The sequence below is a fragment of the Gavia stellata genome, chromosome 10 (assembly GCF_030936135.1).
Source record: "Gavia stellata isolate bGavSte3 chromosome 10, bGavSte3.hap2, whole genome shotgun sequence".
NCBI classification, from domain to species: Eukaryota; Metazoa; Chordata; class Aves; order Gaviiformes; family Gaviidae; genus Gavia; species Gavia stellata.
Window position 1 is genome coordinate 16,754,138 of NC_082603.1, and position 72,089 is coordinate 16,826,226.

The following is a 72,089-nucleotide window of genomic DNA, read 5'->3' on the forward strand; positions in this document are numbered from 1 at the left end:
GTGAGAGGACTCAGGCCCCACCACACAGGAATGCTACAGTTGGAGGTTGTTGACAATTGCTCTTGGAATGTAAGTAAGATTGGGAGGTCCTGCATTGCACCTGAAAGCTATAAACCTATGCTTTGTGTACAAAATTGAATTAAAAGGTATACATTCAGAACTCTTCTGCAAAAATACACATGACTCTGAAAACATATTGTCACAGTTGTAATTTCTGGACTATGGGCAGTACAGCATTGCAAATTTGTAGTAAGTGTCTTTTCAGACACTTTCTCCACTCAGGAACTGCAGTGAAGGCAACGACAGTGCATCTTAGTCGCAATGAACAGAATCATAGAATCACTGAGATGGGAGGGGATGTCTGGAGCTCGTCTAGGGATTATCTGAAAACAAGGACATACTTCTATAAAAATTTCCCTCCCTTTCTTCTACCCGAGAGTTCCTGAGTCAAGGGCCAAAACACACAGTGCGAGTATAAAATACAAACAGGAGAAAAATATTGTGTGTAATAAGAACAGATTTTTTTAACTCCCAAGCAAGCCTACTATGCTTTGTAAATTGGTAAACATCATTTTTACATTGTGGAGGCACTACTACTTGGAAGCAATCTTACTGGGACCTGTGGCAGAGGAAAAGTTTTGCCCCTCTGTAAGTACCATGTCTGCATGCTTCCTCACGGTTAGAGAGCTACTGCTTATTCAGCATGATTTTCAGTTCCCACAGCATCCACAAGCCAAGCACCAGAAGTACCCAAGTGTACAGTTTTAAATAATGAGAGATAGCAAGTCACAGCCAGTAGACGATCTGCTTCACCTGCCAGGCAGAAAGTAATTAATCTATTTCTTTCCCTTTTTCATCATCTATCCCGTATTCATCAACTTCTTGAAGTAGCTCATATTAAAGTAGACAAAAGTTAATTACATGAAGAATAAAAGGCAAGTATTTATTAGCATACCCTAGCAGATAACTAGTCTCCTTTCAAGAGCAGCTCAGATACAGTATTTAGCTGAAACACTTGTCATTCAGGCCATCAATGAGCTTTTCTGTATGTCACTTCCAAGCTGTGACTAATCAAAGGTTTATTAATCTATCATTATGGCAGCTTACGAGTCACTTACCTGCAGTAATGTCACTTCCTATACTGATGTGTACTTTACTGAAATCCCTAGTTGGAGTCATCTTCCCACCTCAAACCTCTCCTCAAACAAAAGGTTAAAAGAGCTTTTGAATAAAGAGAATAAAATCATGTGCCACAGAGTAAAATCTAGAACTACCCCATACTCAACGAGGTGGAGCCCATGAAAGTGTATTATAACCAGAGTCCAGGTATAAAGTTTAAACAAACCTCAGAATTGCTCACAAGAAAATGCTGACAGACTGTTACCAAGTTACTCTTTAAAGTGTCTACACTTACCATGTCCCTCTTCTGACTAGAGCCCTGACAGTCTCTTTGCTACATTCCTCCATGATATTTTGTATTTCACATCCATGTTACAGCTAACATTTCCATTAAGTATTATTTATAACATCCTTTTATCTCATTTTTGTCCAGCCACTGCTCATCTGCTACTTCTTTGTCAAGCTTTAAATCCAGACACAAATTTTTCTGCTTTCTTTGTCTTTTCAGTTGCAAAGGGAAAGTAGTTTTTTATTTTTATTTACAAAAAAAGGACTATTCCTCATCTGCCCTTTGGAGGGGAGCCAGTGGATAGTTTATGGTACCGACTTGTAAAAACCATTCCCAAAACAGTATAATTAAAACAAAGACACCTACCTCATAACCATTAATTATCTTGACTACAGAGAATTTCTATCAGTGGTGATTTCCATCAATGAGCTCAGTACAGTTCCTTATGTGGTTGCACTGGCTGTTCAGATACACAGAATAGATCAGGAAACAGTCATCTCAGAGTGCTGCCTCTACAAATGTTTCTGTGTTTACTGATCCAGGGATGTCTGGTCCAGTGTCCCCAGAGAAGCATCAAAAAACCCCATGTTAGCTGACACACCAAAAAGCTAAAAAGGACAGCTCCATGACCTTGTCGACTTAGTATTTTTAGTCTGACAACACAGAAATTTACAAGGAGTTCGTTTATTAACAACTTCCGGGCCATCGTAACAAGTACATTAATAAAAATCAGATGTGCCGACACACAAAGTACATTATTCATACAAACAGATTGTGTGTTATTTTACCAGTGCAGAAGGTACAACAGAGATTTAGAGAATTAATACTTTGTCCTGGGGTATTGGCAATCTTTACTTTTTTCCTATGACTGTTTTTGCTGTTGCTTGTCTGTCTTCATACTTCCTGGTGCACTTCACATTCAAGTCTACAAAGAGAGAAAAAAAGGAGTCAAATAATGTGTAGCAGTAGCCCTATTACTGCATTTAAATGTCACAAGAGTAAACTAGGGAAATAATTAAGGTTCTTTTGTGTCCAAATCCACAATCCTCTTGCAGGGAATACCCCCACACACCCTACCTCATCCCACCCCACTCCCCGGTATCTGTGCTCTGCAAAAAGTTACTGAAGAATTCAGTAACAGACCCAAACACTGAAAAAATCAAGTACAACTCTCCCTCACTGCAGCAATAAACAGTGCTCTGTAGCCCAACTGCCTATAGCAGAATGCCCACAAGACTGCGTGAGGGTTCACTAGAGCCTGGTACCTCTTGAAAGCAGATCAAGAAAAATCACCAACATCTGTTACACTCATGTAAGAAGTAGCTAGGAGGACACAAGACACTAGTAGTAGCATCCCGCAGGAGTAGGTGCCAGAGTGGCTGTTGCTACAGAATCTTTCTCCAGCAGCCCTGGCTTGGCCCCTCTGATGCTGGGGGAAAATCAGCCCAGATTCTGAACTTGCTGGGCAGCTTCTCAGGTTGGGCAATTTGCAGTATTTTTTCAGATGTCAGTTAGTCAGTGTTCATTCTCAGGACTTTCCCAAGCCTGGGTGTGGGGCCTCAGCTTTTTTACCCCAGCATAAAACAGAGTAAACAAATACATACACTGATAGAAAAGAAACAAAGAAAAAGGGTGGGGGTGGAGAAGGAAGGCCTCTAAGCTCTGGTCTTACAGCTCTGGAACTTCAGCAGTTCCGGCATGAAATCAAGCAGACTACCCCTCTTCTGACTTTGCTATAGCAGACGTGTGAAGGACTATCTGAATAGGATTTATCTCCCGCCCCCTTGCCATTGTCCGATCTTTCTCTTCCTCTGCTGGGCACACTGGGAAATGGGAAGAATTGATGAGAACAAATATTTGATCCATCCATTTTGCACCAGCAGAGGCTTTCCTGGGGAGGGAAAGCAACAGAAGGAAAAACAGGATACTGGGTACAGTATGTCGGTTGCCGTGAGACATCAGGAGGTACACAACAGCCTACGTCCATTCTTCTTGGGACATAAAGGCAAACACACTAGCTGGCAGATAAATACATATCCCACACTCCTGTCTCACCATAGGTTGCAGCTCTGTCCCATCTTCACTGTCCTGGAAAGGCCTCAGGCTTCTGTGGTTTTGCCAGTCTGTTAACTTGTTACTCTGACTCACAAAGGTCTACAAGCAAAAACCAGGGTGAGATCATTTGGGAATGCAAGCCATTATGTAAATAAAAATACCTGGTAAAAGAAGATAATTAGCCTGGGGCTAAGAAACCATAGCTGGTTCCTAGCTGGATGACACTGAGTGATACTGGGAGGGTCTCTGGAGAGGCAGCAAGGGTGATGAATGCAACCGAGAAGGACAAATCAAGAATCTCTTACATCTCCTACTACAGGAATGAAGACTCTGGCTGTCTGAAATCCCTCACCCGGCTCTCCGCCCACTGCTGCATATTGTCCTGAGAGCCACAGAGCCTCCCTTCCACCCCCAGATGTTTGTAACACAGACGTCCCAAGTCAAATGCCTTCATGTGTTGGGAAACTCCAAGTTCTTGGCTACGTGAGTAAACTTACTCTTGATCATGCAATGAGGAAGAGTTTGGATGTGCTGCCCCCAGTTCTTCCATACAAGGTTATACAGCCTGCTTGGCTTGGAAGACTCCTTACCCCTGTGGAAAGTCCTCTCTTCACCCAAGGCCCTAGGGCATGGCTAACTACAAGGAGTTAAGACCAGAGTTAAAGAGAAACTACCACAAAGTTTGGAAGTGGAGAAAGGAAAAGCCTCTGTTTGTTTCATGACGGAGAATTGGCTTAAGAAGTATTTTAGCATTTGGCAAAACAGAGGGAGAAGAACAGAGGTCAAGGCTTCAGAGTTTTCCATTCAGTAACATTCCCATTCGGGACATGTGCTTAAGTACTGTTCTGAATTAAGGCCAAAGAATATCTATTTGCTTTCTGCTGTGCAAAGGGTTAAGCCTATCTTTAGGCTGCCTTTTTGTTTTCAACAAAATTCTATAAGCATTACAGGGAATCTAACAGCAGCATTAAAGAAAAACAAAACAGTTCTTCTGACACTGTCCTGAAGAAATCCATCCAGAAGATTCGTATCATATGAGCTATTCTGGCTGCTGAGTTTGTTTTTCATGAATCACTAAGATTTTCGTTGTCGCATGGTTTATGAAGGAAAAGACAGAACTGGCAAAAATATCATGAAAGGAAAAATCATCTGCATTTTCAAATATTCTCTTAATATGAAAGGGATGGCATATATACATTCAAATGCTTCAAATACAGCTATTAACTAAAGCTCTCCATCACTATTAGCTACGTAATGATCCTCCATGGAAATGCTTGTAATACAATACAGTAATTGTAAGGGTAAAGACACAGAACAATCAGTCCAGAGGCAGAAGAATTGAATCAAGAGACAGAAGACAGTATTTTGGCAAAAGAATCTGTATAGGTATGAAGCAGAGCAACTCAAGTTTGCATGAAGTTTGTTCAGAACTACAGTATCCATACGAAGTGGATGGATACCTGACCTGCTACTGGCAACCAGAAGCTCCTTGTTGTTTACTTTTGCTTGTCACTGTACAGTAAGTCGCAATAAATATAAACATCTAATCTTAGACCACCCCATGGATCAGCCTCTGCAGATAACTCATCTATTTATTTATATTTTTTAATTACCAACAGTATATTGAACATATATCTAATAAGGCCTAAAAAGTCATCCATTACTTAAAGGGTATGATCTAAAAGAAGGCAGAAGATCATAGCTAGCACACAGGAGCCAGAGGGAGCCATTTACTTCAGTTTCTAAATTCACGTATGATTTATATCCCTGAGCCCATCCTGTTCTAAGGTGTTAGAAAGGAAATAGCATGGGTTGTGGATTCAAATTACTAGGTCTTGGAGGAACAAAAAGCCCCCAAAATGAATGGCTCAAATATCTTTGCTGTTATCACTGAGGTTTACCAGCAGTTCCTGATCCATAAAGTATGGCTTCTCTGCAGATCCATCATTTGTCTCCGTATCAATAGCAAAGCAAAGGAACATGGCATCTGCTGTCACTTCAAACACAGACAGAAAGCTGTGGGACATCAGGTAGGCAAAAAATCCAACCAGCAACAGAGGAACTACCCAAGCTTGCAATTCCCGATGGTAGTTAAATGCCATCAGTCCTCCAAAAACAGTAAAACATACAACAAACACCTGTGAAGGGCAATGAGAGGGACATGCAGCCTCATTAATCATGTAGAAATGTTTATTAAAAAAACCAAAACCCCTAAAACCCTAAGGCAAATACATTACAGCCAATATTTTAACAGCACATCTCATCTGGGAGATAGCGATGCAGTTTCTGGCAACACATAGTTGTCGCACTTTGTGTTCAATTTGGTGTGTAGATTCCATAGGGCAGAGGCAATCTTTTACTATGTATTTACCAAAGACTCGATGCAATGCGAACTGTAAGAGTGCCACCAAGGACACTACTGCAATCCAACTAAATAATTCTGTAAAGATTACAAAAAGGATTAAATTCCTCAAACATTACCTTCTCTCCCGAACTCATTTTACAGCATTAACAACACTGAGTTTAACAGAGATAAATCTTACTTACTTTAGGTATAAGAAAAGAGAAACAAACCCTGATTTTTCACAGAACAGTACTTTTCTTAGTCTTACCTTTCCTAGAAATAAGATAAAATCTCCAAAACAGCTAATGGATGCAAGTTTAGCAGAATTCTTTGCCAAAATAAAGACAGCATCCTTTGCTGACGTACAAAAACTTGTCCCATTTATGGCTGTGGTTGTGTATGCATGCTGAAATGAGAGAAGATAACAATGCAGTGAGAGAGGAAAGAGTCTTATAATCTAGATTTTACTTCAGCAAAATGCAAAGCCTTAAACTCTATTTGGAAATACTGACTTTAAGAATATAGAGTTATTTTGCATAATATGGCAATTTTATTTTAAGTAACTATAATAACTATGCTTCTAACTTCAAATAGTTTTTCTACATAACTTCCACCATTAGCAAATGCTAGAATAGTGACTAAATAAATTTCTGAACCCACCTTTCTCCAATTTATTTTAAAACACCAAAGTTCTCTACCCTAATTTTTGTTAATGAATACGACACAATTACCACAAAACACTTACCTGAAGTCACACTATCCAAACTTACTTGCTTATTTCCTATGAATCTATCTCCAAGACTGCTGGCAAACTATGTAAGTGGAACAATCAAGTTATGCAGTTATCAAGTCATTTAAAAGTTGCTTAAAAAGCTTTTATACATGGCCCTTTCAAACTACTCATATGCTACTGAAATTTAAGCTTATGACTATAGCCATAAAATAAACCTTTTCATGAAAGATGAAACCAATTGTGAAAATTACTGGAAAAGAACAGCTAAAGGATACTGGACTAGATCAGTGAGTGTAACGTCACAAAAAAAAACCCCAACAAACCAGAATTTCAACAGACAGTAGGGACACTCACAGTTTTTTGAGGTATTGAGAATTTTGCAAGATTTCTCTTTGTGGAAACTTGCCAAGACAAGTGGGGAGGACAGAATATTTACCTTCATGGATTGGATTGTTTTAGTACTTGTTGTGCATAACTTGACATATACGTCCCATTTATGGAACTCCTCAATAATATTTTGAAACTGTGTCCAAAATATCAGCTAAAAAAACAGCACTCAAGATACCTGAAATGCATGCTGAACTTTATCAGCAAGTCTTATGAGCAGTTTCCCTTTACCCAAAATATTAGAAGGTGGATTATGCCACAAAACATTAGTTACATCACTCTGGTCAATGAGAACCACAGTGTGCAAGAGATTACTGTTCTGAAGGAATTTATACACCACAACATGTACTTGGTGCTTAGATTACTTTCTGCTTCACCTGGAAGTGAAAAAAACCACCACTGGTTTGCTGAAAGTGAATTATACTGGCCTACTGCAAAACACTTCCTGTTCAAAAATCTGTTTTTTCTCACAAATCCAAATATAAAGTAGCTTCAAATATCTGAAAGCAGAGAAAATTTATTTCTGCAGAGTCCAGCTTTACCCCATAGCAATTTCTACAGCATACTGTACTGTAGCAAAGCTATATTGACATTATCTTAAAATACTACACAGAACGAAAGAAATTAAATGCAGTCAAAAGATCCTTTGTCTCTTTATTGTGGATATTATTTATTTTATTGATGACAAAGGATTTTTTTTCTCTGATGGTGAGCGAAAAAAGAGTAAAGTAAACAGTGACATCCTGTAAATATTGTACTTACATAGTAGCAAATACAGCCATAGATGGAAAAAGTATGAATAAAAGACCATGGATTTATTGCATACTCTAAGAAAAATCAAAGACTCCACTGAACTCTACAGAAACACATAGAGTGCCTGCATAAAAATCTGTTTACACAAGCAAGTTTGCTTCATTCCTAAACAGGAAAAAGTGCTTTCTGTGCTAACTCTCATTCATACTGACGCTGTTCCTTTCCCCGGGGATTGCTGTAACAGGACCAGCAGAGATGTGTACCCTTTGGCTCGGTCAGGCATTGACTACAATACCTTTGCCTTCTCGGTTGCTTACACCTCTGAAAGAGAAGCATCCTTGTCCCACCTGCCTCACTCAACCCGACAGGTCTGTAAGCAGCCTGCTGCCATCCCGTGTGAGGAAACCCGACGGCCTGCAAGCTCGCCCACAGCAGCATCGGTCCAGGATGTGGCAGCAGGAGAGCTGGCAGTTCAGTAGGCCAGTGCCAGCCTTGCTGGGCTACCGTCTCCCCAGGCCACAGGCATAGGGTAGGTGGCCTCAAGTCAAGCGCCCACTCTGTCTTCCATCTATAGCTGTCACTGCATATTTCAAACATGGATAGACCTATCTTTATAACATGCTGTAAGTTAAGTCTGTTTCATCATTCCCATTAACAGACAGGAAATTAAAACACAAACTGGAAAACGGTTTTCTGAGTTTGTTTCTGTCCCTTAAGAACTAAATTCACAGAGCAGATCCTGATCTGGTGAGGTCAGTACAAATTTTGCCAATAAATTAAACAGAGATTCTGTATTCATCATAAATAGCAAAAAAGGTCCTGTTTTAAAAATCAAAAAGAATGTTGAAAATGCACGTGCACTTGTACAAACATTGTTTCAAAACTTAAAATAAATAACCGTTTGTTTGCACTCTTGAATTAGCCACTTTGGTATTCGAGGAATGTGCAATGAAAAGAATTTCTGATATTTATTAACTAGAACAGTTATCTTGGGAAGACCGAAAATAATGCTGGAGACTGAATACTACCTGCGTAGGGATTTGTCATGTTACAGACCAGTTGATAAAAAAATGGCATTTACAACAATTACACCTTCAACAAATCATGTAAGTACCAACTAGTCATAGTATCCAAGCAAGAAAGGCAACCAGGTAATAATCCAACATTATAGAAGGAGTAAGAGAGACACAGAAATGAATGAACTGCTGAAGGCTACAAAACTAGTCATTGACATAGGTAAAGCAAGAATGTTACTAGTACAAGCTGAAGACTTAGCCAAGTGATCTCTACCTTTCTTTATCTGAGAAAAAAAAAAAAATGGGAGGGTTTCTTGTTCAGCCTAGACTGTGGCTCCATACACTTTCCTCACAATTCTCAAGTCTCCCAACACAGACCCCATACCCTGATCCCATCCAGCCACATAGAAATCTACACATTCTAACAAAATACATGTCTAACATTTAAGCAAATGTATGTTTCCATGAAACTCAGAGTTGCACAGAAATGAGCTTAAATGATTTCTCATCCTTACCCACCAAAGAACACCTAATACACGCAAGCTATTACCAATATTTGCAAATCATTTTGGACTTTGGACTAAGAAGCTTTGATATCCCATTAATTGTCCAGTTGCAGGGTATGTGCAACAACCCAATCCCTTTCAAAGAAAAGACAGTTGCGAAGGCTAAGATGGTAGACCATGGTCAGCTAAGAACCTGCTATCATTTAGAAACAGGTAATTTAAATGTGTTTTTCTACAGAATGTATTATCTTTTCCCATGCACAAAAGCTTTAGCGGACTTGAAAACGTTTGCGAGAAGGGCAGCAGGAGTGATCCAAAAGGTATGGAATGTCTTCTGTCTGGGGAACAACTGAGTACACCAGGCTCTTCTGTCTGGAAAAGAGATGACTGAAGGAGGATGTGGTAAGAGGGCTACAAAATCATGAGAAATGCGCAGAGGGTAGGTAGGGTTAGATGGCTCACTGTTTCTTCCAGAACAGAGACTAGGCAGGGGGAGGACCATACAAAGTAGTAGGAGCCAAATTTGAAAACAGATGGTATTTCTTCTCACTGCAAGTCTGTAAGCTGTGAACTGCTGGACAAAGGATGCTTTAGCTGCGAAAAGTTTGCATGAGCTCAAGGGAGACTGGGAAAGTTCAGGGAAAAGGAATCCACTGAGAGTTATTAAACACGCAGAAAACATACTCAGCTCAAGAAATCCCTAGGCTGAAAACAGATTCAGAAACAGCACGGGGATGGAAATATACACGCATTCTACCTTAGCGTTCACTCACAGCCACCACTGGAGATGGGATACTGAACTAGGTGGAGACTCAGTCTGACCCAATATAGCTATTGTGTTTTTTATCTTTGCTTGATGAATTGATGTTTTACAATGGTAGTCTCTGCTATAGTGACAAGCAAGTAGTAATGGCATCGATAGCACACCATTGATCAGAAAGCATGGGAAAGAGTGGGTCAGGAACAGTCTTTGTCCTTGCACCAGCAAGTTGGTACTGCATCACCACCTTTGTGAAGAACATAAGCCTCCTCTGGCTTGGAGCCTGGGAACGAGACACTAGTTTCTCAGTGTCAGGACGAATAAATAAGGAATGTGAATGTTTACATATTTCCAAATACCACAGTATGCAAAAAAACCTATTTAAAGAACACATCCTTCTGTGCCTCACAACACAGAATGTCAAAGGTCTTGGAAAAACTGACCTGCTAGTTTCATGAGAAAGGCGCTGTGGCTCAGATCCAGGCCGTAAGTTCTGCAATTGTTGAGAATAATTGCTACTTTGTGTAACAGCTGAATTCAGTCCTCCATTCTAGGACTTGCTTTAATAAAATGAGCTTGGGGAAGAGAGGATTGCCATAGCAACAGAATCTTCTTAAAAAAGAAGCAGGAGACATGCTGCTCTCACATCCCACTTCAGCTTTTTCTGCTCTGCTGGTATTTTCAGCCTGATCTGATCTTGTTGCTGCCAACTCTCTTGGGGGCTGCCCTGGTTAGCTACACCCAGCGCAACGCTGTGCAGCTCCGGCTGGACTTTAAGTGTCTTAGCTTGCAAGTGTCACAGCTGCCAGTGGAATCCCCTCAGAAAACAAAATCCAGCGGTAGCAAGGGGCAATGACATTTCTGTGGCTGCTGTACAGCAGTTAGTGACCCAGTCAGAAAGCTGTATCGTGTCTCTCAGATAGTGGTGGGAAATTAGAGCAACGTGGGCCTGTGAGGCCCCACTGAAGAGATGAGGACATGTAAGACTGGAAGGGACTTTCAGCCACTCCAGTCCCTGGCTACTTCAGATTAGCACATTATACAATTTCTTCTCTTAAGTGGAAAGCTCCCTCTCTAAACTACTTAGGGCTTTTCCCTCTCCCAACCCTGACATTTGGAGCCATTCCAGACATTTGTCCCTTGGTCCTTAGGAACCTTCTTCCAACTTCCAGAGAACATTTACTCATGAACAGTTTACATCTACTCATTCTTCTGCTGATCTTGTCTTGGCTCTTATCCCTCCCTGCTGTTTCTCTTCTTGATATACTCATAGATGGCTAATGGGCTTGCTCTTACCTTTCATTTGTCAAAGTAAACACACCAGGATATTCCAGTCCCCGTGTGTCATGTTGTCGTCGTGTCCCCCCCAGCCCCGTGAGATAAGCCTGATCACCTAACCAGCACTTGTACAATGGCATTTATCCCCCTCTTTCTGGTGCAAGTATTTTCTCTCATACCTTCCAGGACTGAATCTGCCCTTTCTGCAGCCTTGTTAACTAAAGGCTATTGTCCTGTGGTTGACAAACATACAGAGAATATCCTCCTCGCCCCCTTCCAACCAATAAGCACACAGCTAATACAGAAACGGTTATTTCTGATTCTTAGGCTAATTACCCTCTGTAAGAAAACCTTCAATTGCCTCCTGAATTTTCCCAAGCAGTCCAAGAAGCACAACTTTCCTTTATTTCCATTCCACCTTATATTTGCAGTCTGGACTTGAGAAAATCTTGTCCTTCAACTTCCCTTGCTTCCTGCTTTGCGTGTCATCTACTCCCTCCATGGCTGTCATCCAGTGGGTAGGACAAACACAACTTTCTCCTCGGAGGGTAGTTGGGTGTCCTTTCCTGCAGCATCTCATTGCTACACCTGGGCTCCATTTCAACCACAGGGGTTGGACCACAAGGACCCTGCTTTAAGTGCCCATTGCATCATGATCACATCATTACTAGAGTTGCTTACAGTGGCTTCTGCAGTTAATGCAACAATGTTCTCATTTGGGATTTCTGAGATAAAAATCAAACTGAACATTTCCAGAGAGTTGTTCGTAAATTACGCTGCTTAAAAGCACTGAATTATTGGTCACTTGCTTCATTGCCTTCTGTTTTCTTTCTCTCTTTTTTTTTTTTTTTTTAAATGGGATAGGGGAGAGGAGAAAGGTATCAAAGCAAGAATTAGTCAGCCTTGTTCATCTCTATCCCCTACATGGTTCACCCTACAGAGCAAGTAAATCCAAAGGAATTTTATTTCTTGTTATCACATATATAAAGCCTCTAGAGGGAAAACAAACATATTTAAAATATAATTTCACTGAAGATGAACATTTTAACCAACCATATTTTCAAGATGATTGAAAATTTAACTTAACGTCCAGAAGCAATTTTGCCGGTAACATTAAAATGCAGTATTGTTTTTGGGAGGCAAAAGTAGTACTTGATGGGGTGAGGCACAATGTGTTTGGCAGTGCAGAGGAGAACTGTACTTACATTAGCATGCATGAATTTTGATTTTATCTAGGTCACTTCTCCACAAGGCATTTAACCGCAAACTCCTGATAGGCTTCCATACAAAGTTTAAGAGACAACCAACTGCCATGGATATATGACCATTAGACAGACTTGCTTCTGTTTTTTTACACTAGACAGTTGCTAGCTTTCAGTATCAGTGATGGGTCTCAGTACCAGCCAATGCAGGCAAACACATTGCCAACTTTGGTAATGGCTGCCACAGGGCCCCGAAGACTATGCTGCAAGTAACTGCGCTGTTGAAAATAGAGAAACCACATACTGCTCAGTTACTCCTTCAGAAATCCATGTGCTGCACTTTGGAGCAGTTGCTTGCCAACTGGCTGCAGATGAACCCAAAGCAGACACAGAAAAGCAAAACTATCCTGAAATAGATATATTGTTTAAAGAAAAAAAAAAGTCACTGCAACAAGGCTGTAAACGGAATAAAAAAAAAGCAAGTGCTTTGATGTATCAAAAGCTAAGACTGCCACTACAATTTAAGAAAGCAGGAGACAGACAGACCTTGTAGTTCCCAAACCACATTAAAAAACCCCAATATATTCTTTTTACGGAAGAGAAATTTCAGTCTCCCCCATTTTACTTGAGGTGATTGGATATGTTTATCTGGAACACACTGAAACCATCAGAGCCAGAAGATGAAAAATCTGGTAATTCTGACAAGTGTTGGCAAACAGAACTGTCAAGTAAGGATAATGACTTTATATTCACAAAGCACTTTTCATCCAGATAGAACCCAGAGTGCTTTACAATTGTTACTAATGGATTATACACACACATGAATCACTTTGCCCATGACTGAAATGGAACAGCTTAAGGAGTGAACTGTTTAACAGCACATAGCAACACTACACCACAGTTTAGCACAGGATCCAGTTGCAAATCCAAGAGAAATTTAGGAAGGCAGAATCTAATTATCCACATTGCAATCTGTGCAGGATGCTGGGTTTACATTACCCCTCCTCCAACCACCGCCACTGGAAATATTGCAACTGTCAGCATCTAGCACAGCACTCTGTCATAATGGGAAGATGACAGGGTACCTCTCCGGCCCTGTTTCAGTTAAGTTCCAGGAGAGCTGAACAAAACTTAGCTGAGCCTGCAGAGAACAAATCACTTCAGGGATGCACACAACTGTCCAAGTCCAAGTTAAATCCCACCTGAAAGATGGCACCTCATCCCAAAAAATACTCTTTGATAATGTAACAGAGCACTTGGTTGGTACTGCATGGGAAGAAAGAAGCTCACGCTCTATCACCGGTGTTACTTCCTCCAGCACCTGCTTCTCATCTGCAAGTTCCCCAGAGGGAAAACAAGGGGCTCTGTTTAATCCTGATTAAACTTGTGAATGAAGGAGCAGAAAGAATTTAAAGCATCTAAGCAATATAACTAACAGATTGAAGAAAATAGTGCAGAAGTGATGGGGAAGGCTTTTTTTTTTAGCGTTTCAGATAATTATATGCTTATTACTATACTATAATGAAAGTAATACTAGAATAAAAGGCAAAAATATAGTAAGGAAATGAGCATTGGACCAACTTTTATAACAGCTGTTCCACATTTCAGTAATTTCAACTCAAAATCTGAACTAAAAAATACTTTCAAAATGTTAGAAACATAGGTACAAGCAATTTTTTAAACTCTTCCAAGTCCTACTCTCAAGTCCATGTTCAACACCTAAGTGAAATTTCAAGGCTGTACGCAGCATTTCACCGATCTCAGTAAAAGCTCTCAAGAGTTCAGTACTTCTGTTAATCAAGCCATATGTTAAGCTGCTTAAAACTGCAGACTTGTCTTTTTTTCCCTTTTTTTTGTTCTTTTTTACATTCGTCCACAGATCTTACAAAATTGAAGAAATAGGCTTGAATACATTCTTTATAAGAAAAAAAGAAAAAACTAATTAGATACATTAATTACTCTATGAAATGCAATAATCTGAGACCAATGTTACCCCTTCATACAGATAAAATTTCTATTAAAATCTTAGTGTGTGTTCTTGCTTTTCTTTTCCTCTAACCCCCGCTCAAATTGTCCTGGATTTGGAGCACGTGTAACACCATCATCTTTGCCAAAAAGATGTTCAAACAAACAAGTATCTAACAGCAAACACAGTATTATGATCATTAGGTTAAAAACCACAACTCATATAAAAACAGAAATTTGCCTACAATAGATTAGGAAACAGGAAATCTTTTAAGGGAACAAGAGCTACAATACAGCCTTCTGAAACAAAAGGAAGAACATTACAGCAATTAATTCTTCTTTTAACAAACACATGGCATACAACAGCTGGAGAAAGTAAACACTGGGATGCTGGATATCTCTTTGAAAGGCAGGAAGCCAAGAGGAAAGGGTGACTACAAATGGAAAGCCTGGAGTCAAAACGAACCCTGAGATTCCTCACCAAGTCAGTGACCATAAGATCTATCTAAAAAATGTAAGTCTGGCAAATTCATCGTCTAGAACCAGAGATTTCACTGCACAAGTATTTAATCTAGGCTGAACTAAGTGAAAAACTTTCTCTTCGTAGTTTTCCAAGATTAAGCTTATTTTATGCAACTACTTTAGATGAGAAGTCAGACCCTTTATAAAAATTGTCTCGTTTACTTCACTACTGCCCTCAGCAATGAGAACAAAGAACGAAACAGTCAGAGAGTCAGGAATCGGCATGAACATCTGATTGCCTTTCACATTAAGAATACCACAGTCATCAGAGATAACAAAAGGGGACTGACAAAGAGAAAAATTAACAGTCATTTATACAGAGCTGGAAAACATTTGGAGAAAAGAATCAGGACAGAAAAAGTAGGAGTCAAGTATCTGAAAAACTGCTGTATGTCAGAAATCACTCATTTCCAATAAAAACACTTTTGAAACAAAACTGCTAACACAACAAAGATGTCTTTCAAAGAAAGAGAATATTACATAATCTGGCTTTTTCATCATGGATCATATTCCCAGATATATTGATAATGGCCATCAGCCAGGAGTTAAAGTTTCTTTATTCAGGACTTTCAGGTGGAAAATACTGTATCTAGTTTAATGACACATCTCCAGGTGGGTTTCTGACCTCTTCATTGCTTCCTTCCACCTGGACCCTCTGTATTTCAGTAGTCTGTCTAGCACAACTCAACAAAATGTTAAGTCTTCTTCCCTTCAGAAATAGCAAGTGGCCATCTGAAAGGGCTATCCCAAGCTGTATCAACAAGTTTTCCAAAATCTTGCACCTTGCATGTTTGTCAATTCCCTGTTTCTTTGCAACAAGTTCCATCTACACGTGAAGACTTTTTTGATCGATTAGTTTAGGTGGCCAGCAGCAAACTTTGGCTTGTGCACACTGGATGTTGCTTTAGTCATGCTAAATGGAGCTAGCATACACACATGGTTTCTAGACCAGGAATGCAGATGGTTGAGTGTCAGAGAGATGATAGAGTGTACCTGGTTAAAGTATCTTAAGCAACTTTCCTGGCACCAGAACCAGCAGAAACAGCACTTGAACAGGCACTTTGCACAGACACTCTCCTGCAATAAAATGAAATGTTTAGTTACTGGACACAGAATTAGATTCAAACAAAACTGCCACTTTAGAAAAACTTGTTTTACAGGTGACTGACTCTTCTAATAAAGCATTCACTCAGGCAGCAGGTATCTCCTTTTGGATTATAGGAACTGTTTTTAATTCAGACCCTTCAGTATTAATGACTGATGAGCTGAGCATTTTTTTTTTTCTTCCTGTGGATGGAAGATTCTTCTCTGGGAAAAGAAAATAAATGCTGCAAGCAGCTTTGTGAGCTAGCAGCTGCCTGGAGAACAAAACAGGCAGGCAAGTCAGTAACCCTTACAGTACTTTGCAGTGACCAGGGAGTACACTGACAGATCTTTAACCTTTTTGTTTATCAAAAAAACTTTACAGTTCTGAAATGACTGGTACCCTAATGAACAAAAATAAAAGAATGGGCATACACACATGTGTGTGTATTGACTCAGAGCATACGTTCATTTTTCAAGACAGGAGGAAAAAGCATGTATTAGAACTGACCATTCATAGACCATTGATCTATATTAATTTCATACTAAAAACAGAGCAGAAAAACTCAGTGTTTCTTCCACCACCCCTCTCCACCCCATCACATCACGAGCTCAGAACCGCTCATCATTTAAAGAATTTACCAAGCAAGACAAGCAAAAGACATCTTGGTAGCCATGGTAGCCTTCCAAATTTAACTGGCTGTTTTTCTCAGCAAAAGAAAATTCAGTTCAGTGATACTTGTGTCTTTTTAACCTTCTTTTTCCAGAGGTCAGAATGTTTTTCTTTTGTTTTGGAAAGCAGAGATCTTCCATTCACTATATGAAAACCTCAGGTCCCCACAACTATCATTGTTCGTGCAGAAACCACAAACGTCCCAACTTTTTTCCAAAGAAGTTGTTGGAAATATTCCAGGAATAATTCCTTTAAAACGGCGACTGTACATGCAACTCCTAACAGCAGAGAAATACTTTAATCTTGCGTGTATTGCTGGAGAGATGATAGTAAGTACCGTTTATTAAAAACCTATTGCAATTTCCTCTGTGATTCTGCTTGAAGACTGCCGTGTAGAAAACATCTGTGAATTCACCTGCAAGCTTGCAGACTTTTCCTCCTGTTCACAGAAAACAGCAGCATGTTTTGCAAGGGTGGCAAAGTCTGAGTGAGCTCTACAAGAATGCAGCATCACTTCTCCATCCTTTAGTACCACTACCCTGGCTCTCTATGGAAAGAGCCTCAATGGAAAGGGGCCACAGCCTGTCCTTTCTCCCATGGGAAGGAGCAAGGTTACTTTGTGTGGGGATCCTTCTGTTGACTGGGGACACGAGCTGGCCTGAGCACTTTATAGCCTCTATAGGAGCAGTTACAGCTATGGGTCACGTCACATCCTCAGCTGAATGCTTGGCAACTGGATCAAACGCAGCTTGTAGCACACTGCTATAGACACAATCTTTCTTTGCTAGTTAAATCTTCTGCAGCTATTCAGATTACAAAACTGTGTACCCAACAAGCCCACTTATTTTACTTCCTCTAAAGGCAGAAAATACTCTTGTCTTCTTTTTAGCACAACTCATCCCACCTACCATCTTTAAACAAAGTTCCTAGTTGACCCAACTCACCAAGTTTTATAACCAAGTCTTTCATATGAAAGTGACATAAACCCAGACACTTACACATCTCTCAAGTACCTTATTACAAGGGGCTTTTATTTAAGCATTCACAAACTATACCCCGCATACATGCCTCATAGGTACCAGGGATAGTCAATGTAAATACCCTTTCATAACTACACATAACATGCTTCAAGGCCAAGGCAAACTCTAGAGGAAGAGATCTACATTTAAAAGCTTTGCCTAAATCTTCCTCTAAAAATCAGAGCTGTGCAGTCATGACAGTCATCTCTCCTTGCCAAAGTGCCAGAACTAACTGCAATGGTAAGAGATGCGGAGATGCATGAAGATAGAAAGAAGGCAAGCAACAATCAAAAGAGCCCAGCTATATTTTTTATATATCTTAAAAGATGTGGTTTGGATCCTAGACAAATGTCTGGAACAGTTCTTATTTCATACATTCTTTCTATAAACTCATATTACAAGGCAGATGAAATACTTTCTATAAGACATTTTATATGCAACAATAATGTTCTTACTTACCTTTGCTTTTTTAAAATTTAAGATACAAAAATTTTAAATAAGAGCATTCTGCCAAATTTTTCCTTTATCCTTCATAAAAACCTTTACATATAGACACTAAATAAAGGTGCTTTTTAATGTTGCAGTTTTCTGCTTTTAAGAATATCCGAGTTGAGGGAAAAAAAAAATGCACATGGAAAAAGCTTTCTTAATGAAGAAAACGGGATAAAACATAAAATTCACACCATACCATCCATTTTTAAGCAAGAAGTATATTCTTCACATTTTTTTTCATGAATCTCACCTTGTAACTACTAATTTTATAGTGTTACAGAAGTATATACCTACCTTTTGTTTTAGGATATTATAAAGGTACAAGAGAACAACCCTTGGTATTCTCAGTATTGTGATTAGAAACGAGCCTTTTACAGCAGTTCCTAGATGATAGCAAAAAAGAACTGATATGGAAGACAGGACTGGGTGAGGTGGTGGGCTCTTTTTATTTCTAGAAAGAAAAACAAACAATTTAAAAATGTTTTAGAAACTTATTTAAGAAGATATACATTGTATCTTTTCAGTATTTTTAAATTTAAAGAATTAAGCTGGTATCTCCTTTCCCACTTGAACAACCCGTTTTCCTACTGACTTCATCTGAACGTTCACCTTAGCCCAAAGGAAAGCAGCCAAGTTCATAATTTTTATTGGATTAGTTTAATTCTTAAGCAATGACTGTTTTGGTGTATTCAGTAATGGAAAAAATATCTAGAAAAAATCTACAATGGAAAATACCAGAAGTAAGTGAACAACATCTGAGAATACTTCCTTGAACACCTCTCTCCAGTTTCTGTCACTTCTCTCATTCTCCGCAATCTTTTATTTGACTGTTGTTTCTGCAAGACTTCAGTCTGAAGGAATGGATCTGCTATTTCTGCCTCAGTGGTAAAATTAAAACTAGAAAAAATATCACAAGCTCTCATGTGTAAACTTGAGATCTACTATCTAATTTTATTGTTGCAATTTGGTCTAATTTTGTTTTAAATTTTCTTCAGATAATTAATACTTTTTTTTCCCATTTAACAGGATTTGTTTTAAAATGGAATACACAAAAAAAGGAATACCATATGATTTGTTTAGAATTACAATTTGGCCTAAAAATTTTAATTCTACTGCACACTAACCTGTATTGTTTTGGAGAAATAATGTGTTTCCCAAAATTGAAAAGCAAAGATAAAAATTTGGCCTAAATACAAGTTTTATTTTCTCGGTTCCTTTATAAAAGTCAGTTTAATGTCAATCATTTACAGAGAGTAGTATGACACAGCTCTCAAGAATTTATACGAAAACCAGGAAATGAACTTAAAGCCACTCCCTCACCCCTCTTCAAATGCTGTAAAAAAAAAAAATCAATTAGATTAACACTATAAATACCTTGAAAAATGTTTCAGAGGATTATAAAAAAACCACTGATCAATAGTCATAAATAGCCCTTCTATAAAGCAACTCTTAAGCAATCGGCCAACCCTGAAAAATCAGGCAACAGAACCAGCAGCAGTTTGACTAAGTAGTTAAGTAAAGATCGAACCTTATATCACAAATAAGATGTCCTATTTTTATAAGTGATTCCTTCAAAACCTCTATTATCTTGAAAAATTAATAGTTTGCACAAGAAACTAAAAAATAAAAAGGCGGTGATAAGAGAGTGACTGGTTGGGGCTAAAAAGCTCTACAAATATATTTTTATTAAATCCTCACTTCAGCAAGGATTTAAATCATACACACTACACCAAGATAGGTATCACAGTTCTGCAAGAGTCTTGAAGGTATCACTGCAGTTAATTCAAAACACTAAATACTTTGCAGCTGAGAAGTTGTATTTAAATATGTGAATATACCACATTATTTTAAATAGGAAATTCCAGCAAAGCAGTTGCTGCATTTATTATTTTTGGTCTTACAACTAGGGGAACAGCTTGGGGGATAGTGGAATTTTATACTGAATAAGGAAGGTTTGTTGGGTTTTTTTAAGTCATCAGGTTTCTGTGCTAGAAACACATACATTGCAATATACATGAGTTATTCTATCCATATAGTACCATTGTTTCCTTTTCCCTCGTACACCACCTTACATATGACAGTCTCAGTCAGATCTCAGAATATAAAAGAATAAGTTTCTGCAAGTTAAATGTTAACCAAGGGTGAGAAATACAGAAAGGACAAAGTTTACTCTTGTGTTAATAATTTACTTGCTACTGAAGAGAAAAATGAAGAAGGGTTTTGATATTTTTAACAGGACTGATTAATGAACTGGAACGTCAAAATTTGAAGTTTAGTTTAGATAAATTTCTACACATTTAGATGCTTTTCCACACCTTCTTTTCCTAGCAAAGGAATTCTCACAAGAACAAGGTCTGACAAGCTTCCTTGCTTTGATTCCAAACAGATCAGAAAAAGAACAGATCTTCCTTGTAATTCTGGCTCAGGGTAGGAAATATAGGAAAATGGGTAGCTAAACACAACTACAGGTGATGCTTGTGACTCTAAACAAGCTCAAGATCGGCTCAATCATCCACCTACACCAAATTACCCTTAAGGATGAAGTTTCACCCAGCTTTGTACATCATATGGCTGCAATCCTGAAATGACTTCAGCACTAGCATACAGTCAGCCATACGCATAAGGTTTTGTAGGCAGTTCATATTGTGCAGTGAATTCTGTGCATGTAGACTCCACTGCATACACTCAATGTATCAGGGAAAATCAGGAATCTCCCTGATAGAACTGATTACAAGACTGAGTAGGGCCATGGCTTGCTTTTCCTCTTTGGTATTCCTATTTTATGTTACCATGGGACTGTTCTACTATTGCAAAATCCTGTGAACCTGTACTCAATAGCACATCACACCTTTTAATCATTTTCTTTCTTCAGTGCTGCCAATTGTCTTTATTTTCTTGTGAGCTCTGTGACACTCGATAGCTTTCTTAACGCTGAGTTCCTTGAATCAAATGATCACACATGCATCTCAGCTTTCATTTTAGAACAACTTTTTTGTTTGAAGAAAAAAAATGTAATCTTGACACACCCAAAAGACGCAGACATTTGAAAGGGAAAAAAAGCTCCTTTCTTCAAAAGCCTGTCCTTTTCAGAGCTGTGCTTACAGTTTTCTTCAATCCTGCCTCATCTGTTTCAAAGACCGCCTAAAAAGAGATTTTATGTAAAATACTTCAGAAGTGTTAAGGAATGAATCATACATGTAAATATGAATCTCAGTTTTTAAACAAATACAATAAATTACAAGATTTGTAATAAAAGAGACATTATCAGACTAACAGAGAACACACAGACTGTACTTCCAACTGCCCTTTTACCTGCTCTCAAAACCACAAGGGACAGGTCTGACTACATGCATGCGGATGGCTCTTTCACATGGGTTAGGTCAAGTATGTAACTAGGGCAAAGGATGCTCATAAATATTGCAGATGTATTTGAAAAGGGAAGAGGAATCCTTTAAAAATTTGGTCCTAGTTCATCTCTCAACGACTTCGGTACAAACCCATAAACCTAGATTTTTGACTTACTGGGAGATGTACGTATTTCACCTCTCACTGAATCTATTGGAAGTTGTGGTGCTGAACACCTTAAGAGTCAGGTGGAAAACCCCAATCCTGCAAACACTTATATACTTCCTTAATTTCAACCCTGTGCAGTGATATACATGCATTGGAGTTACTGAATAAGCTCAGACATGGACAGGACCGTGAGGCCTGCGACATGGGTCAAGTTACCGTACCACCTTCCTTTAATGCCAGAGAGGGGAAAAGCCTCATCTCACTGAAAAGGTAAATATGCACATAACACCTAAGCACACTAAGATGAAAATAAAACCTTATGTAAAACACCAATAGTAACAAAGACAGTTTTTTTAAAAGACTGAGCCCTTTTCACAAGTCATAAAAAGTAATCATTAAGCAAAAAAATTATATTTATTTTATTACATTAATAAGATCTTTCACGTATTCCTGTTTCATCTGAAATAAAAGAAGGCAAAATCCATTTTCAGTGGTGGTACTACAGGTCAAACATATGTCACCTGTAAAGCTAATCCAACTAAAATGACCCCCTGCCCTCCTCATTTGCAACTCCACCGTGGCTGTTGGCCACGCAGCACATTGCTGTATGTGCTGTGGAAGGAGATTTCCGCAGGGAAAGGCCGTGCCATTTCCTCGGAGCACTTACAAACCAAGAAGAAAGCCTCTCTGTGAGGTATCATAAACAAACTCTTGTGACATGCCTTTATGATGCTGCCCCAGGGAATACATTAAAAACACACAGCAGACAAGCTCAGAATTGCTGGAACAGCTTGAGATAACCCTTGCCCTTGATGGTGCGACTGCTCTTGCAGCTAACCATGCTCCCCCCATTTTTGCACTACTCTGCGTCTCTGCAGATCTGCGCTGACAGCCTAAAGGCCAGGAAGAGGGACCACCACCAAAGAAATATTGCATTTCCCCTTCCAAGCACAACTCTCTCAACACAGTACATGTCACCTGGCAAGCAAGAGGAGGGCTCGACAGTAAATGTACAAAATTATTTCAATACAATCGGGTGCAGGAACCTTCTGTACTCTGTGGCCAGTTCCTGCAGCAGTAAAAAATAGCTGGAAAGCGGAAGACGCTAACAGAGCAGTAAATGTCATCACAGCGGTCACTACAGGTGCTTCCCTGCTCTGTGTGAAGAAGATATGGACAGTGTCTTTGCCTTGGGGATTTAGATGGTGTATTGTACCAAAATGCACTGCAGCACACAACCAAGTCAGTCAGCAAAGCTGCTTTTCTTTCCTGTGCTTTCTCAAGAAAGCCAATTTAAATGAACCCTTAGTGCCTCAGCATTCAGCTGCTAAAGCTGAATCAATTGCTAAAGCTTGAGGTACATAAATCTGCTTAGAAGAAACCAGCAGCCCATTACCCACAGAACCACAGCCATGCTAGTTACTTGCGTTTAGAGCTTCAATAGGAAAAAGGAGATGACAGAAGAAATGCGAGTTCCTCCCTTTTCAGGTCCTATCACGGCATGTAAAATAGCAGTGTGAGACTGTCACTCTACAGATCTCAACCTTTTAAAAAGCAGCATTTTAGGTTTTGTCTGCTCTTTTGCTAGCACCAGTTCAGTGGCGAGGCTGTTGGCTGCAGAGAGAATCCTAGCAGAGACAGGCTCCCGATACAAGTGTTAAACACTGCCCTGCCTTGGCTTTTGGATGGGATGACAAAACATCGCTTAAAACAATGGTGGGCACTGCCTGTTACCAGGTCTTCCAGCTTTGCTGCTTTGGCTGGAGCAGAGACGCTGTTGGCTGCCGCGGGAAATCCTTACAGAGTCGCTCCTGCAAGCGAGGCCTGTGCTGCTGTCTCTGCTGGGCAGAGGGGACCGGACCATTTGGAAACCTTTCAGCAGGAGGCCTTTCTATCAGCAACTGAAACACCAGGGATACGTTCTAGAGACCATCGACAGAAACCTGCTACCTAGGTTTGGGAGAAGCCCAAAGCCTCCCTTCCCAGCCGCCCGAGCCCAACAGGCCCGGGCAGCTGTGGCCAGCGCTCCAGGGTCCCTGGTCCCTTTCCTGCCAGACTCCCTGACTCGCTCTCAGGTCACCTTCCTCAAGGGCTAATTTTCCAACAAATTGAGATTATCACCGTGTTCCTCTAATATAAAATGAAGAAATGCCTTAAAATGTCAGAGTTTTTCAAAGGTCAGAAAATCTCATCATTGGGCGCAGAGGAACAGAGCAATGAGGGCGAGAGAACTCATAAAATACTCATCAGGAAAAATGTTTTCAGGATACTACTCTCCTCACTGTCAAAAAGCTCATCAATGTACTGTGAGATTTAAATCTTCCCCCACAATGACAGGATAACACCACTCCAGCGCATGCAATCAATTTAATTTCATTTTACATTAATACAAGTCTAAACAACCAGTATAAATCATGAAAAGTAAAGATTTTTCCTCATTTCCTCCACATTTACATTTCAGGGTTGTATAAAATTCAAGAAAGTTTGTTTATACTTTTCTAAATTCTGAACAGTGCTGTTAAAGCATTTACAGTTCACTGAAAATATCTGCACAGAATGAAAAAAAGAGTAGCAGACTAGGCATTTATGCAGTCAGAACAAAGCGAAACCCAGAGCAGGGATGAACACTTAGGAAGAGGTCAAACTGCCTATGAATACATGAAATTACCAAGGAGCTATGTATTGCATCTCCATTTGGAGCTAATGCAGTCTCCTGGAAAAGGGTCAAATGCAGTCTGTGCCTTCTGAATGGCAATTTCACCAGAGTCAATTAGGCTCTATTGGCTTGTACCAAGGCTCAATCTGGCTCGGTAACTCCAGTGGTAGGGGTGAGTCACATTAATATCATACACATTGTAAAATCTTACTTAAGCTCTTGCAACAAGCAACATTATTTTATATTAAATTGCATTCCAAGATACTGACATAAATTGCAGTCTATCTGAGATATTTTGCCCAGAAAAAGATTGAATGTAAATGCTGGAAAAGCCCCAAAATTATACGGGAGCAATTCTGCACTCACCTGTTGAAGTAACAAGTAACCACTGCCCCAGCAATCACCATTTGCTGACAGGCAAGAATGAATTCACTAGTCCAGATAAGGCCAATGAAATGATACCATGCCATGTAGCAAATTCCAGACAGAGCTCGGTATTCTACTTGTCCTTCTGAAGTAGTCTGTGCAGTACCTGGAGTTGGGATTACACCACTGTATTATTATAACACACCAGACAAGAAAAAAAAAAAAGTACATGTAAGTGCTTCTGTACCCTTTTTCTTAACTTTTCTTCAATAAAATTATTAAAAAAAATAAATTCAGGTGCTATTTAATTCTATCCATTCTAACAAAGTCCAAGAGCCAACATTTTGTAATCAAAATAGAATTTTGAAAAATAAAATCTTACAAAAAGCAAAAGCTTGAGTTTAAGTAGGGATTGAGATACAGCTGCCAATAAAGTCAAGAGGACAGCTACGAGTTAGTAAAGATTTCTGAGAAAACATTACTTAAGATTTGAGAAATCAAATGCTTCAGAAGTAAATGAAATCTTAATCTTCTTCATTCAAATTTGAAATAAACTCATGGTCAGTTATGAAATGCTTTAGATTTTTTTCTGTATGAAGCAATAGAGAAAGACTGCACAAAAATATTAAGGATGCGTAACATACCATTGCAACAAAACAGAATAATTATTTTAATTACTATTACTAATTAGAACCATGGCAACTAGTTTTCTGTTCTCTATACTTTGCAATCTTTGTGCAAAATACAAGCACATAAAGATGGCCTCTCCAAACAAAAAATAATAAAAAAAAAGCAAACATCTGTATGGTAGTATATGCTCCGGTGTTACTACTGTATTCAGGAACATTGACAAATTCACTTATTGAAGCTAAAAAAAAAAAATTCCCTCCACTTCTGTTAATAACAAAGAATTTATTCCATATTCAACAGATAGCTTTTCACAAAAGGTGGGGGTAACTCGGATAACTTAGCAATCAGACCTTTCTCTATGCAATCCTATTTATGACACTTGACTCTGAAGTCTAGTCGGGATAACGGCACTGGGACATTTGTTCCTAGTGAAAGGTCTCTAGGTCCATAACCTGCTCTTTTTTTAGTTTACCAAGCCTTAAGTCTATTAACCTTAAAGATAAACATGTTCACAGAATAAAACAATCTCTGGAGGTGAGCAGTTTCTTATTCTAACTCCATGAAAGAAATAACAAAGCGAGACACAGAGTTGTCTATTATTGCTAGAACAGCATTACAACTTAAGCTTTAATACTTCATGTATTGATTTGGTGGACTTGTCCGTGTTAGGTTTATGGTTAGACTCAATGATCTTAAAAGATCTTCTCCAACCGAAATGATTCTATGATTCTATGTTCTCCCACAGGACAGCACACCACCTTCAAGTTCAAAACTACCACAGATACAAAGCTATCTATGAAACAGTTGACCTAATTTCTGTCCTATTCTTTCCACAGCCACAGAGTTCATACTCAAGAATAGCTAAAAGCAGAAACAATAAAGATTTGTTTTCAGCAATACCACCAGGTTTAGACAAGCTTTATAAGTCTTCAGAACCAAGGTCTGTTTGTCTGTAAATTATGAAGAATAGTCACCTACCCCATAGTAGCACTGCAAAATTATTTTAAAGTCCTTTGAAAGGATCAAAAAATGCTAAATGGGTGCATAAACAAAGACATATGTTCTAGATATTTTATTTTCTGAAAGGTTATAAATTTTAGCTAAACAGGCAAGCTCTTTGCAGTGCTGTATGGTTGGTCATTCACACAAATACAGTTGCTTCCATTATCTTCAAATATATTTTAAGCCTGTGAAATGCAAGATACTTGAAAAAGTGAAAAAGCTACTACTCAGATCTCTTCTCACAAACTCTCAGCCATTCTTCCCCATCCCCTGCCTTCCTGGTTTTAAGTTTGGATGCAAAAGCTTTTTTTTTTTTAAGGGGTATTTTTGAGGATAGATGCATTTACTTTGGAACATTAAAATAAGCTGTGTGCTACACCATTCCTTCTTGTTCTGAATTCAAGGAACTTTTCATCTCCCTTACTTCTTTCAGAGGTTCTGCAGTTTTCCTGCAGCACACACAACTAGCCAAACATGCTCATTAACCATAGCCTTACCGAGGGAACTTATGCAAATGATAGGTCAATGAGATACAAGAAGGTCTCCTACCTCCCCATTTTTATGCAAAGACATTATGCCATTTCGTAGCAGAATTAAGCACATTTTCCACCGCACAATCCACCTGAACATTTCTTTTCCAAAAAAAGGCACATTTCAGGCTTTGCTTCTGCAGTTTTGTCATGAAGACTGACAAATGTATGGTAAACTAATTCTGCTTGCTTTTTACCAGGCTACTGAAATAACCACCTGCAGTAACAACAGTAATAGCTTTGTCTTTCCTGGCCAACCTTACACATGTGCACGTGCACAGCGCTGTGCTCTGCTGCATAGAAATCAGGCACATCCACCTGCGAGTTCAACATTGATCACTTTACTGTCTAGATATGGTAAACTGTTCTCGTTACTTCACAGAAATCTGTTAACCAACGTAAACATCAGTGTCTGACTAATTCCCTGTTTTGTGGGCCTACCGTGCATGCATAATTTTGTCAACAGAATTACATACAATGCTATTTTTCCTATGTCAGTCTTAGTAGCACAGATAAACTTTAAAGCTATCCTAGATACCCTCTTGAGAAAAGTATATGCCATTTTCCTCATCACCCCACTGTGATATATCTGTTCACACAAGCTAAACTTTCTCAACAAAGCCTTGAAATATGGTTTAATTTGTCAAGAGAATATTTTTCTCCAACTATATAATCACGAATCTTTCTGGTGTGCTATACATTCTTAGTGATAACATTAAGAAGTCAGTAAAGAACCGAAGATACTACAGCTGAATCACCAAATCTGAAAACCTCTGATCAGTACAAATGTTGATCTGCTGCAAATACTTCAAAGAAGTGTTGTTAACAATGCAAACAGGCACAAGTGTTTGCAGCAGAATTCAGAAGAGTTTCCCCATCTGCAGCCCAGTGCTGAGCCATTATGTCAGTCAGCACAGTGATGCAATGATACTAAAGTCAGTGTGCGCATGCAGTTATTATTAGCTACATTTTGGTACTTTCAGACTTATGTCAGATGCTCTTATTTGGCAACTGCTGCTGCAAGGTTTTGCTGATGCCTGGAGCAGTAGGCTGTTGCAAGGGACGAAAATTCCTAGGAAGTCTAGCTCAGCAATTTCCTTATCAGAAACAAAGAACCACTGACCAGAAAATACTGAGAGCCTGTTTATCAGTTCCTGTTAACATGAAAATATGACGTGCCCTTCCCACTGCTGAGTGAGGAAAGGTTCTGGCATCACACACTGAATCTTCATGCTTCCTGTAACCGAATTTATTGTGTTATTTTGTTTAGCTTTTTTCCATGTAGTGGTATTTACAGCTAAGCTAGCTGACCGTAATTGGAATGTCAAGGTCCCTGCAGAAAATACATTTTTATTGCTAGTTTTGCTACTGCACAGCTTCATATGGCAGTTTTATTGCTCACTTGCCTGTAGGATGCACCTTCATTACACACAAATCTCACACCGCCTTCTCCTCCTACATTACATGCATAGTATTTATGCCATGTGGACTTCACAGCTCCTGCATGCTGGAAAGTTGAAAGACATGCTTTGCTATGCCACATGGCCACTTCACTTCTGCGGCGAAATGCCACACAAATTAGTAAACAGTAAGACTCAATGACCCTAAGACATATCAGCTTTTCCAAAGCACAGCTGAATTCCATTCCTAGCCAGCTAATGGTTCTAACTGGTGCCACTGTTCGGGCTGTCTCAAGTCTCATGGAGTCTGGCATTTCTCCTACTTTTCTATGTTTGGAATTCAGTCAGTCTCTGCTGCTCTTACAGATTCTGAATTACCAAGATACTTAAGCAGGTGCCTACTTTAAAATGCATAAGTAGTCCCACCGATTTTAATAGGATTATCCATGTGTTTCAAGTTAGTCATGTGCAGAAATACCTTTCCAAGTGTGGGCTATAGTTTTCTATAGCTCCCAAGAAGTTAGTCTTTTCTCAGAATAACACTAACTTTTGGAGGGGATGTAAATAAGGTGCCTGTGTGGTCGCATAACGATCAGGTGCACCACAGCTGAAGTGAGGATCAAGTGCTCCAGAGCTGTAAGATGCAGGGATACTATAAATGTTATATAACCAGTGAAGATTCAAGGAAAATATTAAGAACAGGTGCACCACAGCAGCAAGCCAATTTCAATTGCCCATCTCTCTGTATTAGACAAAAACCTTATGTCTTTGTAAATGTTTCATTTTTTTCAGCTTTCTTGGTGTATTTGCGTTTAAAATAAAGTCTGCCTAGCCCCAGCAAATATATTTGTGAGAATAAAAAGTCCAAGTGTCAAAACCAAGAAAACCACCAGCTGTATTTTACAACTGAATCTTGGCTAGGTAACTATTTGTCAACGGATAAAACAAATTGCTCAAAGAGAGCATATCTTGGGAGATCTTCAGAGCAGTACTCTCAGCTGTTGCAAAAAGTCCCCAAAACTCAAAAAGCAAAAGAAATGTCTTCCATTTACAGGGCAATTGTAGAAAACTAGTAGAAAATACAAAGCTGTTCTGCCAATGCATTATTAACCATACAGTACCATATTTATTTCTTTTTACAGGATGTGTAAATACTAGTCATCCTAGAACAGCGAAACAACCCCCAACAAGCTACCTTACTGTGAGCTGCTTTAACAGGCAGCGTTTCAGATGACTCGTATTTGGGCTGAAAATTTGAAGTGAAATCTAAAGGAACATTCTCAATGCCAAATCTAGTCTACTATTCATTTGTCCAAGTTTTGAACTACAAAACAAATCTGAGATAGAGTTGAGAAGGTGGGGACTGGAAACCCGAACAACTATCTTACTTCTTGCTGACACAAACAAGGCAAACTTGCTGACACCGACCTCCTGTGTCACTTCGACAAATCTCCTCAACCTGAAAGCTGGATAAAACAATCCTTCACTACCTCCCCAGATCATTAAAAGCCTAAAATTGCCTTTGTTGTCTTCGAACTCCTCTCAGGAGGAGTTACTCCGTAATGAGAGCGGCTGTAAACAAGTGAGCAGCTGCCGGAGAAACCTTCTCACCTGACTGTACCGGCACCTAGCGGGCGCTGAGGCTGCTGCAGCGCATTCACACGCTGCTTACGGGAACCCCTCAGCCCCTGCACTTTGCCAAGAACTCCGTTTACACTTGTTGGGTAGCAACAGCCACCGTTTAACGCAGACAGCTTAACAAAAAGAATAATTACAAATACAAATGATAAAATCAATAGAATCGAGTTTTAACCCGAAAAATAATCAAGTATGTAGAGTGGCATTTTTCCATCCGCATTCTTGCTTAGGCTGTAACTTAGAATTGGTTTGGATTATTTATCAAAAGCACATTCTCTTCTAAATATTAACAAGCTGTTAACAGAAAAATCTTACAAGGATTGACATCTACACTAAAAATATCCTGGCAGAAGATCTCAGTCAAAACATGTGTTTTACTAGATTCCCCAAATGAGCAATATATTGACAGTTAAGTGCCGGGAAATGGCCTCCCCTTCTTACGCTACATCTGCAAAAAGTCAATTCTTTCAACAGTGAGAGCGTCCTAGGAACTTTAACATTGCTCCACTGTGCAGCAAGATTATGCTGCCTTCTGTACTGTACTGTTCCTATCACTTGCTGGAAACATCAGCATTCCTCTTATGCTAGGGAGAAGACAAAAAATAGAATACTTTGAGATGTGTGCTGCACTGTGAACGAAACAGCAAGTCATAAACTGTTTGAATCCTACTCTCCAAGCAGGCAAAAAAAAAGGTTGAATGGAAATGTCTAGCAGGAAACAGAGAATATAACCAATGAAAGAAAATGGCACAACATGGAAAAAGCATAAAAAGCCTCTCAAAGGCAGTTTTCATTGGGTTTTATTTCCCTGTGAATACATGTGGAATTTGCTTTCAGATATAGTGCACAAGTCACTACTTTGCTGCAAAGTCTGTAAAAGCATCCAGGAAATACCTGGCTCTTCTAATGATTGCTGCATTTCGAAAAGCTTTTGAATACAACAGATTCAGCTGGCATTTTCTAAATTTAGATTTAACAGGGGTAAGCTTCACACCCTTATGTGTACATATTAAGACTACCAGTGAATATTCCTGTGGGTAATAGGCCAGCTCAGTTTAACATCGAGGATGTAATATTTCCTCTAATAGTTCTTGTTAATTATTTATTTAGCAAATCTGTGTGTTATCATTAATTTTATTTACCTGCTACTAGATTTACTCTAGGTCATGTTTACCTTAAATTGCATCTGATCCAAGCAGGTGCATGAAATGAACAGTTGGTCGATAGCTCAGGAGACGCTCCTTTCTATAAAGGACTGGTCTGAACCAGTGATAAGGTACCCCACAAGGCCACTTTCAAAATTACTGCTGCCTGGCTGCTACGTGCATAAACGGGATGATTTTTGCAGAAAGCTAACAACCACACAAAGCTGTGTCTAGCAGGTAACGCTGCCTCTGTAAAGGGAAAATCCAACTCAGAGGAGTGTGGAGAAGGAATATCCATGACACTTAAAGCAAAGAGAATCTGCTTGGCTATTTAGTCAGCCAGAAATAACTCACAAAGAGACTGCAGGTTGGACATTTGGCCTTGCTAGGTCTGACCATTTTGCAGGAGAAGCAGGTTATCAGCCACACAAGTGCTTCAAGTAGCCATTTCTGACAGACATGAGCTACTGGGGGAAAGGCAGCAGAAGCAGAGACACCCTTGCAAACCTGCATGACTCTCCAATGAAAGCTGGAGGGAAACAGAACCTAGTCTGGCCTAAGCAACGGGTGAGTGATTTGCAATGCCAGCATGGACTCAGACAGACAGATTCTCATGTTACAAGCAAACTGGGTCTTGTATAGAGCCAGAATTAACAGGGTGAGACTGAGATGGAAGCAGTTGTGATGGAAGAGGAGTGAAGTACCTGATCCATGGAGGTGGGGAATACTGTCAGTTTTGCCAAATGGGCTCAGCCACAGAAAGGTTAGAGGATTTTCTGGCCTAGCAGGGATCTGTAAGCCTGTACAGAGTTACGGCAGCCACCATCTCAAGGGGTGGTGGAAACACAAGATAAAATGGTAACACATCAGCATTTGAAGAGCTAGGCTGCGTTTGGTTTTCCACGCAGAAATGACTGCCAAGATACAGAAAATAGAAAACCCATATAGGAATGACAAACAACTGTCTCTATCCACACCAATTCTGCATCAGCTCCAACCCATAGGACAACTGACTCCTAGCAGTGGTCCTAGAAATTTAAAATGAAAAAAAACCCCAACACCCAAATCATAACACTTTGTGGGACGTGGCTTAATGGGCATGGTGGTGGGGTTTTTTTTGGTTGATGGTTGGACTTGATGATCTTACAGGTCTTTTCCAACCTTAGTGATTCTGTATGTACAAAGACTGATGCCTGGATGAGGAGTTATCCCCAGAGCTACACAAGAGTTTAGCTTCCCTTCTTTGGGTGACATTGCACGGAAGAACAACCTCCCTCTCCCTTGGATGGCGTGATGCTGGGCCAAGGGACAGCATCCAAATTACCCCGGTTCAATCAGTGACAGATCTTATCATGGCATGTCTTATCAGTAATACCACTTCGATACTCAAAATCTGTTCTTGCAGGTCTTTCATAGTGATTGACTATTTCTACAGAGCACCTCCCCTACAGCTGCAAGAACCTCTGGATTAATCCAAATACTGTTGTACCAGTCTGAATAATGATAGCAGTTGTCACTAAACTACTGCTCAGAAACAATGTTCTGCCTCCATGACAATTGGAAATTGTTTATAGTCAGAGAAGATTAACATTCTCATTTTCTAACAATTGCAATAAAAGCTGTCTCCTCCCTCCTGTTACTTTCTTTATTTAAAAACATCAAACATATACTGTAGCTACCACAATCTTATAATAAATTAAGTAATTGAGAAAGAACAAAACTAAAGTCCACATATAGGAGCAAAAATATCTCTTCTGTAGTGCTATGACTCACAGAACTATGGCAACGCTGAATACTCCAACAAGCAGGGAAAAAATTAAAAAAGGAAAGCATAATACCACTGTGTAACAACGCTAGCCCACATTTTGTACACTAACACCAGGAGGTTCCATATTTAAGAAGTGAACTTGGGAAATAGATAGCATTCATCCAAAAGCGTGGAAAGCATATAATTACCTGCAGTTCCTAAGCTAAGTAGTACAGCAACCCAAAATACCCAGAATATAATGAGAATCAGAAAGGTCCAGAGTGGTTGGAACATGAGGAAAGGAATTCTGCCAAGGATTTTACCAACAATCCGAAAGAGCTGTACAGTGAACTGGAGCCTCTTTCTTAGTACAAGTATAAGGGAAAGCAGAACAACCTGTTACAGGAAATAAAAAGACAAATTACTGTTTTTTTTCCTTAAGAAAAGTATCAGAGTTGTCAAATGTGGGATCAGGCAGTACAAATTTCACAAATACATGACAGCAAGGCATTTTACACGAACCTACGGCGCACTGGAAAAGCTTTCTGAGGCACTGCCTATATCTTCAAAGAGCCTGTGGATTAAAACCTGATTTTCTGAAATCATTTACTACTGTTTCTTTAAAACAAAACAGGATTCATAAAACTGTAATTCACCCAATGGAAACAGTCTGTTTTGCTTTACAGCAAACACAAATGTACATTACATGCTATACATTGCTTTCACGTACCCTGTATGTCATGAACATTTAAACTTTCTTCCTACTCAGGTCAGCCTGCCACTGTTCACAATGGTAGGAGGACCAGTCCTTTTCTACAGAAAGGACAGTAGCACAACCAAACTAATTTGAGAGATGTGTATGTATGGAAGCAAAGCAGACATAAAATGAAACCTAATTTAAATAAATTATTTTTTTCCCAAAGTAAAAAACACCACCACCAACAAAACCTTGAGTCAAAAATGCCACAATGTTGCAGTTCTATGAACAGCGATTAAGAGAGAGGTTGGAATCTATAAAAAAATAAATGCAACCAGCGGCAGCTGCTTCACTAGATTTCTTGCCTGCTCTAGAAAGAAGCCATCAGCTCTGAAGAGAAACATAACCTGCAGCAGTGGATGTTCCCACAGTTCTACAAACGACAGTCAGTTGTACTGGAACATACATACATACAAAGGAACCTTTTCTTACCCCTTTAGTATCAACAGAAGTAAAAAGGTCATAACTCACAGAAGATATTAAAAAAAATCTGATCTGTGACACATTTATATTTGCAACGGTAAACCGTTAGACTGTCCATTTCTGGTGAATTCCAGTCTATGGATCCTACTCTGCTTTAAGAAAACAGAAGAACAATCACTTTGACAAATGTCTCATGAAGTACAAATTGTCTGTACACTCATATTGAGCAATGATTCCTTTAACATTGCAACATCAGAGTGAAAAAATCACTTTAACAGTTGCAAGCCACACTCAGATTTTCTGTTGGAAAACAAGATCAATGAGAGAAAAGCAGAATTTAACCCCATAACTTTACATCGAGACACCGCTGCCTGTGCTTCACTACCCCTTTCATTGTCTAAAAGAGCTGACACCCCTTTCTCCTACTGACAGGGTAGGCTGAATCCACAGATCTCACATTCGTATCGAGCCAGTGCCCCTCTGTTTGCTCAGCATGACTCTCCAGTTAGCTGATGCAGAGAAAAATGGCGATGGAACACAATTCTTGCATTTCTAGAAAACCAGTGCTAACACTATTTGTACAGGGTTGAAGTGTGGCAGAGCCCTGTGCTGACAAACAAATTTCACAAAGAAGCTATAAAACTATTTAAATGAGTGTAAGCAGATCTTATAATTGATTCTCATCTTCAAATTTGAAATGAGTGAAGAATTATTTTTACTGTTGCAGAACCACTACAGTTCACGTTTTCAAGTTACAGCCTCTGCCATTGCTTAAGGTAAAATGCTACTTACAGTAACTATTGTTGAGAAGATAGCATATCCAAGTAGAAATTTTACATTTTCCTTTTCTGTTTCCAAGTCAGTGCTGGGATCATTCCTGTAGTCATAATAGAGCCACCAGAGAACACCTGAGACAACTGAGCAAACAAGAGCAGCGTGAAGGTGGGCAGCACTCCCCAGGCTGCAGCACACTGCTGTTGGCAGGCTGATGTCTGCCTGGCCTCCCTCGTGAGTCTTTCGCCATTCCGCATAACCCAAGCTCAGCTCAGGAATACTGTCGCCTAGCAGAGAGGCACAGTATCAAAGATCACAGAGAAAATTCCCATAATGGTCTGTTAGTCTGAGGTAAAACCACAGCAGAACGTTTGGTTTTCTTGCAGTTATTCTAAAGCTCAGGCATGTAATTTCATTGAGGAGATACAAAGCTAACTTTCATAGAATGACAAGCTTTAGCTGGACACATTCCTATAGTTCTCCCTTTCTAAAGCAGGTAATGTAAAACTTCACTAAACTGTCTTTGAAACAGTAGCATATTAATGACTGCGTTCATCTGCCAAAAGAAATGTTGTTTCCAGGAATCTATATAAAAATAAAAATCACCATCATCCCAACACTCAGCAGCTGGAACAGCACAGCTAGACCTTGGCACCCAAATGCAGACAGGGCTCAGTTTGCAAATGGCTGCGGTAAGCTTAAGGTTACTGAGGATGGCCATGGAGAAAAATGATAGCTGTTTGTTCAGCTGCCTCTCCTTCAGCTCAGTGAGATGATCCATTTAACTAAGCATATGCTAAAAGGTAAATATACTTACATAACAACCCAAATACAACCAGTGCAATCAAAGTATGGACCAGAAGTGTCCGAATGAATCTGAAGGCTAAAACCAGTATAAAAGAGAAGGCTGAAAAATACACAAAGTAAGTTTATTATGAGTGTTACAAGCCATTTAACTTAACTCTTATTTACTTTAAAGATACATTTAAGGTTCTTGCAGAATTTGGCCTTTTATTTTTAAACAGCGGTCTCAAAAGCAACCGCATTTAGTAAAGCTGGCAACCTTTATAACATTTAAACCACACAGCTACCGGTAACTTACTAATAATGAACTTATAACTGAAATAATTTCACCTTGGGAATTATGAGCTTTTCAATAAGATTTTGTATAAGATTTAAGTTAAAATGTTCATGCTGATGCCATTTTTTTTTTTCCATCAACAATTTCTTAGTCCCCTGAAATGAGGTATATGATCATATCAAGGAACACAGAATCTGGTATTTCTTAGAGCTGTATTTCATCAGTCTATTAAATGCCTCCTGATAAAATACAATCACTCTTTCTTAAAAACAACTCTGCCCAGAAAATATGAAAAAGATCACTTTTAAATTAAAAATATAAAGTTAATAGAAACATTTGAAACTTCACATTTTAATTGAATATTGTTACTCACTTTTTATTTATAACCTTACCTAGTGCAAGGACAGTCAGTCCTATCACAGTATCTCTTCCTGCCAATATTCCACTCAGAATTCGGTGAAAAAGATCGATTTCATTAACCATACTTATTAAGACAGACACATATTTGGAATAGCATTCAGGATTTTGTGGAACACATCGATTAAATAACGGAAAAGATTTACTGGAAGGTTAAAAACAAAGATGGTAAAAAATATTATTTACTGGACAAATAGTTTCAAATTCACAGAGATCCATTCCACCATTCTCTTTCAAGCACTCTGCAGTACCCTACGAGCATGCTCAACACAGTTTCACAGCCACAGCTGGCCAGTCTGATCTGTAACCTGGCAGGCATCCTCCCCGCCCAGGAGGAGCCCTTGCACATGGAATCTGACACAACAAGGCACTGGGCATGGGAGTGGTCTGTGACAAATAGTTTTATGTTTCATCGGCAAAATAAACTCCTAGCAGAATCATGCTTATATCACTGTACCAGAACATCCATTCAAGATCAAGCTAGGAGAAAAAATTAACTACTATCTATCTCAATCACCATTAGCATGTAGCTCCTATCCCCATTCTAGTCCTGGCTTCACCTGCTTTGCTCCCATGTGTTTATGTAAAATCTAAACTCATGCTAACATAGCTGTAAGCTACATTGTTGTAGATAATTCTAGACTACAACCACTTTGCATTGTTTTTATGATACTTACACAGTCTAAAAGCCACATCAAAACAATGTTTGTAAGGCACAATTAACACCACCAAATATTTACATATGAAATTATTTGGCACTCCCTGCCCAGCTTCTTGAATATATTTATTGTCCCACTTTGGCAATGCTGCACTACAACAGTCAAAGGCATATTCATACCTAAAAAAGAAAGGTTTGTTCATCAACAGTTAAAAACTTCTCTGACCAGCTTTGCTTCTACTGTGAAATATTACTGTGCAAGATTAATAACTGCTGAGTTCCTTGCCAAACAGAAAAAAAGCCTAACAAGTTGAAGAAATAAGTAAAACATGACATATTTTTTCATCGGTTTACATGCTTTTCTTTGATCCACTGTATGTAACGTTTTTATGTGTCTCCTGCTCTCTTCTGTTTGCTTTTTTCCTCTATTTTCTCTTGTTCAGAGCAGATGACTTAGCTCTGCAAACATGCAAATTCCAATTCTTTGCTGTATTTTCATGACACAGTGGAATTTTAAATCATGGGTTTAAGGATTTTGACTCACAAATGCCAAATGTTAAAGACAGTGCCACCCACAGACCTGTGCTTCAAGCCAGCTGGCTATGAAATAATTCTGATGGAAATTTCTGGGTTCAGGATAGTAAGCAAGGCCCAAGACCACAGCTCCCCTTCCCTGGCATTGAGGGATAGTGCAAAAGTTGGTGCAGGAGTTAAGTCGCTCCTCATATGGAGTCCTTTTCCCCTGATTTGGAGGTACCCTGAAGGGTAGAGGAACGGAGGGAATACAGTCCTTGTTCATTCTGTGGGACCGGACACTGCCGTGTTCACAGGCATACATGAGAACTCCTAAGAATACATTTACAAAAAAAAAAAACCAACAAAGCAAAACCATTCTGACTGTAAAGCACCAAGTCAAATACAAAACGTGGGGAAGTAACAATCCTTAGGAAGCTGTTTCGACTCAAGGGTGTTGTAAAGTACCCAGTAATTCTTACCTTGGTGGAACTGGCAGTGTGGGACACAGCTCAGCTGCCTTTGGATTTAGTGTGTAACTGGAAATGTTCAGGTTGTAAATGCAAAGACAAGAACCTAAGAAGGAAAAAAAAAAAGGTAACTTAATATTAGTTAAAGTTTTAGAGAACAATGTATTATCAATTAAGTTTTGTTTACAATTCTGCTTTCATCCCTTAGCAGGCCATATTCACCCTGATATTCCAGTGGGAATGTAAATAACAAATTAGTTAATTGAGTAAATCTAAAGCAACCTCTGTGGAATCTTTTGCCTCCTAGACTTAACTATAATTACCATTTACTGATCTTCCTGGAGGGCGGGCACACTATTTGCTCCACAGTGCAATACTTCAGCCTAAACACTTACTCATTAAGATAACAGAAAAACCTAAAATGACAGAAGCTACACTAGAACTGGGTCCCTCATGATTTAGAACAGAATATACATCTACACAGAAACTAAACATTTCCTGGGCTGTAGGCTAAATGCTACCAGGTACTTTGCTAATAATGCTCTGCTCCATTATATAATGCTTCTGGGAAAGAAAGGCTGGATACATTGAAGCCATTCAAAATGCAATACTGCCCTCTCCCTGGAGATAAACATGCAAGCAGTTTTAGCGCGTAGATGGAATTTCATGCTATTATATTCAGTTACACTGAAAATACTTATATAATATCACAGGTGTTTACAGCTTTCTGTACATACCAGAGGATGGCAAAATACCCCAAAATGAAATTAAAACAAATGTTGTCAATTTAAATAGCAATACTTGCCAAACAAAACAACAAAACAAAAAAGAATGGAATTCTGACCTCCAATAAAAATAGCGACTAATATTCACATGGTCTGCAGTTTACGCATACCCTATGGAGTAAGGGTTAGGCTACAGGTTTTCATGTTGGACATGAATGAACTGGAGCTGCCTCTTCTGCACAACAGCTACTTCTGTCATCATATACATCTTGAACACCAGAATAAAATAAAAAAAAATTATAGGTGGAATAGCAAACTTTGGGATCTGATGTCTAGATAAAAACACTTGTGTATCTCTGGAATTAATAATTCCAACATAGTTTTGATTAAATTTAAAAGAAGCAGCTGGACAAGTTTCTCGAATAGCATATGAGCTCTGCTCACCTACTGGCACCCCCACCAAACTACACTAGTTAATTTTCAGCAGCCAGTTTTCTGCTGGATAATCTCAGCATGGTGCAGGAATTAATCAACAACTTTTGAATTTGCATAAGAGAGCTGTAACATTTCTAGAAACTATGGCTTTGAAATAAAGCAGAAACAAGACATTTTATTTTCTGTTGCCATGGACTGCTCAGGAAATTAACAGTAAGAAATTACTCCCTAGCGTAGCAAACAGAAGAATAACAAAGTGAAAGCCAGTGAAAGCTGCTCAACTGTTCTACAGATACACTAAGATATTCATATTCCCTGTTGCACACCATTATTCCTTGCAAAACTCTGGAGGTCTTCCAAAGAGTTGAGTTGCTCTTGTGGACAACTAGACACGCACAAGGAAACTGAATTGATTTTGAGGCTTTGAATTTCCAGGCTGCATGAATTCAGAAAGAACACATACCTAGGAAGAAAAAAAGATCCTCTTTTCAAAAAACAAAGTTTCTGGGTTTTATAGGTTTAAATTCTGAGCCTTCCTTCCACCTTTTTAAAGCACCACACACCAAATGAAACTCTTTTTCCCACATATAATGGAAAAAAAATTGAGTTTGAAGTCAGAAGCTAAGAAGTAATTTGAGAGCATGCTACATTTTTATACTTCACTGTATGTTCTTAAATGGGATGAGAAGCTGCCAAGGTGGATGCAATTCTACAAGCACTAGTTCATGGAAGTCAACAGAATGACTGGAAACTTCAACATGGAACTTCCTTAAGTACAAAGATTTGCCACATAGAATGACTGCTGGTTTGGCTGAAGTCCTATTTAAGACCTTGTTTTATAAGAAGCCAGCATAAAGCAAAACAGCGTAGCATATTTTCAAATTCCATCTTAACTTTTTAATTTCATTCACTGTTTTGCACCATTTTCACACCTTTTTTTTAACCTTTCAATATAAGCAAGTATATATATACATATGTATGTGATTGACAACTAGAAGATGTGTATCTTATTAAGTTCTCAAACATTTGATTTGTTTAGACATTATGTGATGTACTTACTTTTTATTAGTCATGTCCTGTCCAGAAAGTGGTGCCCCTTTTACAGGAGCATTCTTCCTACCACATACGTTCCCGAAGCTGTCATATCCAAGCACAAGTCTTTCTGTGGCACCAGCCATCACAGCATAGCCAGTTACAAACATCTGTTAAAATATTTTTTAATGTGAAATCATGCTACGATAGCTTTTCCTTCCCATTCAATAAACATTCCCTTTACCCCATGCATTTTTGTCTTGTGGATGCAAACTGTTAAATCTAAAATTCACCTTTCTGCACAAGGATGGAGCAAGTCATATGGACAAGTTCAGCCCTGTTGCCTCCCTAGAGCTTTACCTCATCTGTTGCTGAAAGTATATAAATTAAGCAGAGTATCACAGGAGAAGAAAGATAGGGCTCCTGATTAAAATAATAGGAAAACAGTAATAAGGTGCTAAACACTACCTCTACCGAAGTCTGTCACTAGGCAAGGTCACTCAAATGGTAATTTTTCACATGTGCTCACTGCTTCTCGTTTTTCAGAGTGACCTTCAAGACACACCTGGGCAATATAGCTGCTGAAACGTTGAGCCCTTGCAGCTGCTAGTGAATTTAACCAGAGGTATATTTTAAACACATAAAGTATAATTAAAATGCAGGTTACCTGAAATTTCAGGAACATGCATTCCTTAACACATGTGAAAAACCTGGAGAGAGCCACACTGGGGACTTAGGTGACACTGCAGTCATCTTTTAGATGCTCTGCTGTCAGATCAAAGCCCCAGCACATCAGCTCCCTGTAAACCGCAGGGGCAGCTGTGCACATCTGTTGGCCAAGTAGCAGCAACGCTTAGTCCATATAAGACACTCTGCCTAGGAATGCAGCTTAAACCCTGCTCAGGTACCCCATGAGGGCCAAAACACCCCTTGCAAAGAACCTTTCCAAGTGCCTAGAAGCAGCAGTTCTTCTTCTGGGAAGCTGGTGAAGTCCCGAGCACTACTTTACCCTAAGGCTTATTTACAGCACTCCAGCTATTGAAGAACTCAGTGATTCAATCGTCTCCTGTGTCCCGTGGGGTGTAAACCACATTTCACTCACACCAAGGACAATACACTAAGCTCTATGGCTACATGCCAACCGCTGGCAGCAGCAAGTCTTCTCAGTCCCACATTAACCACGACGACTTTGCATGGATATTGTTGAACACCAGCTGTGCTGGAGACAGATAGCACATATCAGATCCAGCACAACTGCTTTCTTACTTAAGGTTTAGAGCCTTTATTTGTTATTCTACTTTTAACACTTGTGACTAAAGATGGGATCTGGGCAAAAACTGAGTCTCATACACAAACCTGTAAGTACATGCTTCCTCAGTCCCCAATGTAGTCTTACTTTCACTTATATGTTTGCAGTCTAACTAGTTAAATAATACATTTTTTTAAAATTATGACTGCATGTTAATGCCGTCTCATACGGAGATCTTTGTAGAGACTCCACAATTGAAGCTGACGTACTACTTGTGTATGTGGTATTTGTTACAATAACAAAATATTTTCAGATCCAGTTTATTTACATAGGAAATACTTGTTAATTATTAATTTTTTCTCACAAGAAAAAGGAGAAAAGAGCTGGCATTGTAACTCAACCTGAAATATGCTTTCAGAAAAATTCTGGCATTCCTTCTAAAGACGGACATTACAGGTCCATTGCCATCAGTATGGCAAACACTGTGGGCATGTGAATTACTTTCTTTTTAAGTGCAGAATGCTGGATACAAGACATAAATATTGTTAAGTAATAGATGGCTGTATGACTGCTGGAGGCGTGTGTCTATACGTGCCAGGGATATGCATTTCCACAGAATTACTAATGTGGTTTCAATTTTTTTCACTATGTGAACAAATCAGTGTCACCAAAAAATTTTTAATCTTTCAAAAAATAGGATCAAGCAAAAGAAAACAAATGCATGTATGCAATAAGCTATTTCACAGAAACTGAGCAATAAAAACAGTGTGAGAAAACAACAAAAAAAAAATCCATAAATCTCACCATTGGACAGGTTTAATTTTTGGATTTCCGTCCACTGATCAAAGCACTAAGCATAAGACCTATCCTGTACACAAAGTTCAGCTTCAGCTTATACAGTATTCAAAATGTGTATGTATTCTTCTGCATTAGCTTCCATTAAAAGAGTTATTAGGAATCGAATTGAAAAACTGATTAATAGTGTATTCACGAGAATCCTGAGTAGCCTCAGACATGTAATGAAAAAAACATTCATAAGCCAAAGCCTGTTCCCAAAAGCTTGCATGGTGTTCTAAGCACAGGACAGATAGTGACAACATCAGTCGCACACGTTGCAAGGTAATAAGACTACAATGAATGAGATAAGTAGAAATAAGAGCCCAATCCAAGCCTGGACTAATTTACAAAAAAGTGAATTCTAAATAACCCAGCCCTGCATTTACATAGCATCTAAAGAATATGGGCAGAATTTCGAAGTCTGTGTAACAGACGCTGCAATAAAGCACTGCACTGCCGCAAAGGTCAGTTCTGTGGCAGTGCGATCCTGGGACCCTAACACTTGTGCCCATGATAATTTCAGTTTAGATTGAGTGTACCACTGTGCAGAATCCCCTTAACTTTGGATGTGATTTTTCTTTCAGAAAAAAAGCATGCTTACCAAACCAGCCCAGAAAAGAAAGAAGAGGAGCAACCAGAGAGTGTCTGTGCACTTTCTGTAAATGACTGGTCTCCATTCCCTTAGTTCAGAAACACTATCCCCAGAATCCTAAAATGAAACAAAGAAAGAAAAGAAAAAAAACCAAACTTGCTGTGAAATTACAGTCAAGTTCCAAACGTCTGAGATTTCTGAAAGAGCACAACCTTGCACTTAAAATGCCGAACACCTGGTAGCTCTCTGCTGGCAACAGCTGCGCAGCTCGTCCGTAGCGAGCTGCGCCGCCACCCCACCGCCTGCCTGCAGCCCCGCACCGCCCGGGGCAGGCCTGCCCCCGCCACACGCAGCCCGCTGCACCGCCGCGGGCCCAACTTTCTCTCCCCGCCCCTCCCGCTGCTCCGGGCACCGCTCCGGCCCAGCGCTCACCTGCTGCCAGCCCCCGCGCCGCTCCATGCTCCCGCCCGCCGGGCAGGGCCGGGCCGCGCCGCGCCGCCGGGCTGCGCGGGGGCGGCAGGCGGGCCTGGGGCGCAGCCGGCTCGGCGACCGCGGCGGAGCGACGCTCGCTAGGGGCCGGGGCCGGGGCCGGGGCCGGGGCCGGGCCTGCCCGGGAGGAGCGCCCCGGCCGGGCGGTGGCACCTCCCGCAGCTCCTCCTGCCGCTGTGGCCGGGCACTGCCAGCCCCGTCCCGACCGCCCCTCCCGGAGCCGCACGGCGAGCGGGCCGCGGTCCCGCTGCGCAGCTGCGTTTGCGGGTGGAAACGGCATTTCTCTCCCCGAAGCTCAAGTGCCGGCGGCCGGCGGAGCTCGCCTGCCCTACATTGGTACAATCAGTCTCTCCGGCCAGCCGGATGGGGTGCTCTGGCTGGGGCAAGCAGCGCTCGGGCACCGCTGTCCCCAGCACTGCGGCCGACGGGACGGCTCCCGGGCGGCTGCCGGCCCCTCCGCGCGCCGGAGGGCGGCCCGGGGCAGCGCCGCCGCGGGGAGGCCGTCTCCGTCCGGCCCCGCAGGCTGGGCAGGGCTTGGGGGCAGCGCGCAGAGAGAGGGGCGGGCTGAGCCTGCAGCTCGTTCACAGCCCGCCAGGTTACAAATGGGCACTGGCCTGAGTGGGAGGTTTATTTTTCCCTGTTAGTTAGTTTATTTACGGGAATAACTGTAGATTTGTTACTGCCAGTACAAAATGTGGGCCGTTTCGTTGTCTAAAGCCAACTGATACTCATAGCTGCTTGGCTGTTTTGGCTGCATTATCAATTTACAGTCAGCTTTTGTTTGTTTGTTGTTTGTACAGTTACATTACACTGACATGTTATGTTACACTGTAATTACCTCTCGCGGATGTCCATATGAATTTTGCATGCACGGGAATAACCACAGTGAATTAGATCAGTGCTTGTAACTTGAATGACCAATGAACCCAGAAATCATTAGCCACTTTTAATAACCTGTTTTCTCAGTGCTGTCCCTGTTGTGGTTTTATTTATATGTTCACTAAGTTCAGCTCAATAATCTAGAGAAAATTAATATTACAAATTGAAAAGATATTAAAAGTACATTTTTGTTCCCTTCCTGACAGTCAAGGGAAAAAATGTCCTCTTTAAGAAGTAATACAACATCTGCGACTGCAATAAAATTGAATCAAATTGAAGGTATTTTGGAAAGCTGTTTAAGAACTGGTGCATCTTGTACAGGAGACAGTGTTAGGCTGGTTTTGCTTAGAAAAAAGAACTTATTTCAGTTCTCAGGTGAAAATGCAGAATGAAACTTCAGTGACATAGATGGAAATTGGTAATATCAGAAACAGAGATTTAAAAAAAAGAATTAATCTCTGCTCCAGAGCATTTCAGAGTCCTTCTAAACTAACTGGAAATAAATGCATTTTTCAAAAAAGTTAACTTGTCCAATGTTTCTCAGATTGACTTTTGAACTGATTTAACAGAGCTCAGTACAATTATGATTTAAATTTACCTCCCCTTACCCCAAGAAGTGGTTCTGAGAAAACATGACAGAAAGATTTCTAAAAACTCCGTGTCTTACAAAGGATTTATTAAACCATTTAATTTCCAGCCAGCTCACAGCTCTCGTCTTTATCAGCATTGTACCTTTTAATGCTCATTATTCATCAATTTGTTGAGAGTTTTCATAATGTGTGTGAAATTTAGAATGAAATTCTAAAATTTAATATATGTTGCAAAAGTAATTTTGTGTCTATAGAACCTAAATAGAGAAAATAACTTTTCCTTCACTTTGCTTTATTGCACTTTAAAAAAATGTGCAAAAAAGTAATTTTCCCTTGAAATACAAATGCAAAATTTCATGTGAAATGTAACTTTTTTCCACAAGAGAAATTTAATATTTTGATTATATCAAGAAAAATAAGCGAAGTTATTAATAATTTTTAACCTAGACAGAAAGAGTAACCTCATTATGTGATTAAGAAAAATCATTCTAAAAGAATAATGCCAATGATGAAGGCTGATATTAGAATTTGATGGCTTGTTGTCATCACATGCTAATATTAGCTTTCATTGTTGATCTGCCCCTTTTTGAATGATTCTCCTTAAGCTTTGTGTTACATTCTTATTATGAATAAAGGAAAACAGCAAGTGGAACAAATATTTTTAATAAAATCCAGATTCCAAGCAACTGAAATTCATGGAAAAGCACTGGAATCAGGAGTAAGGCCTCATACCAAGCGATATCAATCATAATTCTTGTATTCCTTCAATTAGCCTAGGAAAAGTTATCTTATACTCCATAGCAAATAACTCAGGTTTAGAATATGATCTTTTTAAAATTGTAAATTAAATCTTTTAATTGTAGTAGGTTTTTTCCTGAATTTCAAATGATCAAATAATTGATTTATTCTATTTAGTAACAGATGAGTAATTTTATCATGTGTCACTAGGTGGTGCTCTGCTCCTTGTTTAGAGTTACAATACAGCATTTCGAATTGGTGAGAAGAGGCTTATGCTATGGTTAGCCAGTATTCATAAAAGAGGATTTTCATGTTACAGTTGAAGAGAATACCAGGCAGAAAGGCTCAGATTGGATAAGGGATTTAAACATCCACATCGAAAATGTAATACTGAAAACTCTTGCTTGTTGTTTGTCCCATCCTGCAAGTGCCCAAATTGCCAAGATCCATTAACGATTTTAAACTTTCTGCCTTACCACTTTCCCAGGAAGCAGCCTGGTTCTGCAGCTGAGTAGTTCAAGCACTCAGGGGCAGTAGGGAGTTTTAGAATTGACATTTTGTAGGACTGATCCAGTTTAACCTGAAATAGAAATGAGAGAAAAAAGAGTTCTGGAGAAAGAGTAAGTATTGGGTTACGGAACTGTTCCTTTTATGAGAGCACTAATGACTTGGCCAGAGAGGTTTACACTGGCTTGTGCTCTTTCTCTCTCTCTGGTGAGAAGCCCAGGTTGGAGCCTTGGGTCTCAATCCCCTGGTCTACGTGCACAAGATGCTGACTCTATAATATGCTTCATCTAAGGCTTGTACCCAACTACAGCCACTTTCCTGGGAGATTAGTATGATGAGGGTCCACAGTCACTTATGAGTGTTCATTGCTCTCTCGAGTATGTAATGTTTCTTGTAAAGGCAAAAAAATATTTAAAATTCTGGAGTACGAAGGAACTCACAGTGATTTAACTGAGAATTAAAACAGTAACCATCAACCTGCTTGGTGTGTTGTGGTGGGGCAACCACGTGAAGGGAGATTAACATTTACATTTTCAAGACTACTTGTAGTTTTTAAGAGCTTTTTTACATGTTACCCATCTTCAGACATGTTTATCAGCATCAGCAACAGAAATACTGCAGCAATGAAAACTCATGGGCATTTTTCTCTGGTTTCGATTCAAGGGTTTTTCCCAAAGTCACTCAGAATATTTAGAAGGAAACCAGACATAAACTCAAGCTTCCTGGCCCCAAGCCTCTGCTTTAATCACAAGGTTCTTATTATTTGAGTGCTGTTTATTCACAGAGAATGAATCGTGGTGCTGCCTGCACTTAAGGCTTGACTTTCTTACCAAGAAACTTACCTGGTTAAAACTGGGACAGGAATGTGGGTTGGGAGAGGAAGGTCTTAAAATGAAAGCATGACAGTTCCTTGCTAGACTGGTTAAATGAGATGACTGCCCCTATCTGTATCCCTTTCTGGGTCAGACAAGGAACAAAGCCCAATTACTGGAATAGCAGGACACGACAACTGAAAAAGTCAACCTAAAAGCAAACATTTTCTACCTAATTAGAGAAGATGCAGCTGAGCATAATTTCCATGACTCTCAAATGATCTTGCTTATGTACAGTAGCTTAGCAAGCAGGCACTATTCTCCATATGTAGCTATGTTACTTGGAATATCCTGAATTGAAACACGCAGAGACTGAATATAATGCCACCTATTATGTTCAAGCTGCTAGTCAGGTTTTCTGACAATTTCCACTCTAAGACCTGGTGTTTATGACCTTGTCTCACTTGAAGCATTCAGTCTGAAAATTCTCATGGCAGGTGCTGAAGATTTTTGGACAACTTCAGCATAAATTATTCAGTCATTTCTAAGAATGAAATTAGACAAGCAGATGCTATGGTATCCCCTTTTTGGGTAGTAGTAAAGAAATTCTTATACATGATTTCGATCAAAGATCTTTAATGGACAAGGAGAAAGAAGTGCATTCTGCTTTTTCTCATGTCTGAGAAACTTCATCCACATTTGCCCAAATCACTTTGATAAATCACAGTGTATGCTCAGTCAACTTGCTGAGGTTCATAGCTAAGGAATCTGAAGACTGAGTCTGCATGTTGTACTGCTGAGCCTGCCTGAGACAGTTTGGACTACCCTGAAATGTGCTTCTGACCTGCCACATACTTTCACTGTTTTGCCTGTGCCTCAGTGATTGTCCTGATGGTGGCAAGGCACAACAGACAAAGGATTCTGAGATGAATGTAAAGAAAAAGAAAAGGAGAAATGGCTATTGCTGTTAAACAGCTTCTTAGAGTTGATAAGGAATACCTTGGTTAATAAGGAAAGCAGGGCCTAGGAGCTCTCTGAGAACAATTAGGGGACTCAAAAAGGTCAGTATCAGGAAGGATCATTAAAGCATTTAACTTCGTGCTGTACAGAGTGGGCTATTATGCCTCTGTTAAGCCACAGTAACTGTGGCTGATGAAAGGCAGGACTGGCTCAGCAAAGACATTAGAAACAGAAGTCTTAAAGGAAAATGGAAGGCTATGACAGTAGGGGAATGGCAGCCAGAGGGAGAAGGTGGACAGAGGACTGGCTGGCGAGGGACAGCATGCAGAATTGGAGGGAAGGGTAGGACTAGATGTGAATGAGGCTACGAGCCAGGAGGAGAAGGCTGGAAAAGGGAGGTAAAGAATGAACAAAGAAGGAACTTGAGAGCTAAGGGATGCTAGGATTGGTATAGGGAGGTATACGACTGGCCAGGGAACAAGAGGGTAGATCAGAGAAGCATGAAAGCTATGTGGGGATTAAACAAGCAATAGTGCAAGTCCTGAAGGTACATGAAAGATTAAGACTGTGGGGAATGAGCAAAGGAATCCAGATCTGCTACCACTCCCTTTCACAGCTGGAGTATCATCTTTCTTTCCTCTGCTGTCAGCAGACATCCACAATGCTGACTTGAAAGTGCCCTGTCACACTCTAGCCTGACTAACAACTTAAATCACCCTACCAGGTTTCTGATCAGCCTGCTAGTACTGTCAGTTACTCCACTGGATCAGCTGGCAGAGGTCTGTCCTGCGTATCTAGGGAATCCAATCCCTTTGATTACTTGAGTTAGTGTCTTTATAAGCTCCATGTTTGCTCATCTAGAAAATCCCACATGTTGATATGTTTACAGCTGGGAAGTTGACTATTCTGTTATCCATATAATAATGAAAATGCACACAAGATAAAATAAACAATATCTTTTTTTCTAGGAATTTGATGTTTTTTTAGATGCTCCACTTCTCAGCCTTAAAAGTCACTTGAATTTAACAAGTTAATAACCAATAAATAAGCCACTTCTTTCCAGCTTCCAATGAACATCAATTCCACCTTCTTCTGGGTATCTCCAATGCATTGAGGAGCTCTATTTTTATTTCAGAATATTGATTATTGAGTAGATTATCCAGGCATCTAGAAGACTAGAGTATGCACATCTTATAGCCCAGCTATATAGCTTTAGCTTACTGCTGCTAATGACCACCCCTCCTGTGATTTACCAACCATATGAATCATTCAAGGAAGAAGTATAATGCCACAAATTTGTTCCACTTTCCACATGAACAAGCACAGACCTGCACAAAGAGCCCTTTCATCCCTGTCAATACGCAACCTAGAGTACAGTCTGACCCTAGGAAAGTGTTTTGAATGTGTTTGCTGAGCTGAATCTGATAATAAACTTTAGAGCTGACTCATTTCAAGGTTTTAGAACAGAGCAAGAGGATCAGTGTTTCAGGATTACATGGTACTTTGTATACCAACTCAGACAAGAAAGAACACTAGAGCTGTAGCTTTGTGGGATGTCAGAATTACAATGTACTTATTCAGTGTTCTGACTGGTAAATGAAAGAGCTTGAACTGGAACTACTGGAACTACTTCTGTTGTTCAGGACTGTTAATGTCCTTCCCCAGTCCAAAGAGTAGAAATGCCAGTACATCTGAGTGCATTAATACAGAGAACAGAGAAGTATTGCTCTTTACAACACCCCCAAAAAAAGCCAGGGAAGAGAATTGCCTGAGTTTCAGAGAAATTGAAAAGTGAAAGATGTGGATTTGTAAGGTTGGAGAAGGGTGGCTTGTTCTGTAAATTATGTAAATGGAAGGACAGATGGAAAGCATTCTTGAGAGCAGCAAAGAAAATGGAATAACGTAGGATAAACCCAAACCAAACAGGCAGTTAGCAAAAGGCATCAAGCTGGACCACATGGAGCCTGTAGAGGTGTCTGTGGCCTACAGAGTCAGGGCTAGTTCTGAATGAAAAGGATGAGAGGTTTTCATTAATTGGGTGGAGACTCGGGCAGTGTTGTTTTTATCAACACGAGGTAAGCAACAGATTCATTACAAGGACTAGAGGGAAGTCTTCTGTGCCAGCACAAGATCCTTCATTGATAGTTTAGTTCTTATAAGGGCAGTTTACGTTAATGGATTCAGCTACTGAATGTTTGCCAATGAAAAATAATTGTGTCGAACCCAGACAGACAGCTTGGGCTGTAGGCTTGACATTAGGCCCTTTTAGAAGCGCTGCGTCTCCACCTGAGCTGCTGCTGCTGCCGCAGATTTCCCCACATGGTGTCACTCTCGGGCAGTTTTGTCAGAACTGATCTTTGCCAACCGCAGAAGGGTCATGAACTCCAGATAGCAAGCCCATATACAGAGCATCACTTTGTTTACAGTATTGTTGCTGTATAGTGAGGCTTGGACAGCAGCACATATTTTCCTGGTTTTTCTTCTTACAAATAACACAGTTTTTATATAGAGAAGGCATTAGACCATCTAGTCTATTCAAACCTAATGCTCCCAACCACACCGCAGGCAGCCAGCAGAGAATTTACTGAAGTTATTAGGCTATTTGTAGACTTCATTGTTTTCACTGCACAGTGTGGCCTGTTACTGAAATTACTATACATAAGGTAAATTACTTTAGTCAGGAGTTCCAGGATAAGGCTCTTCATGTGTAATAATGTGTTTCTGCATAATTTTATAAAACTGGACAAGATCCAAAGTTCCACTGCAATGCACATTAAAAAGACTCAAAGACATGGCATCTTCATTGCTTGAAAAGAGAATACTGAACATCCTGCTTTGGTCAGCCTGTTAATAGTGGGAGGAAAGGTGACTATCTATTTGCTTAGTGCCAGTAGGCTCCACAAAGAATCGACAAGCTCTATAAACACTGATGTTCAAACAGCAAGTTTAAAAAAATCTGTATGTGGCTAGTCATGCTGAGTCAGATAATGGCCCACAAGATGTCTAGTATTTATCTGACCTATTCTTTATACTACCTTTCGTTTACCTTCATGTTTTTACAGAGACTTCTCATAAATTACCCGCTCAATTAAAGTCTCACCTTAATTACTCATGAGAAGAAAATCAACAGTAAGTGGAATGCAGCTGTGGAACCAGCAGTCAGTGGCAGTATTACAGAATATGCGATGGCATGAGTTATGTAGAGAGTTTATTCATCTTCATTAAAGTTGTACTGAGTCAGCACCAAGGCCACATTGAGAAACTCTCTCACAGGACTTCTCTAACTCATAGGACTTCTGTAGTCATCCTATAGGCACAGCTATTTACAGGATAAGAGTCCAATAGCTGAAATATTTGCTAAGAACAGAGGTCCAGTTCTGCAAACCCTAATTAAATGTTGAATAGCTAGAGAAATAATTCCAACTTTATTAAGAATTCCTGGCAACCAACATTATATGCTACTGTTTCAGAGAGAGGAACCCTGAAATCTGAAGTCTTTTCCATGACATTTTAGTTTTCCCCGTTATCCAAAAAGATATAGAATATCATTACATTTTATATATCAGACTCTTTTGTAAGATATTATCCTGCACATACACATGAAGTTCAGCTAGTTAGAGCAGCTGGATTCTAAAACCAGAAGCCTCACAGCCCCATGTCATTGGCCAGCCATACTCTGTTTCAGGGCTCCATCCATTTGCCTCCTGATACTTCAGGTATCAATATACAGTTTCATACAATTTTTAATCACTTTGCGTCAATGTTTCCATTGATCATTTAAAGAGAAAGAAGAAAGAGTTTTCCTATAATAGCGGTAAGATCAATATTCACTAATTCTGTAGTATTGTCACTAAAGTTAATTTTGTTCCAATTCTAAGGTTAGATTTAAGAACTGCATTCTTCTGAGACTTCTTTTCAAGTAACAACACTGCTTCTGTAATAACAACTCATCACTCTGGTCATAATGCTTATTACAGAATCCTAATGCAGCTTACAAGCAATGTTATTTTGTAAAATGTTTTTGTGGTGTTAGGTAAAATGAGATACAGTATTACTTTTGTAGTAGACATTGAGACCTATGTAAAGAAAAGATGTTCATAAACATCTAGATATTGTTGCAGTATTGATTTATTTTAATCTTTGCACATAAACCAAGGAGTGTTACTCATTTGTTGTGACTAAACAACAGAACAACAGTATTCCTAGTCCGTCACATTATCGGTAAAGTTATGGGATAGCTACTGTACTTTGATAATATTCACACAATAAAAAAGAGTTATCATTCTACTAGCTGTTCCTACAAGAACTACTTTTTTCCTAGTATCTGTGTATCATTACAGTGGAGTAAACTATTAGGTAATGTATGATACAAAAACACTTGATGGAAGATAAAAATATCTTATCTGAGCAGCTATTTGAGGAAACAACATTTTGCAGCAATCACTGCATGTTTAATAATGGAAAGATATTTTGAAAAGAGGATGTTGACCCTCTTTCTAGTGACTAAAATTTGAAGTAGTCTGAGCAATGGCAGTATAATAGTTTCCTGTTCACGTAACAGGTTTGCACAACATAATGTTGCTGATAACGCTAACTAATAAAGTGTATAACACCTAAAGGATGTTCATGTGTCTGGGAATTCCCATGGTCCTTCCTGTCTACCAGTAAAGGGTAATTGTAGGAATAAGACAAAACTAACATCTATGGGCTAATCATGCAAACTGTTATTTGTACAGTTTACCACTCTTCATCCTGTTGACCTGTGAACTTTACACTTCAAATTTCTGTTTTTAAATAGTCAATTATGTAGCTAGTAGTAATCCAGCTTTCTGTCAATACTTGGCTCAGAAAATAACTAACATGCCATAACAAAAATTATTTTAAATTTGATTCTGTTTTGTGTATGTAACTGTTCTAGGAGAGTTAGAGGCAAAAGGTGATTCTGCTCTGTTTCTGGCTTTTCATTGAACCCATAGAAACCCGTAGGTCAGGTAGTGGTCTAGCTGCTGTTGCTGAAAGTGGAGTATTTTGAAGCGCACCAGGACATACCAGCAACTTGCACTCAGTGTGCCCCCAGACGATTATTTGTTTGTAGTAATTTGATTGCTCATTCTTGCAGGAAAAAATTGCATACGATTGGGGTTATATGTAGGGATCTGGCCGTTAGATAGTTTCTCCCTTCTTCTGTGCCTCACTCACTGCTGTCAAGCAAGTATCTTCACCTCTCCATGCCTCAGTCCTGCCTCTTGTTTGATAAACTGGGAGCAGCTGTGTTCATCTATGCTAATAAAGCACTCTCAGATCTATGTATAAGAAGCAAGCTATCTTTGCCACAAATGGCTTTGTTCATTATATTAATGTGTTTATGGTCTGCTATGGACCATATTCAGTGTAAGGAGAAAAATATGTATATTGCGTATAACTTTGATACTACCCATGTAACAAGATTGCTGAAGTTCTAAAAATAGTGGCCAGTGTACATCAGTTTTCCTATTTCCAGCTGTTTTATTTAAAAAATTTCAAATATTCAATTTTGTACTAGGAAAATAGGCATCAAAACCAAGTATATTTATTTTAGATAATGTAATCTGAATAAAAACATTCAACTGTGATATGTTTCCCCCAGGAATCAGCTATCTGCAAAGAAGCTTCAACATTCACATCAATGGGAGTCACAGCCGGAGCCAAATTTCTGTTAAGTTCTTTGAAAATCATTAATAAAACCGATACTTTTGTATGCCACCTCTCTACAGAACAATGCAATTTCCATTCTCACTAAGACACAGTCCCAGAGAAGTATATATTATATGTATATCTGATGCTTTGAGAAGGACAATAACTACAAACCAAAGAATTTTAGCATGTGTGGTCTGCATTAGTTATCACTCTTCTTCTAAAATGGTTATGAAACAAATGCTGGGGTCCAAAGTAAATAGTGTTTCAGCTATTGCTTAACAATGCATGTCATGGATGTAGCCTGTTAAAAGGCACCTGATCAGATCTGTGGGAAATAGCTGCAAGATTTTTTTATGTGTATTAACAAGCTGTACTCCATGTTTCAGTTCTTGTTACTTTGGAATGTGCTAAAGCCTTTGTTTAAAATTAAAAGCATGAAGATACTTATTTTCCAAACGTGGTAAGCTGCCAGCGTGGACAAGGCAGTGTGTTTCTTTGTACCTTATTTTTAAAGCTCTTCTGTTAATATGTTTGTAAATCAAGCCACTAGTCACGTCTTTCATGTTGCAGCTTGCTTTTCAGGCTTTTCCATGAGAACACAATGCCGGTACTTTAGTATTCTAGAACACTTCAGATTTCTGGAAGTTTTGATAACTGGAAGGAAGTTCCTTATTGCTCATACTCATGTTTGTTGCAAGTTTTTATAATTTAGAAATCCTCATGTACAAATCTCACTTCCTTCCCTCTAGTGATCAGTGAAGTAGCTTTTTAATACTGGCTGAAGAGTTTTATTTTTCATGCCTTTTATTTTTCTTCTTTAGATTCAGTTAATATATATCATGTGGCAAACAGTGCTAGGTGTAATAGAGAAAATCTGGTGGGATATAGAAAACAAAACAACTGATGTCTCAAAAGCTCCAAGGTCAGAAGCAAAAGCTTCTGCAACAGAAAAGTTAAGGAGAGGGGGATGGAGAGGAGACATGTGCCTTGAGACAATGATCTTAAGTGCTTGGGTCATCAGGGAGGAAACAGGCACTCAGTGTAGACAGCAAACTTTCTCAGACAATCTCTTGCTATTTTTTGTTTCTTCTTACTTATAATATGGACAGAATGAATTCAGAAATCTCATGAGTCTCACTTCTAGTCCTTGTTTCAATGGCAAAATACAGAAACAGACCAAATCCTGTCAGTCTATTCAGAAACATTCAGAAAGATTGTAAAATATTAAACAAAAGAATGGTAAGGTTTGGGGACAAAACCAAAAGTAGGCATTCAATATGATTTCCATCTGTCATTGCTCATTGTGGTAAAGGGGAAAGTAAGATGTGGAAGAAGATACACTGGCTGTTAATATTTGCTGTCCTTCCTAATGTCTCAACAAATCAATTCTGTAGCTGTCACATCTCATGCCTCAACCTCTCCAGACATGGAGACACCTTTGTCAGACTGTCCCAGTTTTCTGGGGTTTGTGTATATTGATTCAGGGACTGAGTTAGGCATACTGTTATTTACCAATGCCATCGAGTCTTTGATGGTCTCAGAGTACAGACCATACAATAATAGCTTCTGAGATAGTCACCATCTCTAACAGTAGTTACTGTGTATAAATTTTCCTCCTAAAATGAAGCTGATTGAATAATGATTTATTTTACTGATTCAGTCTTTTCTTCTGTTTATGAAATGCCAGTAACAATTTTTTTTTATGTTGACTTATTCAACCAATACTTTTTTTTTTTTTTGCTTTTTTTACTTTGTTGATGACCAGTTCTAAACCCAAGTTGTCTGTTCAACTGTGACTGGCTGAACAAAAGTATGTTACTGTTTGTTTCTGATGATAAGAGTCTGAAAAATTTTATGGAACAAATACTGAACAGAGAGTTTCATAATACACATTCTGCACTGGTAAATTGAAATGCTCAAGTGTTCTTGCATATAAAATGAATGCAAACATGAAAAAGGTAAATTGATTAATTTATATACTTAGCTTGCTGATAATAAAAAGCTTATGCCTTGCTGATAATAAAAAGCTTATGCATTATTTGCCCTGTGCTTTTTAAAATCTGATTGGTATATGGGTAGCAGCACAAATTAGTAAGTAATTGTCAATATACTGCATATAGTTAGTAACAACGAGGAGGTAATTGCCTGAATTGTCTGTGTTTAAACATTGATGACAGAATAATATCAGAGCCTGTTAAATAAAACTGTATTTATAGTTAAAAACTATAGTTAAATAACTAATTGTTAAAACTATATTAAAACTAATCATTGATGCCTAACATATTTTGACTCAGGCCTACCCACTTGCCAGCATCTTTTCCAGGGATATACATGCCCGTTTACAAGTATGCCATGATCATACATTTAACCTGAAAGTAATGGTACTCTGAGGATACAGGTAGCCAGATACTCATAGTTTCAGGGCATTACTGAAACCCAATGTAGCAAACCGGTTGGTAAACACAGGTACACACTATGTGGCCACATTCACCTTGCATTATTCTCTAAACTGAAAAGCAAATTGTTAGGTCACAATATTGTTAACCTTCAGTATGAATATGAACAGCTGAAACAGCAGTAACTAGGGGTGGATACATGAGCAGACAATGGACAGATGAGCAGACAATGCCAAACTATCCGTCTATGCTTTGATTCACAGAAGTGAGTGGGCCAGGCACAATGAGAGATGGGCAGATTCATTACTTTGTTTCATTCTTCTGAAAGGAAACAATATAAGGAAGACAGAAAATAGAATATGCAACACATTTTTTTTTGTTTCCAATATACTCCTTTTGTGTTTTACTTCAACTTTTTTAGCCTGTTACACCAAATTTGGAAAGAGAAAACAAGTGAAAAGTGGATAAAGGAGAAATGGGTGATAGAGACTGACTCATCCCTATTCACAGCTCCTCACAGATGGGGCTTGCATGATTCAGGTGGTCTAAATTGGGGATGCCCTGTTGTTACAGCCTGTTGGACAGACAGAAAATGTCTCTGGAACTGCCAGGCTGGAATTTTTACAAGAGTTCCAATGGACTGAAACCACCTGTAATAAGAGATGAAGTGGACAAATATACTCAGTAAAGTCTAATAAAAATAAACCTTGTGTGTATGCTTGTACTTGAAGTTGAACTCTAGGCTGGCAGTAATCAGCCTGTTACTCAGGGACACTGCAGGTCAGCAAGACCTCAGAAGGTAATATGCAAAATGACTGCAAAAAGATTATTCCTCTGTGCACCTCACATATGCACAGCAGTGCACCCAGTTGGCAGAGCTGTGTCAGCGCTTCTTAGCAAACACTGTGCATAGCTCCCACAGGCCCAAAAGTCACATTATGTCTATATCCGCTGCATTTTTCATTAACATGTGTAGAACAGCTAAGCTGTAATACTGTAAAGCAGTAACACTGTCCTTACCCAAACAATAAGTACTTTACTTATCTTCCCTCAAAATACCAAATAATAGTGGGTTATATAATAGCTTTTCCTCAATGCAATCAAGCAGCCACCTTAACAGAAAAGGCTGCAAACACCAAACTAGACTAAATTCTATGCTCATCTATGCAATGATGGGGCACAGTACAAAAAAGAGTGTTTTCCCTGCTGCAAGGGTCCTTCTGAGACAGAAAAGGGACCCCAGAATATATTCCAGGGCTTGACTTTGCCTCTCTGAAAGGGAGTAGAAAACCATTCCTCATGCTCCATCTCCCCCAAGCCATAGTGGTTTGATAATGTAGGGTGTGGTCCAAAGTCTGGTAACCTTGGGTACTCTAGCTGAACATACATTTCATGAACTGTATAAAGTGAATTTGCCATGCTACTTGTTCTGCTCTAAGGCTTTAAGAGGATGCCAAAATGAACAGGCAGGAGCAAACCCCGTATCTTGAAGACAGACATACAATATGGTCCATGTCTGGTATCAATGATGTCACAGAAATCACAGAAGCAAAAATTTTAATTGGTAAAATGGTCCCTTCCTTCTTCACCAGAAAGCCAGCATTTTCTCTAAAGTTGAGTCTGGACCAGTTTTGATCAAGGTGATCTGATCAGGTTTTCAGCACTTTCCCAGGGTATCTGTTTGATAGCCAAAATATTATTCTTTCATTAACCTGCAGATTATTCCTGGTCCTAGAATTACTCTAGTATCTTTTTCTTTCCCATTCTACTATTTACTGTTATGCTGCTATTCCATTCCCAGAATTGTCAGTAATCATGTTATTCCCTCTGTCAGTTAGTTGTTGACTGATTTAGGAAACAGTGTAAAAATGTCTAAAGTAAATAATGTAGTAGAGAGTTATGCAGTATCTTCAACGCTTTTAAACACACACAAAAAATATTTACTTAACAATCATCTCTAAAGTATATTCTTCAGAAAACAGCTGCTTGAGTCAGTCTTCCCTGTTCATGGCTTAAAATTAAAACAAAACAATGTAAAACCATAAAACTGGAAGCAAGAGATGTCATTGACTCTCCTTCATTTACACTATACAGAGTCCAGCCTTGTTCAATTTAATGCAAGGGTTTATTCCTCTGAAAAAATCATGACTGCCAAAAATAACAACTTGATGAATGATGATTAGCAGTAAATACAAAATGTTTATATTATGTTATGTATGTAGCCCTTAAAAAGTCATAACAAAATTGAGTCATTGCCTTGACTAACTTAATCAGACATAGAAGATGTCTCAGATGGAGGAGGTGGTGCCGTGGAAAAGATGGAATAACAAACATAAGATGCAGCCTCTTTTCAGATATACACTAAGGATGATCACAATCGTTATCTGCTTTGCCATTAGCAGGACATTGTTAACTGAACACACTATGAGAGGCTTGAGGAGCCATATGTAAGTAATGCTGGCTTCTGAAAAGCTCTATTTCTCCAGCAAGGACAAAAACGTCTTTCCAAACTAACAAGGCATTTTTATAAGTCAGTCCCTACGGTACTTGGTTCACTACAGACTCTGCAGAAGATGCAATGCCAAATTCATCCCTGGCATCAGAACCAGTGGTATTATCTGCAGGATGCAACTGATGAAACTTGCAAAGGATAATCCCCTTTGACATACTCGTGTGATGCATTTTAAGAAATATAGTTTCCTAGATAATGCAGAGAATGGGGACATGAAACTCCTCGAACTCCATCTCCCTGAAGACACTGAAGGGGATACCGTTTCATTCTGAATCAACTTGAAATGTAAGCAAATGGATATTAAATGTTTTGATTAATGAATATTTCAGTGTGTTTTTTTTCTGACTGAAGATGACAAAATATGGTATTTTGTCATTCTGGCACTTACTTTTTTCTGAACTCTGTGAAAATGTCAGTATTTCACTTGTGGTAAAAATATAATATATGTTTTAATGATGCCATTCCCCATTCTGATGTTTGCATTACTGGGTGAGTTGACATGGATCTACTTTGTTTTAATAAGACAGCAGCCAAAGTATTTTAACAGTTAAACATTCATTAAATACTTCTGTTAATACGAGAATGTTCTCAATGCACCAATGAAATACTATAAGCAAAATTGAAATTTTCACTCCAGACATGTTTCTGTAAAATAAAAATATATTAATTACTCTCTCTCAAAGTCTGTGTAGTCTGAAACTTAATTGAAACTCCTCTCTGCCAAATGAGTCTCAGATTTTGAAGGAACTGTGGATTTGCATTTGAGATTTCAGACTCTAACTGTAGCTATTTATTAGAAATTATCCAGACACCACTGGAAGTGCGTTTCAGACCCTAATAATTGATTTGAAAATCCTCAATAGTGATTTAAAGTAACATAAGGACATGTCACAACAAGATGAGAAAACAGAGTATTTGCTTTTCTGGTATATGTCAAGGTCAGGGACCCTATTACCAGAAATAAAGATGTTTTTGTTTACTTCTGATGATGCAAAATGTATGTGCTTAGATAGTATTTGAGAACTCTCTTGATTATGATGTCAAATCTGAAACTAGAAAGGACTTCGCACTTTCATTTACTTAAGCAGACAGAAAAAAAAAGAAAGAAAATAAGGTAGAAATATGTAAAATTTACTTAATGCCATAACGACAAGACGAAATTCAGAGAGACAAATCTCTTGTAGTTTAGGAATAATGATAACCACAGTTATCAGTGGACTCAATCGAGGGCTAAGAAGGTCAGGCCATAAAGACTACAATATAGAAAATACTTAATCATGTGCTTTTGTAATTCTCGCTTGGTTTTAGCTGCTAGTAGTGTGTCAAGAAAGCAAAAGTCTTTCTTCACACCCTCAGCTCTGTTTTTCACTGCTCTTTCCTGAGCAGTGCTATTTTTTCCATGACGTTTTGCAGCCCTCTGACAAATCTATCAGCTGTGACAGCTCATGGCCTTGCTCTTCCTTCTCAACCCTGTTGGAAGAAGTTTGTCTTAAGAAGAATGTATTTAAATCAAGGGAACTCCCACCTGTACAGATTGTACCAAACTGGGGTACAAAGTGGTGGTAGAGGGTGAAGGACAACAGGTCCAACCAGACCTGGTCCAACTAGAGCCTTACTGAAGCCCACATAGTGCTTCCTGCAGCCCACCACAGACTCCACCCTGGCCTCTCCTGTGGTGGCAGGGCACAGGCTGAGCATTTGGTGGGGGAGCACACTGAACGCTTCCTGAAGGAGCTGGCTGTGCATAGTTTGGGATTTCAGGTACTGTGGTGCAGTGTAGGGATGAGTAACTATGCATTTATGACAGTCTATCCATAATATACTTCACTTCTGTACATCTTTCTCAATGTTCCTGTTGTCTTTCTCCTGCTCCCACACTTTTGCCACTGTCAGTCACCTTTCCTCTTGCCTGTGGCATGTAACTATGACCCTGGCAGTGTAACCCTGTGCTAGGTTTGGCCTAAGCCAAAGGTGCCAACACACCTTAAGCAGGAAAGCAGCAGTATTCATAGTTCCTGAACATCTGAACAGACTGCAACCCTTCCTTAAGGCTATAAAGGGCTTGACCAGATTCTCAGCCCTATGGAAGCTTTTCTTCTCTCAGGCCAGTGGCAGCATGCCCTGCCACTGCTGTAGCACATGGTATTCCAGAAGTCAGTTACAGAAGCTAAAGAGTGAGCCTCAACAGGTCAGTGCAGAGACCTGCTATGCTGGGAACCATCTGCAAGTCATGATACTTGAAACCTTGACCTGTAGTTCATTTCATGCCTATCTGGCAGACCAACATTTAAATTACTTCACCTAGTAAAGCATAAACCCAGTGTTCATCTGAAGAGAATAACCCACAAATTAGTGAGGTGTGGGCAGTGCCTGTGTTCAATTTTATATATGCTACCAAGAAGTCATGACATAGGATAGTGAGCCTGAGCTCAAAGTATGTGGAGAGGGACAAGACAGGAGACAGAGAGTCTGGAGTACTGGGATGAGGTGTGGTGTCAGTGGGGCTGCAGCACAGAGCTTCAGGGCCCGGGGCTGGGAGAGGTGGTAGGACAGGTAGGGCAGCACTGAGGAACTGTGGTCCCAGCACTGTTTTGGAGGCAGAGCAGACATGATGGAGTAAAGCTTAGAGGCTGGGAGGATGATGGGAACCAGGTGTGCTGAGAAGGCAGATAGCAGGGCAGGGTTCCAGGGGAAAGGCAGGCATGAAGAAGTGAGACCTGAGGCGAGGGAGGACCATGAGAAAGAACCTTGAGCGTAATGAGGAGGTGCAGCTCATGGCATCACTTCAGATGTGGGGCAGGCACAGAGGTGTGGGGCTTGGGTCTAAGGACAGCCAGAAATATAGTGCGTCCCTGGCATGGCTACAGAGAAGACAGTTCCCGGCAGCACTTCTGAAGCATGGGCACATGCTGAGGCTCAGAGTCTTGGGGGAGGGCTGCCAGGCCCAGCAGATGCTAATGAGCTGGGCTGGGACAGGCACAGGTGTGGGGACCAGGGTGCGGTGAGAATAAGCAACAGCACAGCTGAGAGGCTATGAAATGTTGAAACGCCCAGACAATGATAAAGAGGAAGGAGAAAGAAAGAAATCACACAGAGCAAGTGACAACATGCTCTGTCCCATGATCCTGCCTGGAAACACTTGGCAAAAAATGGATTGCTGTCTTAAGTGATTTGTGTCAAGTGGCAACAACATTTCTGAGGGGCCAACAACTATCTGGAGTGTGCCATTGTACAAGGCAAGAGACTGGAGCCTGATGCTATATTTTTCTTTGTGGCAAAGTTGATTGAACAGTTAGCCATTCTCTCATTTTCCCTTTCTCCGGCTACTTAGCAGGAGGGTTACCTTTAATATCTGCGCTATCATGGGACAAATCACATTTCTAAATTATTTTAAACTTCAGAAGTGAAAGAGTTCATGGTATCATTATTGTTGTTGTTGTTATTATTATTATTTTGCTTTTTTCTCCAAAATATATCCTTTCCCCAGTTTAAAAAAGAAACATGAACAACATACTCCCTGTAGCCAGCTGAACATCTAAAATCCCCAAAGAAATGAGAGTTGACTCCTACATATGAAACTTGCTGAGTAATGCTACCCCTTAAAAAAAAATTCTACTCTAACTCTTGCAATATATTTGCTATTCTTTCAGACCACATCCTCTAGAAACAGAAGATCTTACTACTCCATGTTGCATAATGTCTGTGGCAGTTGCGCTTTTTATCAGCTTTAATGGCACTTAATAAGTATACAAATATTTTCCAGTTCTTTTGCTTGTTATGTCTCTGTATGGTTATACTAAGTACTGTGTCAGAAATTGCTATGAATAGGACACTGTTACATTCCTTAGCACTGAGCAGTACTCTTGCTTTAGAAAGAAGAGGTATAATTTGAAATTAAGCGTTTTTTCCTTTGTGGTGGTAACTATGCATGTACGTATATATTTACACATACCTATATCTATGTGACATGCATATGTATACATATGTATATAGCAATACATGTATATACTGCTATACACATGACACAAAATACTGTATTTCTGAGTGCTACTGTTCATATGTCCTATAATCTAAACATAATATCTTAAACATAAAAGATTGTACAACCAACCTGCATTACAGACACATTTTAGAGTTTAATGCCTACTGGTAACAAGACAGAAATAAATACAAAAATATTTAATTTTGTGTGATAGAAAAAAAAAATACAGAAAAACAACAGTGAAATCAAAAGGAAGGAGCTTCTTTCCATCTACCCTACTAAAAGCTTACCGTGTCTTAATTCTGCATTCCTCGTGAACCCTAAATTCCTATCAAAGTTGATAAAGCACAGTAAAGTGAAAGTTGGGGTTTTAAAAATCTATTCACACACGTTTGTGAATGAATATTGATATGACTGCAACAATTACCTTTAGGACACTAGAATCAAGAGATGAAAGTTTATTTACCTCAGGAATGGATCTTAGTGTAACAATAAGAATCTGTACACTCAGGTGATCTTCCAGGTCTTACTTCTGTTGCTGGTTAAACACGTCTGTGATTAAAGGTGTCCAGAAACACAGTGAGATGTGGAAGCCATGATAGTATGCTATTGAGTACATAACCTCTAAACAACCTGGAGGTGGGTGTATAAAAATATGAAATTAATTCTCTTAACATTTATCAGAAACTGCAGTGAAATCTGCACTACTAGAATATTAAACAGCAGCTAAAGCTGGGGTATGTTCAGCTATGACAATAAGAGAATACACTTTTCTATTTTAATAGAGTACCTCTTGAAGTCATACAACCTTTACTCACTGTCTCTTAACACAGATGGAATATATTTGAGAGAAACTTTGTCTAATCTTCACATCAACCTATGTTTGTTAATTTCAATCCCTTTGCCGAAGGCTTTTCTCCACTGACCCAGAAGTTTAGCTTATTAATGCACATTACTTTATGCCACTTCCTTTGATGTGTCACTACAGTCAATCAAATACTATTATTATTTCATGGGACATTAATTTTACAAAACTGTGAGAAAATATCATGGCTCTCACAACTACATTTGAGCAGAGCAAATATGCAAAAGATACACCCTATCCTTACAGCAGATATAAAGATATATATGTTTATAAATATAAACAAATGCACCGTAGCTGTGAGCAGAACTGACAGATAAGTTTTGCAGGTGGCTTTGGCCAAGGCACTTAATTCTCTGTGACCCAGTTTCCTTATCTGAGAATGAAAGACACTATCAACTAGACCTCCACCTTCCTTTTATAGTGTTTCTCAGAAGAAAAAAAAGATGTTGTTAGTATAACTGCTTTGGTTTGCTTTCTCCAAAATACCTTGAAATATAAGAATAAACATAAACACATGTTCCTTGTTAGTGAGTCTGGTAGTAGGGAAAGAATACTAAACCCCCTTATGTCTTATAGTTTCCTACTATACGCTACCACAACGAAGTAGTACTTTAAGGAATATGATCAGTAAACATCACAGTGCTGAACTACTTGAAGATAATTAGTTTGGGCTCAGAGGCAGGGGAAGCTCGAAAAGTTAAAATTTGGGTTTGGTTTTAAATGCACAACAGGCATTTAACTGTATTTTTGAATCTACCAAGATTTCAAAATTGTGATGGTGACTTCATGAAAAGTGATTATCCTCCCCAAAGCATTTCTTATTGTCGTATTTGCCTATACTTGTGATGGTAATAACGTAAGCATAGTATTTCTCGTGGAATTTCGAAGCTTTTGGTTTTGATGCTGGTCAGAAGTCATAAGTCTCTGTTTTAGGAGGCTGTTTAATCCCTTTTTGTAGTATATGCAAATTTGATATGAGACAGTACAACTAAAACAATATTGTGATGAACAAGCTTTTCACCTTTGGGAACTTGACTAAAATCTGGCTTGGATCACATACACAAGCAGTTTTAAGTTTAACACAGGAAGAATATTTGTGATTAGCAAATAATATAATGCATAACTACTCAGTGCCCAGAATATGCAAAGAAGATACAGAATACTAAATGAGAGAGCAACTACCATGCACTCAGTTTGGCCAACAACACTACAAATACAGACAGACATTTTGCACAGTCATGGCCTTTTAGTACTGAGATTGTAATTTTTCATGTACTCTTCTTCTAAGCTACTAAATAATTTTTAAGCTATGTGGTTTAGTAATGATAGCGTAAGATGTGTGTCTGTTTGCCTGATGATGCAAACCATAAAGAATGCCTGGCATTTATTCTTTTCTTTCATTTCTGAGCATTATTTCAGGTAGTGTTTGAGGCTATCTACATGCTAGACATTCTGGAGCCTGACTGCTTATAGGATGTCTGTCTTTACGCAGTATTGTGACATTCAGAATCATCCAGCACATTTTTGCTAACACAAATATTATAGATTCAGAGAACTCTCAACTCAGAGATTCGTTCTGAGAAAGCTTAGACATGAATCTGTTTTTATGGGGTTTTTTACGTAGGGTTTGTTGGTGGGAATTATATTGAATTCTCCTGAAGTGGCGTCTGTTAGGTACAAACATCAATCCACGTGTTCAGCCTACACTTTGATAGCTCTGTTTATATAGTGTTTTAAACATAAGCGTGTGTTTATAATTAAACTGTGTATCCAGACTCTCTGAACACAACTCTGTGCTCCCACATGGGCGCTGGGTGAATTTGCTAGCATTGGGAAGAGACCACTTGTGTGCCTTCTACCCTGTTATGCAAGCCTATCAGTAGTGCAGGTAAGCTAAACATGGACATAGCTATGCCTGCTCAGCCCAAGTCTGCCACCGTACATTCCATAATACCTTGCAGCAATATCAGATGACAGCCAGCTTGCTGTATTGTTCCATGACTTCATGTTTTACACAGAAGTGCCTTATCAGAACTATGGGTTGCCAAGCCTATCTTAAGCAATGTGGATATCTACAACACATCAGGCTCTTAGCTTGCTTGGTCTTGGGACTCATATTTCATTTAGCAGCATAAAAGTAGACTACGTATGAAAAAAGTGTTAAAGGGTTGCTTTATACATATTTCCAAATAAATAAATAGAAAGAAGAGATCTTTCTGTATAAAAACTTTGCAACATTTTCAATAGATTTTGTTTCCAAATATATTATTTCCCAATACTCTGGAAGAACCCGAAATTCAGTATTTAATGTCTTCCTGTAGGGTCTTAGAACAGACTGCTGGAGTGGGAGGCTTCTGGCAGAGGTCTGGGTACACAGGAATTAGACATTAAGAGCAAAGTTCCTTTGAGTTTGGAAAGATTTCAGCCATACATTTGACTTTAAAAAAACATCCGTCTTTGTTCACTTCCAGCATATTTATTTATTTTGAGACAGATGACTGTCATTAGCCTGTTGGTGGGGCTTGGCTTCCTGAGGCAGTGTCGTGCTCTCCACTGCTAGCTATTGCTTTTTCAGTTTCTGCATGAAGAGCTTTAGGAGTTCCTCCGCTACCATACAAATGCTATTTCTTACTTTACTTCTGCACATGAGCATATGACTCCACTACTCTGCAGCCAGGAAATTGCAGTCTTGATTAATTTTCATTCATTTAATTTACATGTGTAAATCCTTTGGTATTTTCCAAAAGGTGGGGAAAAAAATTCAAAAAAGTAACAAATCAAGTAAAAAAAATTGAGACATTTCAAGACTCAGTAGCTTATGAAGACAACAGAAGCTGTGCAGACTTCCTCATTCAGTATAGAGGACTGCCTGTCTTCCCATATTCTTATTACAGTACAGTGTTTTCAACACACTTTGATAAACCAATTTTTGGTTGGTTTATCTCAGCAGTAACCAGTGTGGTAGGTCAGAAGTCAACAGGACAAGAGAAAGAAAGAAATTGTGCTGATGCAAAACTTAGATGCTAAGAAAAAACTTGTTGTGCACTATATTGATGGAAAAATGTTGGTAAAAGTCAATGAAGACTCATCAGAACAGACACAAGCATAACAGGTTAGAAGGCAGCCCATTTTTTTCTGCAGTAGAGTTTATCAGTCCACCTACCTATTTCCAAGTCTGAGTTTGGATGGCATATTTTAAGAAGTTGAAAAAAAATATCACGGGATGCCAAACCCCTCATTTTTCAGAATAGTTTCTACTAGCACACTCATTACTTACTCATTACTCCTCATTACTTATCTGGTTTCTGTTTGCAGTAAAGCTGCAATAAATCAGCACATTCCTGGTATTGACTGGGTCTACCTACTCACAGTTGTGGTTGGGCTAACAGTGGTTAACAAAACTCAGTGAAGCTGGGTTTCTAAGAAAATAACAAGCTGAAGTGCTGGCCCTAGAGCTCGTAGGAGCAATCAAATTGCTTTGTTCAGCTTTCTTTTAACCAGACACTTAATGCACATATTAGTGGAAACACATTCTAACATAATAATTTGTCTGTCATTAAGTTTTTCCTTTTACTAGTGTGGGAAAAGAAACTTAAATTCAGCTGGCTTCACTGCTGGCCCCTCAAGTCTGTCTATTCAATGCAAGGGAGTCATTAGAGTTACTTTTTTTTTTAGACTGGAATTTTGTGTGCTAGGGAATAGAAAAAAAATTAAGTGTCTCATCTGTGGCTTAAAATCTATGCCAGGAAGATGACTGGAAAGTTTCTTAAATTAAAAGTCATATTCTACAGAAAGAAATTCCTCTGGTATAAAAAAATATCTGGTGTTTCCTTTTTGGTGGTTGTACACTTCCAATTCACAGACTAGCCAGTTCGTTTTCAAAGATTAAAATATTATTAGTTTTTAAATTTAGTATCTTTCATCACACCTCTCAGTTTTCAAGTGCTTTATATTTCTCTGCTCTATGAATCTGGAAAAGATTGATATCAAAGTGGGAGGCTGTGAAAAAAGGAAGAACATCTGACTCATGCAATCAGAAATCATGGCCAAACCACTCTGCAAGGAGGAGGTAGAATGTCCTGGGAAAACTGAAAACTAGCTGTTGGAAACAAGAAATGCCAACTGTGTTCAATAAGTCTATGTGAAACTGTGTATTTGGTGTATCACTCCAAACATGCACTCAGCTACAACATTTAAAATTAATGTGACAGAAGTTGACACAATTAACAACTGAATTAATGAAACCAATTAAAATAACTGCAAACTTACTAGGTCCTCTCTGTGTTTGAAAGAATAGTTTGGATATTTCTATATTAAAATTATGTGGACATCTGTAAATATTAATAAGACTGATCATTATGTAAATAAATCAGAAGTTTTCTTTAGATTAAAAATTCATTTTTATGCTCAAAAGTGATGCAATCATAGTTGTTTAATTAAAAATTTGTACTCAAAGCCAACTCTATTTTGGAAAAGAAGAAACCCCTTTTTGATTTTTGGAACTGTTATCCATGTGACTGTTGAGTCAGCTATCATCTTTTTCTTGTTATTAGATAGCTGATTTTTATTGCTTATTTGCCTTTGTTGTATATATGGGAGCTCAGTTTTCAACAAGCAGAAGTTTATACAGTGATGTCCTCTACTAAATATATCAACAACTAAGATGTCAAAATACTTCCTCTGCACATGAAAAATTAAGTAATTGGGGCACCATAACTGTGAGGATTGCAGCAGGGCATATGGGACCTCTCCGAATGCAGTGAAGTGGAGAGGCCTGATGGGACAGGAGCAGCACACAGACACTGCCAAGTGCTGACTAAGGTCCCAGCCCTCAGGGATGGCCATCTTCACCTGTAGTAGGAGCAGTGCAAGAGGAGCTGGATACAGGCGCAGACACTGAGGCTTGTTCCCTCCTTATTAGACCCCAGGTTGGCTAAAGGGCATAGATGCCTGAAAAGATTTCTTTTTCTTTTTTTTTTTTTCTTATGCAGCAGGCTAAATCACTCCATTCATTTTGATTTGACTAGCACTGAAGACAGACAGGTTTTCTGTTGGAGTCGTGACAAACATTCCTTGGGGTGGGTTACCTGTATATAATGGCAAACATGAACAATACATTCAAGGGAAAACATAAATCCAGAAGATGGGGTAAAGGGGAAGGAGCAGCAAAAAACAACTCTAGCAGATTCTGGTGAAGCAAAACCTGCAACCATTAATAACAAAGCCTATGAAAAATTATTAAAACCAACTAATAACTAGCAGCAAGTCCAACAGAAAGTACAGGAAAACCAGTCCTGTTAGCAATTATAGCAACACCTTGCAAAATATTGCAGTTCTAGGGAGAGAACTAACAGCAGTTTCTGCTCTGTCTGTGAACTCGTGAGAGCAAAAACCCCTGCTGTGGCACTGGGAGATGCTACAGGAAATACAGAAGTCCTCTTAAAAATGGAGTACAGTTAACTCAGAAGCCACTGCAAAAACTTTCAAGACCAAGAACTTACAAAGGGATGAAAGAGCCACCCAGATAGACTACTGTCTCACTGAGAAATGCCACACAGTGAGTATGAGGTGCAAGGTGGTGAAGCACTACCGATGTCTCCATGAAGCCAATCTAGATAACATTGGCCCAAGTAAGAAAACTTCGTGGTGGGGAATTTGGCAGAAAACACCCCAGAAATCCAGCCTTGAGCAGTAGCCTGATAGTTCAGACATTTGTATGTATGTGGAGACTGAAAACTGAAGCATATTGCAAAAGGTGATATGGAGCAAGGCAAACTAAAACAACTTTGCTGTATCTTTGAGACAGACCTTGGTCGCACTAGCGGTTTGTATTTCAGCTACAAGAGGCAATATACCTGATGAAAAAGTACTTGAAGATGGAACTGGGGTACCAGCTGAGAGTTGAGAGAGGGATGCATCTTGTAAGGGGCAAACCCAAATGTTGAGCGCTTTTTGGCACAGTTGGGCTTAGGTTATCCTATGAGTTGTCAAGCAACATGAAGATTTAGGAGTCTTCATGCTAAGAGGAGATCTTTTCTTGTTTTGTCATGTGAGTGGGTGGTGACAAGAGCAGAGGCTGCCCTGTTGTCTGGACTTCAGATACCGGGGAAGATCCACCAGATAATGCTGTTTGTCACGTCTTTGTACGTATGTAGGCTGCCTCTGGGTCAATGTACATTTCTAGCCTATGCACAGGAAGACAAGTAAGATGTTAACTGTTGCTAAGCAACTGTGGTACCTGGTAATATAGCCCTAAGACTGGAGTGCATGGGCCTGGCTCCTGAAAACAGTCTTGGAACAGGCTCCTGAAAACAGTCTTGGAACATTTAATGGAAAAATACTGTCCTCCTTCTGAACCTCGCTTGTTGATCATTAGCCAGTATCCTGCTGAAAACGGTGCTGAGACAGCAGGGAGATGTCTGTAGCCCAAAGGAACTTGAGAAAAAAAAAAAAAGCCTTGGAGTGCAGTGTCGTACACAAGCTCTGGGGAAATACCTTGGGAAGCAGACTGCTCCCACAAACCCTCTGCAACTGGCTGACATTCTCCGGTATCAACACAGATGTTGTCCAACGTCAGAGAAGCTTGTGTTTTGCACACGCTCTTCAAGAGATGGTTGATCAGCTTCCTTTATTCTGAGGTTTCCTGGGGATAATAATCCTCAACACAGTGGCAGGACACAGGATTGAAAGCACCCGAAAAGAGACAATACGTTCTTTGGGCTTTTCACCATTTGAATGGCTATATGGAAGGCAGCCCAGCAAAATACTGGAGTTCTACCAGGAATGTGATCAGAGGGTCTATTTGTTCTTTTGTCTTTGGTAGTAAATGCAGCATCCGAATCTAATGTTTATTCAATGTCTTGGATTAACGAAACATTTAAAGGCTCCAAGAAGGCATGATATTATATAACCACAGCTGATATGACACAGGCAAACAGCATGGATCCCAGAATTCAGAGCGCCTCACTGCATGTTCTGGGCCCTGACAGGTTCAGAATCTCCTGTTTGTGCTACGCAGAGTCCCAACAATATTTTAGAAACTGCTCTGATTTCCAGGCAGGTGATACACCTTGGTGACCTCTACCAATCACTTCGTGGGCACTCTTGCAGAACGTGCAAACTGCGCAGGACTCTCCACGTCAACTTGGCTAAATGTCAAGCCAGGCACGAATAGACAAAACACATGAGGTAAAGCCTGAAGAATTAAACTGCCTTTCATCAAGAATTAAGATAAGCCCTTATTAGGTAAGGGAATATTTTCACTGGAATCTCCTGTTCTATTAAGCAACAGAGGACATTTTTGAGATGGTTTCAATGATCACAAAACCATTAGCTGATTTACTAGGAACTGGAAAGTAGAGAGTATACTGCAGTGTAGAGAAGACCTGTACAGATGCACTTGGCAAGATACAAAGCCAAATATATAGCATCCTTGACTTTACTCTGTAGACAGGTGCTTCTGAATGGTGTTATTACTCCTGTGGGATTTTGGTTGCTACTCAGTGGCTGACATCAGTAATTACTGCTGTGCTATGTGTGTGTAATGTGGTCAGTATAAACTCACTGTTAAAAACCTTGCATATAGCTCTTTCAAGAGATGCATGTAATTTCTTTGCTATAGGTAAAAGTTACTTAATTTCTTGTATTTTTCTTAGCATTCTGTTGCTTTTCAATTTATTTAAGTTGTTGCTTAAGCTGTGGTGTTCAGTGCTACACTGTGAACTTATTCCTTATTCCAATGAATACATAACAGAATTGGGTTCTCTGATTGTGTTTTGCTTGGAATAGTGCTCACAGGCCAGAAACAGCACTGGCATGAAACCTTGGCAAATTTTTGCTTAGGGTTGCGCACTTTTGTTCAGTATATTGCTTGCAAACTGCTAGATGATGATGATTAGAGTCATAAAATCTTCTGCATTTCATGTGATAAGAAGGAAAGAAATACAGGTTTGTATAAAATATCTGTGTTACAGAAAGCCACATACAGGTGATTTTAACTTCATTTAAGATTGTTGTCTGTCTAATAGAGCTGCTTAAAGATTCCAGAGGGCTAAGGGCAAAAGATTGTGGCCTTTCCATTGTGAAATGGATTACATGAAGTGAAGGCCCTTTTCAACCCTTCAAAGGAAGAAACAGAAAGCAAACTCTCTCATTATTTCTGCCCTTTTCTGTCTCCTGCTTCGAGACACAGAATTGCTAAAATACAAACTCCATCCTGTTGTTCTGATCTGTTTCACTACACAAAAATACAGGAATTTTACTACAATACCTGCCTACATCTCACTATATAACATCTGACCTGTGGCTCTTTTAGTAATATACCATGTAACTGAACTTTAGTTATTAATACAGAGAGATAGCTACAGAAGTGTTGATAAAGGAGGGGGAAGATGTTAACTTTTTAATAAAGCCTTTGCCTAGCAGCATGGCTAGTCTTAAACAATGATTCAGTCCTGAACTGAGAATTTACTTCTGCAGATAGTAAACTGAACATGTTAATAAATTATTAGCTATATGCTGGTAGTCTGTAGATAACTCCAGACTGCCCAACTATATCCCAAGCAACTGAAGCTCTTCTGCATCTTTTGCTTCTTTCCTGTTGTTACACAAGAAATTTTGCACGTGCTCTGAGTGTGGCTTATCTGCTTGCTGTGTGGCAATTTCTGGAATTTCCATATGTGCTCAGAGTCACTCATCACATAATACATGATGATATGGGAAAAAAGCAGAGCTTGGAAAAAGGTATTTTGAAATCAAGTATAGTCACGATGTTTGTGGCTATGGATTCATATCAACAGCAGCTCTATCATGAGGCACAAGAATCTTTCATTAGCTTTTCTCTCTCTTTATTATTATTATTATGTTTGGAATGAAGAGTTAAAAATTCAAAACAGAAA

The 72,089-nt window shown here is 39.3% G+C and overlaps 1 protein-coding gene across 1 annotated transcript; it reads right to left on the bottom strand.

The window, feature by feature from the left end:
• Nucleotides 1–2,110: 2,110 nt before the first annotated feature.
• Nucleotides 2,111–47,293, bottom strand: SLC44A3 (solute carrier family 44 member 3). Its single transcript, XM_059821766.1, has 17 exons — nt 47,266–47,293; nt 45,881–45,885; nt 42,796–42,903; nt 40,136–40,278; nt 39,403–39,539; nt 37,929–38,022; nt 36,251–36,420; nt 35,595–35,684; nt 34,796–34,920; nt 33,033–33,219; nt 24,732–24,897; nt 18,491–18,647; nt 15,923–16,006; nt 6,076–6,213; nt 5,365–5,601; nt 3,464–3,562; nt 2,111–2,333 (listed from the first exon to the last, which is right to left on the bottom strand). The coding sequence occupies exons 1-17, from the start codon at nt 47,291–47,293 to the stop codon at nt 2,328–2,330; spliced, it is 1,974 nt and encodes a 657-aa protein (XP_059677749.1). The 3' UTR covers nt 2,111–2,327.
• Between the last annotated feature and the right edge of the window lie 24,796 nt (nt 47,294–72,089).

Coding starts and splice junctions, on each gene's coding strand:
- SLC44A3 (XM_059821766.1), bottom strand. CDS start 47,293: ATGAGAATTTTCAGACTGAATGCTTCAA. Junction 33,220..34,795: donor TCTTCTCAACAATAGTTACT/GTAAGTAGCATT, acceptor TTCCTGTAACAG/GTTGTTCTGCTTTCCCTTAT. Junction 6,214..15,922: donor GCTTAAGATACTTTAACCAG/GTACACTCTATC, acceptor CTCTCATTTCAG/CATGCATACACAACCACAGC.